A 72,089-nucleotide genomic window follows, 5' to 3' on the forward strand; every position below is an offset into this window, starting at 1 on the left:
GGTGTTTTTCTCACCAACCAAAAATGGAGATTATACTGCCAAACGGGAGCAATATAGGTAGGAGGGGTTTATGACCTATTTAATACTGGCATATATGAAGTATTTTTGCACCCAACCTAGGAATTTTAAAAAATAAGTTTCTAATGTGTATAAACTAGTTTTCTCATATTAAAATGCATTCTAAGTATATAATACACTGAGATTTTGTGCAAACTAGCCTAAGCATGTATTTTTCCAAAGTGAGTTTTAAAAAAACCCCAAAATGCTCAAAACTATTCAGTCTAGGCTTTTTTAAATAATGTATTCTCATATTTAAGCTTTGCTGCACTAGAATGCAATAGGAGCTCAATAGGAGCTAAAATATAATTGTACGTCATATAAGAATTGTTGCATTTTATTTAACGCTAAAAGTTTTCATGCCTCATATACAATAAAATATATTACAATGATCACTTTTTAATGCTTTATTCATTGATTAAAAGAATATACATTTAACATAAACCATACAACATCAGTCATCAGGTCAAACATTCAGCTGGTTTCCTTACAGTTTCTGTCAGGAGTTATTTTATCCGATCACATTTATATGATAAAATCTCACCACATCTGGCATTTACACACACTGTGCCAGTGGATTCACACTACTGATGTACATATAAAATCCGCATGGTATGTGCTCACTGGAGACAAAACAGTGCACACCTGTCAAAAGGTCATTTTAATATAAGATGGTAAAACCATTTGTAAAACATATATAAACTTTTTCCATAAATAGAATCATATCTGGACATCTGTTGCATAAATTGTGTTTCCAAAGCTTACAATAGAGCAGCCAGGTCTCAGCACTGCTGGGCACCCACGTTGGCTACTTACTTTATTATTGCAGACTGTCCTTTAACATTAAATGCACAACATTCGTACCATTTAAAACTGGGGTCAGGTGGAAGTCTCACAGAGACCACGTCTGTACCGCGGTTGCCCTGAAACAGTTAAATCGGCTTTTAAAGCCTCTCAGATATAACAAGGTTTTAAAACATACTTCATGGAATGTTCTTCATGTATCATAGCAGCTCATACCTGTGAGAGAACAAGCTTTCAGTTTTTCCTTTCTTTCCTTTACATTCACTATTCACAGTGAAACAGGTGCATGGTTTTTTTTTTCTTTTTTTTTTGTTTCGTTTTTTTTTCAGAGTTCTGAGGTTGCTGACTGAGCCACAGCACAGCTGTGTACCACAGGTCGAAAATCGACCTTAAATATTACAATCTAGCAGTATCTGGCTGGCCAGAGTGGGCCGGCCCCTGCCAGCATGTGGGCACTTCTTCATTTAAGTCTATTCTTTGGCAGCTGACACGCGCGCTGACAGAGAAAAATCCAGTGACTTGTTGCTAGGGATTTCACGACTAATGTTTGATAGCATGTGTATTTATGACTCTGTTTTGATTTTGTTTTTGGTGGTTTACCCTGGAATACAATTTCTTTCTTCCTCCACTATTTAAAATCTGGGCTAAAAAGCTAACTTGAATGTATAATGTAATTGATGAATAAAATTAAGCAGGATAGTTTTTAAAAAATCCAACAGTTTGAGTTTTCATGTTTATGTAAATGTATTTTTTTTAAGAAAGGATTAAACAATATTCTAACCTAGTACTATACAAAATTCAGAATGGTATTTGGAGATATCAACTATTATATGTGTAATGAAAGTTAAAGTCTTGGCTTTTCTGTTAAAGGTAACTCATTTGGGATCTAATTATCCTGCCTTCATCCATTTCAAATCAAAATTAATGAAGTGCTATCAGAATGCATGAATGCAATGCGCTGCATACAAACTCACCAGGCTGTGGATATATATCTGTATATGTATAAAAATAATTCGGCTCCTGAGCTCTGAACTCTGACACACAAATAGTAAAAATATCAAAAAGGCAGAGTGACTCAGTGAAAAATAAAGTTAGCCAGCAACCTCAGAAGGTTGTATATCCTTAAGGTTTGGTAACAAGTCCATTAACCGTGAAAGCCCTATACATTGTCACTTTGAACTTCTAAACCAATACCCGACTACGTTCTTTGATCAAGAAGTAGAATATACATATATAATTCTATAAAGCTAATACTGATTAAACACGGCACAAAGGGATTAATTCACACTACTGGAAAAAACATAATAGGACCCTACTTGCATATGTAACCACAGGAATTGTACATTTTTAAAAAAAGCTAAATGCCTTCGCTGAAGCTTTGCATCTCTCTGTAAAAATGACGATTTGGTTCAGTGAAGACACTGAGTGATTCGATGTCCATGACCGCGTGCCAGGGTTGACCCAGGCCCAGGGAAACTTGCTCAATAAGGTTATGCACTGGATCCACATCCTGGTCAGCCAGTTCACCTTGGTCAAAATCAATGCTTTCTTCAGTGACTTCCAGCACTTTTAGATCAGGGCCACGAAGACGAGCAATGGCAATGAGGTTGTGTGCCCACACTGTGTAACCTGAAAAATAAGACAAGCGCTGTCATCTCCATGGATTTGATTTCTATTTGACAGCTTCTTGAGAAGCTTCAGATTTGTATCTCACTTACCACTTAAATCTTTTTCCTTTAAAAACATACTGAGTTTGGAAAAGGAAATATTATTGCTTAGCTCAAGGAAAAAAAAAGCAAGAAATTTGATATTGTCTCCTAAAACACCACTGTAGGTGGTGAATTGGTAGGTGATGTAATTCTATTCTGATACCATTGAAATCAGTCAAACAGAAGACAAAGTTCAAAGTATAATTTTATATTTTGGGTAGTGATGTTATCATAGGGAAAATTTTTTGCTTTATATATATGTATCTATTAACAATATAAACTGGTATTTTCCATTTGTGAAAAAACATCTCCTATGATACTTCACAGTCCGAAGTTATGAAGTGACACTTTAAACTTGAAAGACAATTGTTAATTGTCTGTAATATAAATATGTAAAGTATAAAGCAGTCATGGGAATGAACTGTACAAATTCCAGAATAATGGTTATCTCTGGGAAGGGATGGAAGGGATAGTGGGCTTTAGCTATCTAGCATTTGATTTCTTTTAAAAGAAGAAAAAAAGCTTTTTTAAAAAGACTGGTTTGAACACCAAAGACACAACAGAAAGGGCCACATAAACCACAGACTACATCAGCCTGAGACCAGAAGAATGAGATGGTGCCCGGCTACAACTGATGACTGCCCTGACAGGGAACATGACAGAGAATTCCTGAGGGAGCAGGAGAGCAGTGGGATGTGCAGACCCCAAATTCTCATAAAAAGACCAGACTTAATGGTTTGACTGAGACTAGAATGACCCCGAAGGTCATGGTTCCCAGACCTTCTGTTAGCCCAAGACAGGAACCATTCCCAAAGGCAACTCTTCAGACAGGGATCAGACTGGACTATGGGATAGAAAATGATACTGGTGAAGAGTGAGCTCCCTGGATCAAGTAGGCACATGAGACTATGTGGGCAGCTACTGTCTGGAGAAGAGATGAGAGGGCAGAAGCCTGCCGAATGGACAGGAAAATAGAGAGTGGAGGGAAGGACTGTGCTCTCTCATTAAAGGGAGAGCAACTAGGACTTTATAGCAAGGTGTATATATGTTTTGTATGAGAGGCTTACTTGGTTTGCAAACTTTCACTTAAAGCACAATAAAAACTAAAAAAAAAAAAGACTGGTTTGAAAATAACTTTTAAATAGCCTGGTATTTCTTTATATAAAATCCCCATTTTACTTACTACTTGGAATATTGGTCTATTCTTTGTTAACTACCGCTGATGACTGGCCGAATTATAAAGCAAAACTTGGGAAACGAAGCACAATCCCACATATAAGTGCAGGCTACACAACTAATTACAAAAATAATGAAACAGAGCTAATACAGAGTTTAAGACATTCATATAGACTTTTTATTTTGTATCCTGTGACTTTCTTATAAGCACCAGAAAAGGAAGTAAAATGTTCTTCTAATTTGTCAGGATAGCAACTCTTTCTATAAATAAGAGTAGTTCACATTAACAGGAAAGGCCTCAGTAAGAAATAAGCATTGCCTACTTAAAAGAATCATCATTGAAATAAATGCCATATAAATACACTGATACCCAGAATCTAGAAGATGAGGTGGCGAATAAAAACAATACTTTTTCTTCCTTCTGTGCTGTTTTTAAGGGATCTTGTGATTAGAGGGAACATATCTATTACAGGTAGGTATGTATATATTCTTAAGACAGCTCAATTAATTTCAAATGCCATTTTGTGAAGTACCACCAATCTCATGGTGGAAGAAAAAACTAACAGAGGAGCTGCAGTGGAAGACCTGCTGTTGAAATATGGCTGTTCCATTTGTTAGTGATACATCTTACGGACTTTTTAAAAGGATAAGAACCTGCATATCAAGTTGTTATAAGATTTCTTGACACTATTAAGGTCAGTGCCATCTTTTCACTGGCATAAAATGTTTTAAATGTAAGACCAATATCAAACAATAGTGAACAAAAGTCACCTACCATGAATTGCCAGAAGAGAGAGCTTTGTGCACCTCCATGCTAATAAAACCAACGGATCTTCATTTCGGTTGTCACTAAGATCTGGAAAACCAGATGTGTCAATCACATCATTCATTAATATAAAATGACTGAGGAATTTGTCATACTGCCTGGATATAAGATCAACAATAGCCCCTGAAACACAAGTGATGTAGCTGTCAAAATGAATCCTCTCTAGTGGTATACTGGGTTTCAGAATCTTTAACATATCTTCACTCTTGATATCAAAAGCCATTATGTAGACCCGAAGGCCGGTGCTCTTTCGTGACAGGGCTTTCCAATGTTCATCATTTGGCATGTTGTCCAGAGACTTGTGCATCACAGAAACATTGTGGACCAAGAGAGACAGTCGCTGCAAAGGCACGTGGTTGCTATCGGTTAAGACTCTTGCCATCTCAGCTGTAAAGTCACAAAAATCCAGAGCAAGTGAGCACAGATTCACAAATCGCTCCAGTTCAACTGCAGTAATGAGAGTGCTGTTACCAGGAATATTGTTATCCAGTAAACTCAGGTGCTCCATGGTGTTGGCAATAGAGTTTGAGAGAGATGACAGTGATGTGGGGGTTACTATTTCCAGCATAAATCCACAGGATAGCCATCTCAGTTGCCTACTATTACTCAGTATTTCTTCAAAAAGCTGCTGAATTCTGTAAGAAAAACACATGCCACAATGACTCTATTAGCAGTTAGTTCTAATCATTTAACACCGACTTCTGAAAATAATTTTTTTCTGAAAATAGGCAATGAATGTCAGGCAATGTTGAGACCCATTTTCTCTCATTAGTTAATTTCTATTCAGCCCACAAGTAATATTATCACAATTACCATTAAAATTCACCTGAAAATGTACTGAATAAGATACGCTAAACATATGGATTTATTAAACGTATGGAAATATGTTCCTCGACCAAGGAAAGCAGTATTTTACATCAGTATAGTAGAGAAGACTGATGACATGCAATTTACGTTCCAAGAAAGGCAAGCAGACAAATAACAATTCTAAATAGCAGCAGTTAGCCAGCAAGTTCTTTGATTTGTCTTGAAGGATTATGACATAGAATGGCATATGCTGATCGCTGTATTTCATAGTTAAGACATTTTCAGGACAGATGCTCTTCTTAGAAAAAAGAAATCATTACTCTTCTGATTGTGTCTCACAATTTCTCAGAAAGGAATTCAGAAAATATGAAAATTAGTATTAGAATAGGCCCCTTTCTACCAACTATATAACTTACTGTTTAATTTTTTTGCCATCAGGGTCCACCTTGCTGAGGTATGTATTTGACAAACTTCCTTGCTGTTGTAGAACACTTATATCTCCAAAAAGACTAAACTTCTGAAGATTCCTACAAGAAAAAAATATTTAAAAAGACTTTCTAAATAGTTGAAGTATGAAAATACCTTAGCAGAAGTGTTATTTTAGGAAAGTTTCCACTTTATAACTTGTTTAAAACAAAACAACCTGTTGCTGTTGAGTCAATTTTGACTCAAATAGCGACCCTATAGCACAGACTGGAACTGCCCCATAAGGTTTCCAAGGAACGGCTGGTGGGTTTGAACTGCCAACCTTTTGGTTAACAGTCAGGCTCTGAACCACTGTGCCACCAGGGCTCCTATACCTCATTTGGTATCCAATTACGTACTTTCTGATTGCTTCATAAAAAGAAAAAAAAATTTTTTTTTTTTTTAACAATGAAAAGAAACATGGCACGGGGAAAACAGCATAAGCTTTAAAGAATGAGAGTTGGGGTATCATGATTGGATCAGGAACTCAGTATTTTAATGACCACAGAAAAGCCTCTTAATGTCCCTGAGACTCAGTTTCTTCATCTATAGTAACACCAATCTTATCGGGTTTGGGAATAAGCAAATGAGAAAATGACATATGAAACAACTGTATAAGCCCTAAGTTTTTTTAAAATACATGTTAGTTATGTAGCAATTTCTCAAACCAGTTAAGACAACTTGATAAATGCTAAATGGTAGGGAACTCCCTGCCCTGAAACTATCTTCTCAGTAAGAAATATTCTTTGACTAAAACCCGAAAAGAGCCTTTCCCAGTTTTGTAATCAAGCAACCCAAACCAAACCCACTACCGTCGAATCAATTCCGACTCATATCGACTCTATAGGACAGAGCAGAACGCCACATCTTTCTCCTGCAGAGCGGCTGGTGGATTCGAACTGCCCACCTTTGGGTTAGCAGCGGAGTGCTTTTAACTACTGAGCCAATCAAGGGAGATAAAAAACTAGGTAAAACCTTTCAGTTTTAGACAATTTTAGCTATAAAAAGCACTTTTCTAATAGAATTCTAAATAAAGTAGGAGAGAACTAAAAAAAAACAAAACTGGTTAAAGATTAAAACAGACATTAGCAATACTCCTAAATACTACTAATAACCAACTAGAGATTCTATTTCTAATACAAAAATTCCAGGATAACTTTAATAAGAAATGAATAATCCATAAGAATGACAAAAGACTATTCAAATAAATGAAAATAAAATTTCTTGATAGTATGTTACATTTTTCCAAATTAATAACCTTAATTTCACTGAAAAGCTGATGATTCTAAAATTTAGGATAAAGAAAAAAAAAAAAGGATGAAGAGTAATTATTAGTTCATTTATTCATTCAAACAGATATTCATTAAAGTTCTACTAAGTACCAAGCACTGTGGTATGCATTGCAGACACGACAGTGATCAAGTGCTGTGAAGGACAGGTACACAGTGCCACATCATATCATGGTGGTGTGTAGCTGTAAATCGGAGAAGGCTTCCCTACGTAAATGGATGAAAACAGGATCTTACAGATGAGTGGGAGTTAAGCAGAAGAAGGACAGTGGGGAGAGAGTGTTACAGTAAAAAAGAAAACCATGCGCAGAGCCCCTGAATTGAAGGGAGTAAAGTGAGCTTGAAGCACTGGAAGGAACTCAGCGTGCTTAGAGTATATAGGGAGAGGGTGAACATAAAATGAAATGAGGCTGTAGAGGTGGATAGGGTCCTATGTGAAAAAAAAATTTTGGTTTTTGCCTTGAAAGTAATGAGATGCCCCCAAAATGGTTTTATGCAGGGAATAAAATGATTAAATTCATGTCTAGAAAACATTACTGTGGCATCAGAACAGCCTGGAAGGAGGGCAGAGTCAAAGTGTGGAGACTACTCAAGGGGCTATTTTAGTAGCAGAGAGGGGACAGAACAGTAGCTTGAACCAGGTTTTTGGTGGTAGAAGCACAGACAATGGATAGGCTCAAGGCATATTTAAGAGTTAAAATGGACAAGAATGGGTGCTGGCTTAGCTGTAAGGGTGAGGAAAAGAGAGCAGGCAAGAATAACTCTTAAATTTTCTAGGTTGTGGAACTGCATAGATGGTAGAGCTTTTCTTTTGGATATGGATTACTAGATATGAATTGAAAAATTATCAGAGCCTTTTAAAAATGTTTTCAGTAGGGGGAAGGTAAGGTAGTAGAGAAGTTAGATTATGAGCTCTACTTTAGACATGTTGAGCTTGGTGCCATTAAGATGTCACCCAGGTTTGGAGATGAGCGGTTATCTGGGTGAAAACTGAAGCCATGAAGGGGGGCAATCAATGTTGCTTATGGAAAGAGTATATATAAATGAGAAGAAAAGTAGGCAGACAGTTAAGTCGTGAGGAACTCCAAAAATTAAAATAGAGAAGGGTGAAGCTGCATGGGGATTGAGAAGTCATGGCCAGGGAAGTTAGAGAAAAGCTAGGAGTATGAAAATCAAAGAAACCAAGGGACAAGTTTTTCACAAAGAATTGAGTGATCAACAGTGTCAAATACGGCTTCAAGATCTTATAAAATGGGGACAAAAATATGTCCACTGGTTTTAGCAACACCGATCAGAATGAAGTTGTTTTGTGTGGTGTGATGAGGTAAGGCTGGAGTAGAATGAGAAACAGGAAGTGAGGAATTAGAGATAGTGCACACAGACAACTCTTTTAGAAACTTTTGCTGTAAAGAGGAGAGATGAAAGGGACTTAAGAATATATAAAACCTCTAATGGAGAAGCAGAAGCTGTATATACAGGAAAGAACAGATACAGCTCCTGATAAGGAGGGCAGAGAAGGATAAAGGACTTTCCATACCAGATAGTAAAACATACCAGGCAGTCACAATGTTAAAATCAATAATGGCATTGGTGAAAAGACAGGGAGACAAATCAATAGAACAGATAGCTGGAAACAGATCCCGTTACAGAGAAGAGTTTAATAAATGATAAAGAAGGTATTACAAATCAGTAGACAAGAGGGAAGCATACTTAATGAGTGTCATTGGGACAAATAACAGTTTCAGAGATGAATCAAATTCAATCCAATTCTGACTCAATAGACCAAAATAATCTATAGAGACAAAGTAAAAATAGAAGGAAAGTGAAATGCATCTTTATCTCATTTGCGAAGGAAAAGACTTTCTAAGCTTAGAAGAATAAATTAGAAAGGGAAAGAGAATTTTTTTCTATATAACAATGAACTCAATATTCAACAACACATTTTACTAAAAAAAGCAAACCAATAAAATGAGAAAAACATGAAACAAATGCTAATTATTTTTATATATATAAAAGAAGCTCACATAAATCAAGAAGAAAAACATTAAGAGTCCAACTGGTAAATGGGAAAAGGTTATAAAAGAGCCAATGTAGAACATGTCAAGGAAAATATTAGAGGGATTACTAATGGAAATAATCTAATTTTTTCTTGACCTTTAAACAATTTTAAATTAGTCCATTAAACTTAACTTTCCATGTGACACCAGAAAAACATTTCAGAGGAAGATATTAAACTTTTAAAAGAACATTTTCTCTTTTAAAAAAAGGATATAAAATTGTTCTTCAGAGGATGGTAGCCATATCAGACTTCAAAGCGTATGCTACTATTAATATATAACTATGTTTGCTTTTAAAGTATTTCCTCTTTATCCTTTTTTTTTTAATTCTAAAGTTTCTATCATATCTGTGAATATAAAGAGGTTAAAGTCCTCATAACCTCTTCTAAAAAGCAAAAAACAAAATTTTAAAGCCATAATATTTGTTTTTGGAGACTACGAATTCTAATATAAAGTAGAAAAAAATTACATTCGAGTTCTAATAATAATACTCTCTTTTCTGAGAGTCCTGTACAAGTCATAAAAAAAAAAATATTTATACAACCTCATTATTTTTCCTTCAACCAAACTTCCATTAGTTACTACTGTATATCCATAACACTGTCAATGCCTTATTTACTTCTTCCACAAAGGATTAAAAAGCCATGAGAACTGCCCTTCCACTGTAAACAACTAGAAAACTGGATAGAACATATGAAACAACTATTTGCAAGCACTGGACAATAAGCAATGTAGGACTGTGTTCTCTAGAAGATAGGAAAAATGAGATAAGTGCTATGATTACCTCAGATTACGGCCTGGAGACTTTCCAACGCAATGCAGGGTGGAAGAACCCAAACACTGCCCAGAGTTGAGGAGACAGAGATCGGGGGGTGCCCAAAGTGGCTAGAATTTGCAGCGCAGAGTACCAGAGAAAAGGAAGCTGCACAGAGACAGCGCCACAGATTTGCAGAGGTGTCCCCCTCCAGTCTCTGGCTGCGAATGATCTGCGTATGTTTGGGGTGAAACTCTACAAGGCTGCAGAAAGTACCACCGGAAAGCCGTAGAGTACAGTGGGGAGAAAAGTTCATGTTTCCATCAGCCACAGTGGAGAGAACTCGTAATACAGGAGAATTAAGTGGCATCCTCAGAATAGCCATGTATTAGTAAAAAAACAAAACAAAACAAAACAAAAACCCGTTGCCATCAAGTCAATTTCGACTCAGAGACCCTATAGGACAGGGTAGAACTGTCCCATAAGGTTTCCAAGGAGTGGCTGGTGGGTTCGAACTGCCGACCTTTTGTTAGTAGCCAAGCTCTTAATCACTGCTCACTGTGCGTAGTGGTGATAAATTAGCCCTAGAGTAAAGGTTGCTCTGGACCTGTCTAACAAAGCTTAAAAGCATGGCTTGAAAGGATCAAACTGATTTCACATAAATTATGTCCGAGAACAAAGTCCAACACTAGAGAAAATCATGTATCTAATTAAAAAACCTGCATTCACAATACATAAAGAACTCTTACAACTTAACAGGAAAATGTATGAATGGCAAAGTGCACATGAAAATATGCTCATCACTATTCATTAGAGGGAAACCCTGGTGGTGTAGTGGTTAAGGGCTATGGCTGCTAACCAAAGGGTTGGCAGTTTGAATCCACTAGGTGCTCCTTGGAAACTCTAAGGGGCAGTTCTACTCTGTCCTACAGGGTGGCTATGAGTCAGAATTGACTCGACAGCACTGGGTTTGGTTTTTGGTTTTATTCATTAGAGAAATGCAACTTAAAACCTCAATAAGATACAACTACAACACACCAACTAGAACATCTAAAATTAAAAAGACTGCCAGGGAAAATATAGAACAGAATTTTAAATTCTCACAGACTCCAGACTTTCCGGAGCCATGGAGGCTCCTCCCCCGAAACTATTGCCCTGAGATAATCTTTAAACCTCAAACTGAATATATTCCCTGAAGCCTTCTTAAAACCAAATAATAGTTTACCTTATTAGTAAAAAATATCTGCCTTGAGCATTATGCTTTTTTAAGAACAATCTATATGGGATCAAATTGACAACAACAACTGGCAATATTTAATAGCAACCTTTAAGGAGCAGTGAGTTTATGCTGATGGTGAGGAACAACTCGGAAATGAAGGGTGAGAATGGTCAGACAACTCAAAGAATGCAATCAATGTCCCTGAATTGTACATGTAGAAACTGTTGAATTGGCGTAGGTTTTGCTGTGTATATTCTCAACAACTACAACAACAAAGACTGACAGTACCAAGTGTTGCCAAGAATATGGAGCAACTAGAACTTATATATTGTTTCTAGGAATGCAAAAATGGTACAGCCACCTTGAGAAGTTTGGGAATTTCTTAAAAATTTAAAGATATACTTATTACATGATCCAGTGATCCCAATCCTAGGTATTTACCCAAGAGAAATGAAAGCATATGTCCACACAAAGATCAGTATGCAAATGTTCACAGCAGAGAAAAACTGAAAACAATACAAGTATCCATTAGCTGGCAAACCATGGTATATACTCATACAATGGAATACTAACCAACAATAAAAAGGAATGGACTACTTATACATGCTACAGTATGGACTGATATCAAAAGCATTATGCCAATCACACATATTATTTGATTCTATTTACATGAATTTCTAGAAAAGGCAAAATCATACTGATAGGAAGCAGATCAGTGGTTCCCCAGGACCCAGGATGGGGGAGAGGACTGACAACAAAGGGGCTGTGGCAAAATGAGTTCCTTTATGTGGACTTTTGGCTTGCTTCTTTGGAAAAACGGTTTTAGAGATATTTCCCCTAAGCCCCGAGGAGTTACCTTTGCCCTAGTTTTCTATCCCAGAGGTTTTGTTACTTTTGTCCAGGCAGGGTGGCATTTCCTGGGTAAGTTGTAAGCAACCTGGCTTGATACTTTGATGTACCTTGCAGGGATTGGTCAATAAAAAAGGCAAAGCGAGTGAGTTGAAGTCTAGACACACCTACTATGCAAATGCAGAGTCTGTGGCTTACCAAGAGGGCATTGGTCAGTTCCTGGCCTTGGTGGGACAGCCATGTCTTGAAACTGACAAAAGTTTGTAGACATAAGCAGCCAACCTCATAGAGGCTTTTGCAGACAGAAAGATCCAAGAAAAGAGGCAGAAGGAAGCAAGCAGAAGGAAGAAACAGAAAGAAAGAGTAGGCAAAGAACTTCCTAAAAGATTTGTAATATTGAAGACAGGGAGGCAGAGCCAGCGATGACAGGCCCAGAAGGGGCTCAGCGGCAGAGCCAGCAGTGACAGTAGGGCTGAGAGAAGCCTGACCTCAGGCAGTTCTATTTTGTTACATTGTTACGCTGGGTCATTTTAAATTGGAATTGACTTGAGGGCACCTAATGACATCATCATCTACAAGTAATGCAATACAAAAGACCTTATGAATTAAAAAATAAAAGCTGAAAAATTATCTTTCACCATCATTGCTAATGGCCAAGACTATTAATAAAAATTGTTGATACTTGTGGCAGTTATTAGCATAATGGTGACTATACCTTCATTTTGGTTACTAATAGTTAAATTTAAAAGTAGGATTTAATAAAACATTTCCCCAATTTATTTTTCTCACAGCTGCGACTTGGATTTACTGAATCTGAAATAGAAAAGTTTTTTCTATCTCTACCTCTCCTTTTCAATTTTGACTAAAATATCCTTGCAATGTCATTTTTGTAGGTATTTAAATTTTACTGACAAGCGGCACTGAATTCCGTCTTATACCAAAGCTACTCAGCAATCTAAAATTCCTTATCATTCAGTCCTACACAGTATTATCCAAAAATGAACCTTATAATCCCTGTGCTACTAAATTGTATATAAAAGATTATGTCCATTCATTTTATTTCCCAAATCAATCTTATTTATCCCTCCCCAGTCCAACGGCACTCACTACCTAGAATTTATGCACTGAGTTACGTGTGCTGTGAAACTCAAAGTACAATAGGTTAATTTTTCTTGACACAATCAGTAATGGTGTTGAAAATGTTACATTTGCTTGCCATAAGTCATTTCCGTATTTGTATTTTCTTATTCCCATACTAACCACACTGGCCTGAATAAAGCTCTAATCTTCTCTTACTGCGACAATCAACATAAATCACATTATAAGCATCAAGAATAATATTATTCACATTTTTAAAGGATGCCCAGGGGAAGAAAGGTAGCGCAGAAAGAGGACTGAATGGGAAGGAAATCAGGCTCCTGTTACTATACGAGGTGTCCAAAATACAAATATTCTCTGTAATGCAGTTTTCTTATTTGAAAACAAAGTAATTTCTAAGTGATTTAAAAAGGAAAAAACCTACCATATTATCAGCACCATCCTATTTCTTCTTATAAACGTCACATTACTTAGCTGTATTATTTTAAATATTATTTGGAATCCTGCTCTAAATTAAGTGCTCGTTTCGCTAAACCTCCTGTCATCTTCAATGTTAAAATTCTACGATTCAATAAACCTGTGGTTGTTGAATTTTGATCCAAGAACACGGGGTGGAAGTGTTCATAGGTTAGAAATAAAAACAGAGAAAGTAATTAAAAAAGCCATGGTTTTACACTACTGAGCAGTGACCATTCTCTCCTGTAATTTAAAAAGCAAACAACTCTTGTATTTTGACTCAAATTATCATTCATCTCTTTTGAACCATTTTTGAAATTCAATAGCTACAGCACATACCTGCAGTGTTAACTCATCCAATTCATAAGACTTACTTAGCATTAGCATTATCAATGAGAATTAATTACCTAAATTAATGTTTCTTGGAACAAAGAGTATGGTTCCTCAGTCATAGGTTTTAAAAGTTTTTTCATTTATATATATTTAAACAGAATTATTTTATCTCTTGATTCTGATTTTCATTCAAGTTGGGGTTTTGATGAAAAGAGAATGAATGAAAAGTAGCATAGATTCTAGGGACGATATATCCCGATGGTGTCTATCCTCTAATAAGCATTATCTACTTACCAATTTTTAAGTTTTAGTTTGTCATTACAAAACATTATACAACAATAATATGAACTGGCAGTGAAAAAAAAATATTTAAAAGCAAAAATAATTTATGGTATTTAAAAAATGGAAACCAGTATTATATAAGTAGATAAAACATTGAAATGGTAAAAAGTAGGGATTTATGAAGCCCTGGGGGCACCCTGGTTAACAGTGTGGCTGCTAACCAAAAGACTGGCAGTTCAAATCCACCAGCCACTCCTTGGAAACCCTATGTGGCAGTTCTGCTCTGTCCTATAGGGTCGCTATGAGTCGGAACCGACTCAACGGCAACGGGTTTGGTTTCTTGAATATGGGGTCAAGAAGCCCTGGTGGCACAATGTTTGAGTACTTGGCTGCTAACTGAAAGGTCAGCAGTTTGAACCCACCCGCTGCTCCAAGGGAGGAAGATGAGGCAGTGTGCTCTGTAAAGATTACAGCCTTGGAAACCCTACGCAGCAGTTCTACTCTGTCGTACAGAGTTGCTCTGAGTTGGACTTGACTTGATGGCAACCGGTTTAGTTTGTTTTTTAATCTGGGGTCAGGAGTCCCTGGGTGGTGCAAACAGTTGAAAGCTTGACTACTAGCCAAAATGTTGGCAGTTCAAACCTACCCAGAGGCACACACCTCGGGAGACAGGCCTGATGATTTGCTTTCAAAAGGTCACAGCCTTGAAAACCCCATGCAGCAGTTCTACTCTGCACACATGGGGGTGGCCATAAACTGCAATCAATGGCAACTAACAACAATAATCTGGGGTTCGTGCTAGAAAATGCTGGCTAAACTTTGTGTTTATGTGCACTTTCTGGGAGAATGATCACTAGCTTTCATCAGCTCTTCAAGATTAACCAAAAAAGATTAAGAACCAATGACCTTAGGCCAAGAGTCCTAAAGGGATATTAAAAAACAAAACACAATAATAAAACAAAACAACTAAAAACTCTAGACCTACACACATGACCTGTCCACATTTAAAATGTAATATTTACCACATTTACCAATGTACAGCCCCCCGCCTCCATCCACAGGTTTTAACAACTGCTTCCCTCCATATGTAAGTTAAGAAGGCGTAAGCAGCTTGCAGCAAATGACAGGGATCACTATTAAAGGTTAACACAAAAGTAGGTAAAGGAAAATTAAGTACATTTATGTTAGGATCAAAACCTAGTTTCTTTTAGGCCTAGAATTCTGATTGTGTCATTTTTGCTGGCAAGCCTTCAAAATCTGAGAAACAGACTTCATCAGAAATGCCACTTTTTAGTCAATCTAAGTCATAGCTGTGAAAACCCAAACCAAACGAAAACAACAGAACTTATTAGGAGTGTCTCGGTCTCCAGTGAAAATAAAAAGGTTTTACTTAAAATTCTTAAAGAACTTTGTCACAAATATAGAGTGTAATTACTCTCAAAAAATTCTAGCCTAATTTCTTCATACACACACACACACAAGTGCCGGACTATCTACTTTCTTCTCAGCTAAACCCTCAAAGAAAATAAAGCATCTTAAATTTTGACACTTTAAGGGTTTTTTTTTTTTTTTTTGCTACCGCTTGTACCAGCTCCCAGAGTGTTTTCAATTTAGGATTTTCAACAGTTTTCTGATATATTTTTAGACTGTATTTTTCTCTAAAACCTACATAAAAAAAAAAAAAAAAAACAACACATGTTGCCACCAAGTTGATTCTGACTCACGGCAGGGGTGGGCGGGGGCACGTGCCTTCCAATTGAAATTTACTGCCTTCTATGAAGGATTTGAAGGATAGATATGAAACACTAAATGCATTGGATTTAAGATGGGGGGGTTGATTACTAATGTAAATTCTATACTTAGTTACCTTTGATGACCAGGATGTTTATAAAAGATGAGTAAATTATATACAATTTGTTTGGGTTTGTAAAACCAAACCCATTGCTGTTGAGTCGATTCCAACTGCCCTATAGAGTTTCAGAAGAGCAGCTGGTGGATTCGAACTGTCCATCTTTTGGTCAGTAGCCGAGCTCTTAACCACTGCACCACCAGGGCTCCTTTGAGTTTGTCAAGAAAAAAACAAACCCATTGCCGTCAAGTCTATTCTGACTAATAGCGACCCTTTAAGGCAGGGTATAACTGCCCCATTGGGTTTCCAAGGAGCACCTGGTGGATTTGAACTGCTGACTTTTTGGTTAACAGCCCAACGCTTAAGCACTACACCACCAAGGTTTCCCTGGGTTTGTAGTGGGCTTAATAAATGTTCAATATAACAACGTCTAAAACAAAGGTGTAAACTTTAAATTTTGTACAGCCAATGTATATTATTTTGATAGAATTTTTGATGATATAAAAAAATGCACATGATGTTAACATTAACAGGAAACCAAAAAAAAAAACCAAACCTGTTGCTGTCAAGTTGATTCCGACTCATAGCGATCCTAGAGAACAGAATAAAGCTACCCTCGTAGAGTTTCCAAGGAGTGGCTGGTGGATTTGAACTGCTGACCTTTTGGTTAGCAGCCAAGCTCTTAACCACTGCACCGCCAGGACTCCAATATTAATGGAAAGAAAGGTATAAAACCACACACAGATTCTTACTACTTTGCAAAAGGATGCATCAAATTTTAGTAGCAATCATCTCATAAGTGGTGAATTTTTTGGGTTTATCTTTGTATTAAAAAAAATTTCTATTATTACAAACACATATTACTTGAAAATGCAAGGAAAAAATTAAATTACTAGTGGTTAAGAGCTCAGCTGCTAACCAAAAGGTCAGCAGTTCAAGTCCACCAGCCACTCCTCGGTAACCCTATGGGGCAATTCTACTCTGTCCTATAGGGCTGCTATGAGTCGGAATCAACCTGATGGCTTTTACTTGTTTTTACCTTTATAAGAAATTAATTCACTTTAAAATCATTTTAAAAAAAGTAACAACCTGTATCACAGTAAAACTTAACTGAGGTTAATACAAGGAGACTCTCTGGATGATTCTAGTTTGAGTTTTGGCTATATAATATTTTAAAATGTGCGAGCAATGTTACAAACATGCCAGTCAGGGCAATTTAACAAAAATTCTATTTGCAGCAATGAAATGGTAATAATCTTGCAGCAGAACCAACAATGCACAAACTTTCCTCCCAGGTGATCATCTAATTCAATCTTCTGTCTTTACAGATAAGTAAACTGAAGAGACTGCAATGCTAGTCAGGGCAGAATCGGGCAGACAAACTTGGTTTCTGACTCCAACTTAGTTCATGCTGTTTTCTTTTAATTAAAGCGTTTTTTTTTAATACACTGGTCTTATTGAAAGTGACAGGAAACATGATGAGTGGCATATTTTAGAGCAGTATATGATGGACAAGGGTGGGAAAAAAGTTTTTAGGTATTTTTCTATTCAAAATAAATATTTATTGAGAGAGCTGAAAAACAATAATTCATTCTAAAACTTCAAAAAACAGGAAAAAAGAATTGGCAGCTCAAGGGCAGCTTTCAAATATACCATGCTGAAATTAGATTATAGACCATACGGGGAAGCCAAGGAAACTGTACACGGCTTCCCGGTGGCTCATTACTGTTTCAGATGGTTAAAAAAAAAAACCCAAACCAAGCCTGTTGCTGTTGAGTCAATTTCAACTCACTGGACCCTACAGGACAGAGTAGAACTGCCCCACAGAGTTTCCAAGGAGTGCCTGGTAGATTCGAACTGCCGACCTTTTGGTTAGCAGCCGCAGCACTTAACCACTGTGCCGCCAGGGTTTCCTCAGATGTTAAAAGAGGGACTGAAAAGTACATCTAGGCAACAGCAGTGGAGTAGAGCCTACTGAACCGAGGCAATAAACAGATGCCTTATTCTGAAGCCAGGAGACCACAGTGGTAACAAAGGATTTGTGCCAAATAATCCTTTTAATTACAGGGGCAATCTGTGATCTGATTTTTCTTATTGATTGATTGATTGACTGTCAAATCACTAAGTGAATTAAAGAAGCAAAGAGGATTCTTTCCTGTAGAATGTCCACAATATGTACTGGTTCAAAAAGGATGTAACATAAACATATTGAGAAAACATTACAGTTGGTCCGAAAGTTTGTTCTTTGATTTTAAATCTTCAAATTAATTTAGCTCGGTTCCTGTGGTAATATTAATAGGATACAACCTACTTTGCAAATCCTAAAATGTTTGTGAAATAGCATAAAATCATAAACAGTGTTAGTAGTCAACCTTTTTAAAACCTGCAAAAGGTCATATTCTTGCCGAAAGAGAATGAATTTCTTCAACGTAATTGTGTTTTTCTTTAACTCTATTTAAAAAAGTAACCGGTTCCAGACCCTAGCTAAATCAGATAAATTATGCACCTATAAGTTAGAAACTCAGCCTCTCCTAGTCTTTTCTAGTCTCTCTCCTAGTCTTTTGCTCATCCAATTATTAAACTATGTATTGTGTTCACAAAGGAGCCTGGTGGCTCAATGGTTAACTGCTCAGCTGCTAACCAAAAGGTCAGCAGTTTGAACCCACCAGCAGCTCTGTGGGAGAAAGATGTGGCAGTCTACTTCCCTGCATACACTACATGTCATAGATTGAACTGTGGTCCCCAAAAATATGTGTCAGCTTGGTTAGGCCATGATTCCCAGTATTGTGTGGTTGTCCTCCATTTTGTAAGTATAATTTTATGTTAAGGAGGATTAGGGTGGGATTGTAACACCCTTACTTACTAAGGTCACATCCCTGATTCAGCAGTAAAAAGAGTTTCCCCTGGGTGTGGCCTGCACCACCTTTTATCTTACAAGAGATAAAAGGAAAGCAAAGCAAGGGGAGAGTTGAAGACCTCATACCACCAAGAAGCACCAGGAGCAGAGAGCATCCTTTGAACCTGGGGTTCCTGTGCAGAGAAGCTCCTAGCGCAGGATAAGAAAGACCTTCCTCCAGAGCTGACAGAGAGAGCGAGCCTTCCCCTGGAGCTGACACCCTGAATTCGGACTTCTAGCCTACTAGACTGTGAAAAAATAAATTTCTCTTTGTTAAAGCCATCCACTTGTGGTATTTCTGTTACAGCAGGGCTAGATGACTGAGATACTACGTATGCCTTGTGACATTTCCAGAAGCGAATTTTGGCCTCATTCACCCATCCTCCCATGTTACAGGTAAATCACATCATTCTGTTCATTTTCTTTAATCTCCTGCTTACGTGTATAAAAATAGTCTGAAATGTTACTTTTGATAATTGTACAACGAAGGCATAAACCACCTTCAAGAAATTATGGATTGAGTTTGGTAGTTCTCTGGTAATTGGAAAATAAACAACAGAAACTGTGCATTTGTTTCTACTAACTTAAGTTGATAATTATATCACATTAGGTTAGCTCAACAGTTAAACACAAAACCCTTATCAGATTGTCTAAAGTGAAACACTGAGGTTATATTAAGTCTGCTTATTTCATAGTTTAATTATCTCTTCTTAGGGTCATGTGAAGTCAGAACACAAAAAAAAAATTGGCTTAGCACACATAAAAAAATAATGAGCAGGGGGGTGTGCAGTTGGCAAAAAAGGTATGTTGTTGTTGTTAGGTGCCGTCAAGTTGGTTCTGACCCATAGCGACCCTACGCAAAACAGAACGAAACACTGCCCGGTCCTGAGCCATCCTTACAATTGTTACTATGCTTGAGCTCATTGTTGCAGCCACTGTGTCGATCCACCTCACTGAGGGTCTTCCTCTTTTCCGCTGACCCTGTACTCTGCCAAGCATGATGTCTTTCTCCAGGGACTGATCCCTCCTGACAACATGTCCAAAGTATGTAAGACCCAGTCTCGCCATCCGTGCCTCTAGGGAGCATTCTGGCTGTACTTCTTCCAAGACAGATTAGTTCGTTCTTTTGGCAGTCCATGGTGTACTCAATATTCTTCGCCAATACCACAGTTCAAAGGCGTCAATTCTTCTTTGGTCTTCCTTATTCATTGTGCAGCTTTCACATGCATATAATGTGACTGAAAATACCATGGCTTGGATCAGGCGCACCTCAGTCTTCAGGGTGATATCTTTGCTCTTCAACACTTTGAAAAGGTCCTTTGCAGCAGATTTACCCAATGCAATGCGTCTTTTGATTTCTTGACTGCTGCTTCCATTAGTGCTGATTGTGGATCCAAGTAAAATGAAATCCTTGACAACTTCAATCTTTTCTCTATTTATCATGATGTTGCTCATTGGTCCAGTTGTAAGGATTTCTGTTTTCTTTATGTTGAGGTGCAATCTATACTGAAGGCTGTGGTCTTTGATCTTCATTAGTAAGTGTTTTAGGTCCTCTTCATTTCAGCAAGCAAAGTTGTGTCATCTGCATAACGCAGGTTGTTAATGAGTCTTCCTCCAATCCTGATGCCCTGTTCTTCATATAGCCCAGTTTCTTGGATTATTTGCTCAGCATACAGATTGAATAGGTATGGTGAAGGAATACAACCCTGACACACACCTTTCCTGACTTTAAACCAATCCATATCCCCTTGTTCCGTCCAAACAACTGGCTCTTGACCTATGGAAAGGTTTCTCATGAGCACAATTAAGTGTTCTGGAATTCCCATTCTTCGCGATGCTATCCACAGTTTGTTATGATCCACACAGTCCAATGCCTTTGTATAGTCAATAAAACACAGGTAAACATCCTTTTGGTATTCCTGCTTTCAGCCAGGATCCATCTGAAATCAGCAATGATATCCCTGGTTCCACGTCCTCTTCAGAAACCGGCCTGAATTTCTGGCAGTTCCCTGTCGATATACTGCTGCAGCCAGTTTTGAATGATCTTCAGCAAAATTTTGCTTGCGTGTGATATTAATGACATTGTTCTATAATTTCCACATTCGGTTGGACCACCTTTCTTGGGAATAGGCATAAATATGGATCTCTTCCAGTCACTTGGCCACGAAGCTGTCTTCCATATTTTTGGGCATAGACGACTGAGCACCTTCAGTGCTGCATGTGTTTGTTGAAACATCTCAATGGATATTCCATCAGTTCCTGGAGCCTTGCTTTTCGCCAATGCCTTCAGAGCAGCTTGGACTTCTTCCTTCAGTACCATCAGTTCCTGATCATATGCCACCTCTTGAAATGGTTGAACATCGACTAATTCTTTTTGGTATAATGACACTGTGTATTCCTTCCATCTTCTTTTGATGCTTCCTGCATCGTTTAATATTTTCCCCATGGAATCCTTCACTATTGCAACTTGAGGCTTGAATTTTTCCTTCAGTTCTTTCAGCATGAGAAATGCCGAGCATGTTCTTCCCTTTCGGCTTTCCATCTCTAGCTCTTTGGACATGTCATTATAATACTTTACTTTGTCTTCTCAAGGTGCCCTTTGAAATCTTCTGTTCAGTTCTTTTACTTCATCAATTCTTCCTTTTGCTTTAGCTCCTCTACATTCGAGAGCAAGTTTCAAAGTTTCCTTTGAGATCCATCTTGGTCTTTTCTTTCTTTCCTGTCTTTTCAGTGACCTCTTGCTTTCTTCATGGATGATGTCTTTGATGTCATTCCACAACTCGTCTGGTCTTGGTCACTACTGTTCAATGCATCAAATCTATTCTTCAGATGGTCTTTAAATTCAGGTGGGATACACTCAAGGTCATATTTTGGCTCTCGTGGACTTGCTCTGATTTTCTTCAGTTTCAGCTTGAACTCGCATATGAGCAATTGACGGTCTGTTCCACAGTCGTCCCCTGGCCTTGTTCTGACTGATGATATTGAGCTTTTCCATCATCTCTTTCCACAGATATAGTCAATTTGATTTCTGTGTGTCCCATTTGGTGAGGTCCATGTGTATAGTCACCGTTGATGCTGGTGAAAGAAGGTATTTGCAATGAAGAAGTCATTGTTCTTGCATAATTCTATCATTCGATCTTCAGCGTTGTTTCTGTCACCACGGCCATATTTTCCAACTACTGATCCTTCTTCTTTGTTTCCAACTTCCGCATTCCAATCGCCAGTAATTATCAATGCATCTTGATTGCATGTTCGATCAATTCCAGACTGCTGCAGCTGATAAAAATCTTCTATTTCTTCATCTTTGGCCTTAGCGGTTGGTGCATAAATTTGAATAACAGTCGTATTAACTGGTCTTCCTTGTAGGCGTATGGATATTATCCTATCACTGACAGCACTGTACTTCAGGATAGATCTTCAAATGTTCTTTTTGAAGATGAATGCAACACCATTCCTCTTCGAGTTGTTGTTCCCAGCATAGTAGACTATATGATTTTCCAATTCAAAATGGCCAATACCCATCCATTTCAGCTCACTAATGCCTAGGATATGGATGTTTATGCGGTCCATTTCAATTTTGACGATTTCCAGTTTTCCTAGATTCATACTTCGTACATTCCAGGTTCTGATTATTAATGGATGTTTGCAGCTGTTTCTTCTCATTTTGAGTCACGCCACATCAGCAAATGAAGGTCCTGAAAGCTTTACTCCATCCACGTCATTAAGGTCGACTCTACTTTGAGGAGGCAGCTCTTCCCCAGTCATCTTTTGAGTGCCTTCCAACCTGAGGGGCTCATGTTACAGCATTACATCAGACAAGGTACCACTGCTATCCATAAGTTTTCACTGGCTAATGCTTTTCAGAAGTAGACTGCCAGGTCCTTCTTCCTAGTCTGTCTTAGTCTGGAACTTCAGCTGAAACCTGTGTTCCATGGGTGACCTTCTGGTATCTGAATATTGGTGCCATAGCTTCCAGCATCACAGCACCACGCAAGCCCCCACAGTACGACAAACTGACAGACATGTATAACATGTATTATTTGTGAAAAAATACAGTATACACTAGGAATCCATCTAAAATAACATATTTGCCTAGAAAACTAAAAGTTCTTCTCCTAAAACCTGTGATTTGTACTTATCTTTTCAACCAGTTATTGAAAAACATACAACTTAAACATATACATTAAAATTCCATTGAAAAGAAGTATCTTATTCTCTTTTCAGCAAAGAATTTCCCCATGAATTAAACAGCCATCACAATTTTTTAAAGTATTTGATAAAAATCTACAAATATAAATTCAGTTGTTAGTTTGGGCAATTCTCAGAAAACAATATTAACCATCTACGAGCCCAACAAATATTCCTCAAGGTCTAACTGCAGAGGGCTGAAAACCCTTCATCTTTTTCTGGGAGTCCTATTGGACTGTTTACTACCACTGAGACCCAAAAGGCTTCTGAGACTGGGCATGATGACCTTGTTGACTCTTCCGTGGTTCAGAATTTGGGAACTTCATCTGTAAAAGTAACTTTGGTAAGTTTCTTTTCATTTCAGAGCATCCAAAATTATTTTGTTGGAATAAGTGCTATCAGTGGAAAAATGCAAAACTCGGCCAGCTTAAATCAAAGTAATATAGTTAACTCTACTTAGCTCTGGAAAGGGGAATACAAAAGAACTTTGGACTTTAAAGAAGAAGATTCCCTTTTAAGAGGGTCTCAATACTATAAAATAGCTCATAAAATACAATTTTTTTTTGTTTGTTTGTTTCTTTTTTAAATGGATAAAAGCCAAAAAATTCACATCATTGAATGAAATTCTTCCAGGTCAATTCTATTTTTCTTAGTTCATACTCAGTATCAACTGTGTTTACATCTACGTAACACCTTTCAGTAAACTTATTTCCACTTTTCACAAATGCTAAAGAACCACAGCCAAATCAAACAAACAAAAACAAATGCTTCTGAGAAATGTTGTCCAATAGAGCTTTCTTCCATGATGGCAATGTTCTATTCTGTGCTGTCCAATATGGTGGCTACTAGCTACATAAAGCACTTGAAATGTGGCTAGTGCAACTGAGTAACCGAATCTTTAATTCTATTTAATTTTAATTAAATTTTAAGGAGCTCTAGCGGCTACCACATTGGACAGGCCTGCATTACAGCCCAGAAATAAGTCATTGTTCTGGAACAGTATTCTTTACTAGCTTTATTAGTATCTGTTAACTAAAAGCTATTTCCTAGAATTTGTTTTACAAGTTCACTTACTCAATTACCATCTAAGAATTACCATTAATCCCAAATTCAGAGGTTTCATTCAAAAGTTATAACTAAGATTAACATTTAAAAAGTGCTATTTAACATGCTATTAAGAGATAATTTTAACAATAGTAAGGACAAGAAAACTGAGTGCACCTTATAGAGAAATGATGAAAAGTGTTTGATCCTTCCTTTTCTCTCACTACCCATATCCAGTCAGCAAGTCCTGTTGGCTCTACTTCTAAAATATATTCCAAACCCATTTATTTTTCATCTCCACTTCCTCCACTCTAGTCCAAGCTACCATTATTTCATGTTTAGATTACTGTAAGTTTTCCAACTTGTCTCCCTGTTCCTTTCTTGTTCCCTCTTAGAATCTATTCACCACACATAAGAGTGATTCTCTTAAAATGCAAATTAGATCACATCGCTCCCTTGCTAAAAAAATTCCCAGTGACTTTTTTTCTCAGAAAACAGTCTAAACTTCATTCTATGGTTTATAATATAAGCTCACATAATCCATTCCTTCCTCCACCTCTCAGCTCATCATGACACCACTCTTACCCTCACTTGTCGTTCTCCTGCCATACTTTCTTTCCTACTGCTCAAGCTGGCCAGATTTGTCTGGGCTAAGGCCTTGGTGAGGTGCAAGGGGCTGTGGTGGTTCAGTGGTAGAATTCTTGCCTTTCATGCAGGAGACCCAGGTTTGATTCCTAGCCAATGCGTTTCATGAGCAGCCACTACCCATCTGTCAGTAGAGGCTTGAGTGTTGCTACGATGCTGAACAATATTCAGTGGAGTTTCTAGACTGAGATGGGTAGGAAGAAAGATCTGGTAATTTACCTCTGAAAATCAGCTTATGAAAAACACAACAGCCTAGGACAGTGCAGGATTGGGCAGAGCTTCGTTTCACTCTGCATGGGGTTGCCATGAATTGGGGGCCAACCTGATGATGGCAGCTGACAACAAGGCCTTGATGATTACTGTTTCTTGTTCAGAATGCTATTCACTCAGGATCTTTAGATGATTGGCTCTTGTCGTTTATGTTGCAATTCAAATATCTTCTCAAAGAGGTTTTCCTTGACAGTTCTATCTAATGTTGCCACCTAATCACTCTTTATTACATAGTCCTCTTTTGTTGTTAGATTGTGACATATTCACAACCTGAAATAATATCTTTTTTTCATTTGTTTACTTGTTTCTTTCTGTTACCACTCTAGAATGCAGACCCTATGAGAATAGGGCACATGTCTTCACTATCTAGCACATAGTAGGCTCTCAATATTTGCAGAAAAAAAAAAGAGATTTTCTCTAACTATCATTTTAGGTCCTAGATAAATTGGACAAGCTAAGTGAACTCTCCCAAGGCTGCCTCAGAACTAAGACATTAAAATGGAAATAATTGAATCACTCGAAGGCTGCTAAACAGCTCATTTAACATAGGAAAAACCATATTTTACACTGACAACTTTTTGTTGAGTTTCTGAACATTGTAAGAATGCATCTACGGAGACAGCCCCTTACAGGATCTTCCCAGGAGGTTAGTTTCTTTGTGAGGTAGAATCTCCTCCCTTCACAATTAATGAATGACTTTGAAGCTGTCCCTATGGAACAACTTTAGTTTGTCCTTTTAAGGTAAGGAAAGAGTCTGTTGGGATTGCACAATCTCACCTTTCTTCTTGATAAGCAACTACCTTCTTGGGCAGTGCGGACCGGCTAGCTCCTCTTGCTTTTGAATTGATTCTGACTCACAGTGACCCTACTGGACAGAGTAGAAACACCCTAGGGTTTCCAAGGCCGTAACCTTTATTGAAGCAGACTGCCACATCTTTCTCCTGAAGAGTGGCTGTGGGTTCAAATTGCCAACCTTTTGGTTAGCAGCCAACAAGCCCCCTTAGACTGGTTACAGTCCCAACACATTTCAAGATATTTATTCTGTAAACGGTGTCTTTAAACAAGTAATAACAATAACAAACTAAATTCTCAAAAGTAAAATGCTGTTACATGTATTCATTACACTATGATGGGGAAAAATATTTCAAGAAAAATAAGACTAAGGGATATTTGAGATCATACCTTTAAGGCATTTCCTACTTACCATCTTAGACAGTAATCTAAAATGTCCAGCGGATTTTTATCCTATTTTAAGATGTATTTTTAAATTGCCTTATCAGTTATTGCATCTTGGTAAACCAATACTGAGAAAACTAAGGTAAGACTCTGCTTCATTGCGCATGCCCAATCACCAAGACAAATCTAAGAATTAACGGATTTCTACTATCAAGACCACCACCTGTCTGTTTGTTTGTCATACTGTGGTGGCTTGCACGTTGCTATCCAGCAGGGTCACCTAAGGTGGACAGGTTTCAGTGGAGTTTCCAGACTCAGACTAGAAAGGCCTAGAAATCAACTTCCGAAAATTAGCCAATGAAAACTCTATGGATCAGTTGCTTATTGTCCGATATTGTGCTGGGAGATGAGCCCCCTAGGTTGGAAGTCACTCAAAATACACAGTGGCCACAACAATGGACTCAAACATACCAAATAAATGCGAGGACGACACAGGACCACACAACGTTATGTTCTGTTGTACATGGTGTTACAATGAGTCTGACCTGACTTAACCACAACTAACAACAGCTACAACTATTACTGCTGCTATTACTACTACTGCTGCTGCTACTACTACTGCTACTAAAAGGGTGTCTAAGCAGAGATGGTCATGAAATGGTCAGTCTGCATACGTGTAGAGCTGTAACCCTGAATTTTAACAAGAAAATCAACATAATACGAAATATAGCCTGTTGTAATATTCTTTCTTTACAAAAAGTACTGCCCAAAAGATAGCATTTCATTCAAGAAGAGCTTATGTAAAATATGTCTATAGTCCAGAAAAGCATTAACGAGATGACGACAGTGTATCTATGGCTACCATCTGGAATAAGTATTTTTAGTCTGTTGCCTATTATCATAAATTTTATTGACCATGAACTTTCATGTTTCCTAAGAAGTCTGGAATATAGCATTTCATTAGGTAGTACTCAACGTGATAACCAGATTAAATCCGAAAAATACATTTCTACATTGGTTGTTTAGAACTTTTAAGTACAATTTCTTATAAAACAGTCGCAGAAAAAATTCAGCCTATTTAACCTATATTCCAGCTGAATAAGTACCTACTGTACTTCTATTCTTATTATTCATCAAGAAGAAAAATATTCTAGCCCCCTGTACAGAAGGGAGCTCTGAAACCTGGAGGACTATGTTTTATGCTCTAAGAGGCACTTCGGTATCTCCTTAATTCTCATCAGTTGTTCCTAACACCTAGGATATGTGTAAGGCAGCGAACATCAATGCCAGTAAATGTGCATCTGAAACCCAGAATTAAGCCGAACAAAAAGCCAATTATCCTTTTAGAAGAACAGTACACTTGAAAAGTTCCCACAATTTAAGGTTATAGTTCTAGTTCTTTTCCTGTAGGACATGAAAATAAATGGTGCACAATGAAACAACAGTCTGAATTTTATAAAGAAATTCAGCACAAAGCCTGGAAGCAGAAAGTTTGTGATCTGGTACCTTTCATACCCCACTTTTCTATTTATGGAGCCCTGGTGGTGCAGTGGTGAAGAGCTACAGCTACTAATCAAAAGGTTGGCAGTTCAAATCCACTGGCTGCTCTCTGGAAACTCAATGGGGCAGCTCTACCCTGTCCTATAGGGTCACTATGAGTTGGAATCAACTCCATGGCGACGGGTTTGATTTTTTTTGCTGCTGTTGTTTTTTCTATTTACAGAATGGCAGAAATCATAAAGCAAAACCAATGTAAATTTAATTTAGAAATGTAAAGAACAATGTAAAAAGTTCATTCTCCACATTAAAAAAACAATGAAAACACTGAATGATATTGTACACTGTTTTGGGTCTTCGCCGAACCTGAAATTTGTAGTTTTAGCAATTATGTAAGAAAATAAGGATAAGGCTTTACCAGAGTTACTAAATAAGCAACTTGGTTTAAATCATTTTCAAATTCGTTAAAACTTAAAGGAAACTAGACCCATTTATGTTTTTAATGTATATATTAATACTTCCAATATTACCAGAAGATATTTTCAAAACTAAACATGAGATTAATTTATTTCTATACATATAAAGCAAAAAGTCCTTTGAAATATCATTAGTACAAATGATACATGCAATTATACTACACTTGTCATTTCAGATATATACCATGAATATGCTACCAGAGCTGCACAACACATAGCACCATCCCTACAGTAAAAAAAAATAAAACCAAACCCGTTGCCCTCCAGTTGATTCTGACTCACAGAGAGCCTATAGTAGATGACAAGAAAACCTTAAAATCAAGGATGACACTCTGCTGTATTTGTATAGAGATCATAGCTAACCCAGAAGGGCAGGCATACGGTGGCCTTTTAAGGTAGGTAAACCAAACCAAAACCTGTTGCCATCACAGAACTGCCCTGTAGTTTCCAAAGAGTGCCTGGTGGATTCAAACCGCCGACCTCTTTTTGTTTAGCAGCCGTAGCTCTTAACCACTAAGCCAAGATAGACTACGATGTTAATAAGAGTGGTAGAGATGAGGAAAGGAGGAAGAGGAGAATTAAACAAACAAAAAAGGTTTCATGTGTTATACCACTATGTGTCTATAAAACATTATCCATCCATATACCCAGTTATTAAAACACAGAAAAGACAGTAGGCGCTACACAAAGCTTCTTATTTGGAACTATAGGCATGTATTTTTTGGATAGCTACACAGAGGTGCTATCTGATGTTGAAACAGAAAAATCCAATCCACACTGAATGAATTAACCCCAATTTTTGTTTCATTAGTAGTAAGTGCTCACTGATGCTGATTCTTTATAGTGTGTGGGTCAGCTGGCCCTCAAGCTACACATTCAAGTCTGAGAAAGAGTCTCCAACCTGATACAGACCAATTTACAGCTTTGACAGCCTCTTTTGCCAGATAAAATCAAAGCAAGGAAATGGAATGGCTTGCTAAGTGAAAAGTTGGGGAAATATATAGGTCACTGGAGTGATGGAGCCATGCTCCAGATACAACTTGGAGCTATATTCTTATCTCTTGACCTTTTGATTCAGACACAGAATTACAGGTGTATAATATACGGCCTAGCATTAAATCAGGGCCTCCTCTCAACTTCTTTCAACAAAATGCTGGCGGGTATATTTACTACAAAAGGAAGAACACTGCTCCTGGGGAAAAATGATGTTGTATGTATAAAAACCAAAAAAACCCAAACCCAACGCTGTTCAGTCGATTCCGACTCATAGGGACCCTATAGGACAGAGCAGAGCTACCCCATAGGATTTCCAAGGAGAACCTGGTGGATGTGAACTGCCGACCTTTTTGGTTGGCAGCTGTAGCTCTGAACCACTGCGCCACCAGGGTTTCCACTGTATGTATAACAATGTGAATATCACTTGACCCTGTTAAGTTTCAGTTTCCTGTCTATAAAACAGGAATAATCACTGCCTTGCCTTAGTCACAGGGCCATTGGGAGGATCAAATGAGATAGTGAATGTGAAAGAATTATAAACTGCTAAGCAATTATTACTATATATGTCGTTCCTGTGGTTTACCCTCACACTCCATATTTGAAGTCATAGTTTAATTGTAAGGTAGGAATATCCAGATACAGAAAAATCTAAATTAATAGGATTTTGTCAAGGTGGAAGGAGAAATAAAAGAAAATGCTGATTGGGATACTGGATCAAAACAGGGAACTAGTCCCAGAATTACAGTAAAATTCTGATGCAAAACCAGGACAGTTCACTTGCTTACCCTCTGCAGACTGCCAGTTCCCCCACCCTCCCAAGCTGCAGTGTTGTTCTTTCAGGTGAATCGCTGGGGGCAAGATGAGTCCAGAGGTGTATCACAAGCAGCTTTCAGGCCTTATGATCACCCTTTTCCCTAATCTCTTTAACTAACACTCCTACTCATTGGGCCTGGCCCAGTTATCTAAACTATTCTCGCAAGAAATGGCTGTCAAAGGTTTCTTTTAGGGACGGTCTCGCTACTTTAAGGCACAAGTAGCATAACCTATTCCCCTTCTCCACTGCGATGTATCTATTTCTAGTGGACAGGCCCAGAGTCAGAAAACCCGGGTGATGTTTTGTTTCTCCCAAGACTCACTCGCAGGCCTCACCCTTCAAGCCTCAGTAATTCCATCTGTAAAATGAAGAAAGACGCTGCCTGTTAGTTCCATCCAGAGTCACTGGAGAGGATGAATGAGACAGTGCCTGGGGGCGTCTGGGGTGGTGTCTGATAAACACCGAGTCCTTCACTATTTATAAAGTATTATGATGGTCCGGCTATGCCGTCCCGCCTCAAGGAAATCTCCTAGTTTGAAGTGACATCCGCAGTCACTGAAGAAGGCGACTCTGAAGCGGGCCAGTCGCGTCTGCAGTGAACCTATTCTGGGTAAGGAAAGAATGCCACCCCGAGTTCCGAGAAAGGGGAAGAGGAGGATGGAGGAAGAGCCTACCTGTTGTTCCGGATGCTGACCAGCACGCAGAGCACTAGCTCCAAGTAGGTGTGCAGCACTTCCAGCCAACGGGTTGAGAGCTGCAAGGCCTCGACTTCTTCCCCGCCACCCCCGGTGTCCGCGCCGTCGCCGGGGCCACCGCCGCCGCTCAGGTAATTCTCAGCGGCGAACTCCACCCGCAGCTCCCGCACGAACCAGCCGCACTTGCGCATGAGGAATTCGAGCCGAGGCTGCTCGGCGGGAGAGACGCGGAGGCTGATGCGCAGTTGGGGCCAGAGCGCCGGGTAGAAGAGACACTCGCGCCAGTGTGAGCAGGAGGCCGAGGCCCGTAGCCGATCGGGCGCGGACAGGAAGGAGAAGATGTGCACGATCAGCTCGCTGGGCAGCGACGCGGCGCCTGCCGCTTGCCCGCACAGAGCCATTCGGCTTCGCCGTCGGCTGCCGGTCCCCGGTCGCCCCCGCAGCCCCCGGAGCAGCCCCCGCAGCCGGTGCAGCCGCTGCCGCCGCCACCGCGCCACCCGGGAGGCCCTGGCTCGGGTTCGAGCTCCCGGCGGTCGGGGCTGCGGTACTGACAAGAACAACAACATCAATGACAAGGAAGAAGGGGGCGGAACCGTCGTGGGTCTCGACGGAACCAAGTGGAACACCAGGAGGAGAGAGGGGGAAAGATTTCTACGGGGCAGCCTCCAGATAGCTTGCCTCTGGCCTCTCAAATTCTACTCACGTGCGTCCGAGACGCTTGCACATTCAGTATCTTCAAAACCCTCGCCTCTGCTGTTTATGGGCCCAAAGCAGCAGGGTTTATCTTAAGGAACGGCAGCCCTCCCCGCGCCTGGAGGCGGAGGCAGCGCAGTGGTAGGAGCTGAATTTGACGTCACCGGCGGTGGGAGGAGCCCGGCGTTGATGGGCGAGACTTCCGGAAAAGAGCCGCGGCTGGTTGCCAGTAGGGAAGGAAGACGCAGCACGTGACCCTTGACGCACGCAGGCTGGCGCGGTTCCCGCTCTGGGCGCTCCCTCCCGCCCTTCAGCCTCCGCTGCGCGGGCTCCTGTCTCCGAGTGGGTTAACTCGGGTCCTCAGGCAATGGAAGTGGTGAAACTCGGACGCAGTGCGGGGAGTCGCGACGCGTCTCTTTAAACGTTTCTCCGTCGCCAAGCTGAGGGATCTCAGCCGAAGTGCCAGCGTGCAGGATCTTTCTCAGCCGTCCGACCGCCTGAATATTAAGAATTTCGGAAAGTGCGCGGCGAAGGAGGGGGAGTGGGCGGACTTGGGGACTAACCGGGACAAGAAGTGTTGGGAGAGAAGCCCAAGGCGGGGAGGCGAGGAGGCCGGTCAGAGGCAGAAAGTGGACCTTCCCTTTGGTCAGACTTTGCAAATGGACTTCCGCGTACACCTGGCGTGTTGGGGACGGAGTGAGGACACCGCCAGTCTTTGGATTTAGAGCAAAAAAAAAAAAAAAATGGCAAACGAACTTAGCTCTGCTGGTTATTACCCTCTTCACCAGGCTTGCGGGAGGGTCTTAGTTCCCGGGACAGAGATTTGAAGGCCATTGTTGAAAAGAAGCCGGTGGTGATGGTAAAGGTTTTCTTTAACATGGTACCTCTAACTTGAGGTAATCTTTTTTGTGTGTGTGTGTTTTAAGTGAAAGTTTACAATTCAAGTACCTTGCCATGCAACCCTAGCTGCTCTCCCACTAGTATGACAGCACACTCCTCTCCACCCTGTAGCATTCCCCGTGTCCGTTCAACCAGCTCCTGTCCCCTTCTGCCTTCTCATTTCGCCTCCCGGCAGGAGCTGCCTACAGAGTCTCCTGTGTCAACTTGTTGAGATTTTTGAAACAGCGTCCCTTAAATCTATGATAGATAACCTGCAAAGTAGTTAACTCTGGTCGTAAGGGTCGATGAAGTCAGAAAGGATTAAGTGATTTATGTAATAATTGAGGATTGCTTTAATGAGGCTGCTCCTTCAAAGCCTTAACTATGATCTTGGAACAGCCCTGTTCTCTTGTAAACATCAAGAAGCTGCTCTGCTAGATATTTTCATCTCTTTGAGGGCAAAACTCCCTTCATGCTCCTTGGATACGTTTTGGTGCCTAGCAAGTATGAGGTTGGCTAACAAAATTGAGTTGTTACCTTTGTGTTCTCTTCGGCGCAGTACCTGTAAAACCTTTCATACTAATGGAAGGGGACTTCTCTGAACCTCTGTCTGCAAGAATTTTTTGTAACCATTATAGCATATTAATATTTAATGAATATTTAGTGGAAATAGTGAATTAGGAAGTTGAGATCTGGATTTTAATTTTTTATTTCCTAAATTCATTGAAATATCTTGAAGTGAACCATAGACATCAAGTTCTTCCCACTTCTAAATACCTCACTGTACACCTCTGTAAATGCCTATACCCACATGAGGAAAATAACATACCCAGTAAAATAAATAATACTTTAAAAATTCTATCTGCTGTTCCAATTCAGATGTATCCAGTTATCTTCAAAATGTCCTGTAGAACTGCTTTGTGCAAACCAGGATCCAATTAAGGACCACGCTTGTATTTTGTTATGTATCTGAAATCTTTTTAATCTAGGTTAGTACCCCCCCACACCCTGCTTTTTTTTTTTTTTAATTTTGATTTGCCAGACACCAGGCTAATTGTCCTATGGAATAGCTCATCTTCTGTATTTGTTTGCTTCTACTTGGTGTTTAGCTTGTTAGTCCCTGTATTTCTTATACACCTGGATGTTAGTTTAAAGGATTGATTAGGTTAAAGATCTTTAGCAAGATGTTATAGGTGATTCTTCGCCGACACTGTAATTCAAATGCATCAGTTCTTCTGCCTTCCTTATTTGTTGTCCAGCTTTTGCATGCACCACTGGTCTGTCAGTTCGTCGTACCGTGCTGGCTTTTGTGTTGCTGTGGTGCTGTAAGCTATGCCACTGGTATTTAAAATACCAGCAGGGGCACGCATGGCGGACAGGTTTCAGTGGAGCTTTCAGAGTGAGACAGTCATCTACTTAAAAAAAAAAAAATTGGCCGGTGAAAACCTTATGAATAATTTTACTAGGTGTGGCAAACTGATAATTTCCTAAATCTTTCATTCAATCTACATCAATTGGAATTCTTTTGTACGGTAGAAGTTTTTTTTCATAAACTGAGGGCGTTTAACCCATTGCCGTCAAGTCAGTTCCATCTCATAGTGACCCCATAGGGCAGAGTAGAACTGCCCAATAGAGTTTCCAAGGAGCACCTGGTGGATTCAAACTGCGGACCTTTTGGTTAGCAGTCATAGCACTAAACCACAACGCCGCCAGGGTTTCCTGAGGGTATTTAGTTAGCTTGAAATACGATTCCTACTGAAAAGGCAGAAGGAAAAAAAAAAAAGGGTAGTTCTTTTTCTTTCTTTACCAACTTTAAAAGTGATTTATATGCCTCAGAGGTGACAAATTTGTTTTTCTAGCTTTTACTTTTTTTGAATATCAGTAGGTACTCAGATTTTTTTGTATGTTTCAGTCTTTTTTTTTTTTTTTGATACCCAAAGCTTAATGCTCTGGAACAGCTCTCAAAAAACCCTTTCTATGTAATAATTATTATAATTTGTTAAAATTTCTTGAGCATTTTTAGTAGAAGTAACACTGGCTTGGGTGCGGAAGTGAGGCTGGATTTTGATCTTTTTTGTTAATGCCATGACCTAGCTGGATGAATGACTGTCATGGATTGATTTGTGTCCTCCCAAAATATCTGTTAACTTGTCTAGGTCATGATTCCCAGTATTGTGTGATTGATTGTCTACCATTTTGTCATCTGATGTGATGTCGCTTATTTGTTGTAAATCCTATTACTATGATGTAATGAGATGGATTAGTAGCAGTTATGTAGATGAGATCTGTAAGATTAGATAGTGTCTTAAGCCAATCTCTTTTGAGATACAGAAGAGATATAGAAGCAGAGAGACTTGGGGACCTCATACCACCAAGAAAGAAGCGCCGGGAGTAGAGTGCATCCTTTGAACCCGGGGTTCCTCTGCAGAGAAGCTCCTAATACTGGGGAAGATGGATGAGAAGGACCTTCCTCCAGAGCCGACAGAAAGCCTTCCGCTGGAGCTGATGCCCTGAATTTGGACTTCTAGCCTACTAGACTGTGAGAGATTAAAGTTCTCTTTGTTAAAGCCATACACTTGTGGCATTTCTGTTATAGCAGTACTAGATGATCAAGACAGTGAGTTTTATATAAGTTGTTTAACCTCTTTGGGTCTCATTTTCTTCACCTATGCAAGTAGAGAGTTTTGGCAAGGATTCCTGTAGTTCTGATGTTCTCTGACTTAAAATTTTTTTTTTATTGAGATATATTTTATATGTCATAAAATTTACCCATTTCAGGCACAATTCAGTGATTTTTAGTAACTTTACTAAGTGGGGTAATCATCACCATAAATCAGTTTTATAATACTTTTGTCCCTTTAATAAGACTCTTCATGTCACTTTACAACTAATCTCCATTCTCACCCCCATGCAGCTACTGATGTACTTTATATAAACTTGCCTTTTCTGGACATTTCCTATAAATTGAATTACACAATATATGACCTTTTATGTATGGTCTGTCTTAGTTCCTTAGTGCTGCTTTGACAGATATACCACAAGTGGGTGGCTTTAACGAACAAATTTATTTTCTTACAGTTTAGGAGGCTAGAAGTCAATTCAGGGCACAGGCTAGGGGAAGGCTTTCTGTCTCTGTTGACTTTGGGAGGAAGGTCCTGGTCTCTTTCCAGCTTCTGATCCTGGATTCTTTGGTGATCTTCATGTGGCGTGGAATCTGTCTTCCCCCATCTGTGCTTCCATGCTTCTGTATCTTATCTGCTTTTTTGTATCTGAAAAGTGATTGGTTTAAAACACACCCTACACTAATTTGGCATCATTAACATAACAAAGAAAACTCTTCCTAAGTGGGATTATATCCATAGGTGGTGATGTTGTTAGCTTGCTTCCAGCCTACTCACAGTGACCACATGTGACTCAGTAGAGCTGCCCCATAGGGTAAGAATCCTTACTAGGCTGTAGTCCTTACTGAAGGAGCGCTGGTGGTGTAGTGGTTAAACACTTGGCTGCTAACCAAAGGGTTGGTGGTTCGAACCCACCAGTTGTTCCCTGAGAGAAAGATGTGTCGGACTTACAGGTCTACTCTATCCTATAGGGTTGCTGTAAGTCGGAATCCACTTGACGGCAATGTGGGTAATCTTTACTGGGACAGAGATCTTCAGGCCTTTTCTCCCAAGAAGTATCTGGGTAAGTTCAAGCTGCTGACCTTTTGGTTAACAGCTGAGCGCTTAACCATTTTGCCACCTGGGCGCCTGTCTACAGGTATCAAAACCAAAAAACCAAACCCAGTGCCGTCGAGTCGATTCCAACTTAGGACAGAGTAGAACTGCCCCTGTAAAGTTTCCAAGGAGCGCCTGGCGGACTTGAACTGTCAACCTTTTGGTTAGCAGCTGTAGCACTTAACCACTACACCACCAGGATTAGTATTCCAACACATATTTTGGGGAGGAGACAATTCAATACACAGCAGCTTTGTTTACTTAACATGTTTTCAAGGTTCAGCCGTGTAGCATGTAACAGTACTTCATTTTTTTAAAATGGTTGAATAGTATTCCATTGTATGGATACATCACGTTTTGTTTATTCATTCACCAGTAGATGGACATTTAGGTTGTTTTTGGTTTTGGGCGATTATGAATAATACTGCACCGAACATTTGTTTGCAAGTCTTTGTGTGGACATACATTTTTGTTTCTCTTCGGTAGATACTTAGGAGTAGAATTGATAGGTTGTATGGTAGTTCTTTGTCTAACTTTTTGAGAAACTGCCAAACTTTTCCAAAGTAGCAGCACCATTTTTCATTCCCATCAACACTGTCTGAAGGTTCCCAGTTTGACTTTCTAATGATACGGAAATACTCTCAGACTGATATGAGTTTGATATATTTCCTTATTCTTAGCGTTTACCTGGCAACAAGTTGCCTTCTCCATGGACACCATTAGTAATTAGTCTTTAATTATTAGGAACAGTTTCTGAAGAAAGTAAAAAATACCAATCTGCCGTAAAATTATACTTCTTAGTGTTATTTTTGAATTTATTACTTTCTTGATAAAAGAAGAGTGGTAGGAATACTGTTATTAATGACCGTGAGCTAAGAAATGAATGAATAAAATAAGGTCTTGCCCAGTTATAATAATAAAACATAGTAAATTACAATGATGACACAAAATTTCTTATTAAGCCAACATCTTAAACAGATAATAATTAAATATTTATTGAGCATATATATGCTTGGCATGTTAGGTGAGTTAGAGTATTTCTTTCAACATTTATTTATGCTATACTGACTGCTAAAGTAACAAAATTAACTTCTGAAGGACAGAGTGAAATCACATATTGTGAAGTTACAAAGTCGGAGCTATGATTCAGAGTGTAGGAGGAAGTACTGACATTATGATGCTCTTAAGTACCCTGTAGTACTAAACCCCAGATTCCAAAAGTGGCATATTGTCACTATAGCAACCACCCATGCTTATTTGGATTTGAAAGCCCAAGCAGTGAACGGTGGATAGAACTATAACATCGAGGTGGATATGTGCTCTGGTGAGTTGATACGCTTGCCTGTTGGTAGCCAAGGATTTGTTCTGCTTTTCTTGTTATATTTATTATGATTGATTCTCTTATAGAGCTATCTTAATACTTATTATGTATTTTCTTCTGGGAGAGAAGTTTAAACATTGAGTTTTCTTATATTTTTCATTTTTTTGACATGCTAAGCTTAGTGTTTTTTCCATTTAGGTAATTGGAATATTAACTATATGTTTACTACGGCTTTCTCTCCATTATTGCTTAATTTTTGGCAACTTGCTTTGAGTTAAATGTAACTTTTATTAAGCTGAATCACTTTTGTAATTTTATTATAGAAAAAAATAAAACAGATTTTATTTTAGCTGCATAAAGAAAAGATGCTCAGGGCTACAAATAAACATGAAAATTACCTAAGTTCAAACATTTTTTGAAGTGTCATTTTTTCTGACCAAGATCTGGGTTTCAGACATTGTTGGCAGTTAGAGATGACGTAACTCCCTTCCAATTATCTACTCGCGTGCCTCCATAAATTTACTTAGAGGCACAGGAGCCTCTTAGGAGAATAGAAGTGGAAACCTGATTCCCCTTTCCTCATTCTTGTCTAATGGATTGGAGTGGTTCCTAGTGAGGTCAGTTTATAGAAAAAAGAAAATGAGGGCTTGAAGAGAACTTGTCCTTAGGGAAGGGCAAGTCTGCACTGGTGAGCTTGGTGCAGGAAGAAGGACCAGGTCATTCATTAAAGCCTGGTTCTAAGTGCAGCATGTTGCCCGTATCAGAACTGATCTTAACCAGGCTACTTCACAAATTGTACAAGTTTGTGAGTTGTAAAAGCTGTACCAATAGAGAAGGAGGCCTGGTGGTGCAATGGTTAAGCACCGGGCTGCTAACTGATAGGTCAGCGCTTCGAACCTAACAGCTGCTCCACTTTCCTGGAGAAAAGACCTGGGATCTGCTCCTGTAAAGACATGAGCTTAGGAAACCCTATGGGGCAGTTCGACTGTGCCCTGTAGGGTTCTGTGAGTCAGAATCTACTTGAAGGGACCTAATAACAACAAACATACCAGTAAAGCACAGGGGTTGATAGCTCATGTCTCAACAGGAGTCAGACAGGAGCAATGAGAGGAGAATTGGATCCTGTCTAATTTTTTTAATAGGATAGGGATGAGGAGGTCTGCGGCTTTCCAGAGGATGCTTCTCCCAAGCAGGAAAGTGGGCTTCACCTTTCCAGATGCCCTAGTTTTTCAAGAGGAAACTAAAAATCCTGATTTGTTTAAAGATGAAATCGCCTGATTGCCAACTCATCCACAGTAAAAAAAAAAAAAGTGTGCTAAACAAAATCACAGTTAGTCTGTAGGCTACCAGGTTGCAACTTTTTTTTTTTTTAACCAAAGAGCTGTTTTAACCTGTGGCCCCAGGATACTTTGTGTTTCCACAGCTAGTTCTACTAGCTAATCCCTGTGTTTTAAGTTCAGTTCTAAAGCTATTGCTTTCCTCTACCCCTTTCATACTTTAAAAAAGAAAAAAAAGGTTTAACTTGAATGCCTGTTTTATTTTACTGATTTCTTGCCTTTTTTTTTTTTTTATTCAGAGGATGGGTGTTTTTAAAAGTATCTTTTGTTAAAAATATTTAAAAACTGAGTATTGTTGTCTTTAGTACAGTTGATTCAGCCAATAGGACACCTTGACTTCTAGTTACAATTAGGAATTGACTGCTTTTAATTATTTTGGTTGGATTTATACAGCTCACATTATAGGCAGTATTCCACAGTGGGGCTCACAGAGGACTGTTACTCAAGGGGCACAGTCTCCAGGTGATTGTTTTAATTGGGTTCCTTTGGTTGCTTAACTGGCTTAAGTAAGGGGATTTCTTTATTTAGTTTTTACAAGTACTATAGGAACCCTGGTGGTGTGGTGGTTAAATGCTACAGCTGCTAACCAAGAGGTCGGCAGTTCAAATCCGCCAGGGGCTCCTTGGAAACTCGTGTGGGGCAGTTCTACTCTGTCCTGTAGGGTGGCTATGCGTCAGAATTGACTGGGTGGCAGTAGATTTGGTTTTGGGTTTTGGTATAGGGTGTTTTGAAAACATCTGAACACATGCATCAAAGCATACTTGGGCCTCACGGGGTCTAGAGTGGGAAACTAAAAACAAGAACTAAGGTTACTGTCTTTATCTCTGAAGAGTGCTATAGTCTGTCTTTCCTCCTTCTCAACAGGCTTATTAATTTTGAATATAACCCCAAACTGCTGGTCCTAACTCACAGTCTATATAAATGTAGCTTCAGTATCCATTTTCAGTTGCATATTTGTTCTCTTCCTCCAATTCAAATTCTTGAGAGAATCTGACTTGGTTAGCTTTAGAAGGAAAGCCACAAGTCAGAAATTGATAACATTCGTACTGATTGACTGCTTTGAGACAAGTGTTCCTATCCTAGTCTGTTCAGCAAAATTTAGGGAGGGTAGGGTAATGTGCTCAGTGCTTAGGACAGATGGATGTGGGAGAGGAAGGAGCATGCTCCAGGACAAAGTGTGGGCCAGTAACCACTCTGAAATCTATCTCATATAGTAAATTCCATGGTTCAATGACTTTTTATCCAGGGATATCTAGAAATACATATTGCACAAGATTGGCCTAAGCTAACAACTGATCTTTCTAAACATCTGTTGAACGGTCTTTAGATAGTCTCTTTGGTTTGCCTTGTTTCTGCCATATTCATCAAACTTTTCCAGGTTATACTACTTGAATAATAAGATTTTGTCATGAAGAAATATATTCTTCATAGTCAATTACTGCAATAGTGTCATTGCAAAGTTTAATATTTAATCCCTGTTTAGTTCATTAACTGCTGAAAAGGAGAAATGAATATTTCAAATTAGGAGTTTTCATAATGATATTGAAACAGGCTGCTTAGCCATATCTTGAACTGTACCTGAGCCACTTTTTCTCTTCTTTCTTCTTTCTCTTCTTTCCCTCCCCCAGCCCATCCTTGCCTCCGAGTAAGATCCTGATGTTAGCTCCCCAAATGGTTAAGTGTTAACCAGTGTTTCCTCTAAGACTGTGGAAAACAAGTGATACTGATCTAAGCCTGTCAAATAAGATGAAGGATGGCGCCAGCTGCCCTCTGAGCTGATGGGATAATGGCAGGGAAAGATCAACATGTTTGAGATAGGACCACCAAAACCAAACAGAAGAAAGAGAACGCACATTGCACAAGTCCCTAAAACTTATGGCCCCTTTTCCCTTAAAAACCGGAACCTGTCAGTAGTCTGGTGAGACAGAAGACTTTAGGAGGAGATCATTCCCCTCTGTCTCCATATACCGGTATATCTAATAAAGCTCTTGCTACGGACCTCACCCCTGTCTCAAGAATTGGCTATTTGCGGCAGGCGGCTCTAACCCCCGAAATTGTGGTAACAATTTGGCGGCCCAAAAGGGAATTCCAGCCCTTTGAGACTCGGTGGCCCCGCGGCGGGCCGGGCCTGATTGACAGTTCTCCTACCAAGCGGCTTGTGGGGACTCTGTTTGTCCCCGGAGGCTGTCCCCGGACCCGGGCTTCCCTGCAGCGTCAGCGGTCCCCAACCGTGCCAAAGAGGTGGGTGAAGGCAAGACCTAAACAGGACCCTGAGGTGAGTCCGCGACCCTCTCCCTGTTGCGCTCAGGTCCGGGGCGGATAGGGCGGGCCAGCGTGGCTTCCGGAACCGGACCCGGGCCCTTGGTTTCCAAGGCCAGTGGCGCCTTTGATGACCGTCCCGCGAGTAGGATCGCAAGGAGGGAGTCTTGGTGACTCTAGAGCTGGGCCGGCGTATGAGTATGTGTCGGCTGTGGGTTTTTGTGTTTGGATTGTTGTCTGTCTCTGGTTGGTGCACCCTGGTTTTGGGGAGTGGGTATAGACATCTCTGTCGGTTTATATTGGGAGATTGAAGCCCCTCCATCTGGCGTTAGGGATAGGAGGTATCTGGAGGATTGAAGCGGAGATTGAGACGTTCCTAGTAATGTGTCAGACCTCACTAAGATTATCGTCGTTCCGCCTTTCCTTTCTGGCGTTTGTGGTCTGAGTGTTTTTCTCTGTCAGGTTTGTCTTATGTACAACCCGTCTTGCTGCCTGGGAGGCTGAGACTGCAAGGTTATCTCTGTTACTTTTGTCGGTCTGTCTGTTTGTCTTATGTACCATTACTTGTCCTCATGAGGTTTTCTTTTTTTTCTCCGTGTCGTCATCTCGTAAATCCCTATTCATACAAAACCCCTCAACAGGTTCAAGAACAGTTTTAACCTAAATTCTTGAGATTGACAATTAGTTTCATCGGTCTGTGTACAGACTATTTTAGAAGACTGTCCCCAAAGAAGTTAGGGTCCTAGCATAAGAACGCAAGAAATCCTGAGAGAATTAAACCTAATTATGAGTCGGAATCGACTCAACGGCACTGGGGTTTTTTTTTTTTTTTTTTTTTTTGGTAGAGAAGAGATAGATTAAGCATTGTGTTCGAGAGGCTCAAACTCTCCCCTTTGTCAAGCGAAGTTGATCCTGCCTGAGGCAGGAAAAGGAGAGTTTAAACAAAAGAGATATTAGCATGGGCGGCCCATCTATTCCAGCTGAATCCCCGCTGGGCTGCGTTTTGACCAATTGGAAAAGGTATAGTTATGAGCCCAGGACGGAAAAGCAGATGATTCGCCTGTGTAACAGAATATGGCCCCAATACCAGTTGGGGGACCAAGAACAGTGGCCCCCAGAGGGGTCTTTACATTATAATACAATACATCGATTGGATTTGTTCTGCAGAAGAGCTAAAAAAGTGGGACGAAGTCCCTTATGTACAAGCCTTCATGTCTCCCTACCGGACCTTGCACCTCCCCCAATCAGGTTTTCTTCCAGGGAAAATCCAAGGCCAAAGTACTCCCCGAATCCTCATCAGAGGACCGCCTCCTAGAGGGATGGTCTATGGCCACCCTTTCGGCTCCCCCTCCCCTGGGTACGGGAGGTGCAGTAGAAGCCGAGGGGTCGGACCGTGCAACGACAAGGTCTCCAAACAGAATGGTCGAGCCCGATTCTAGCTTGGCCAGCGCACCAAAGGCGGATGGAGGAGGAGGATCAGACATTGAAGGTCCGGCCACTTCAGGTATGGTCCCCCCTTCTCGTACCCTTCGAGGTACCGTTTTCGGTGAGGGTGCCTCAGGAGTCCAGGCAGGGCAATACCCACTGACAGAAGTTCCTGCGGAGTGGATGATAAAGGGCGGCCACGGGGGACAATGCTGGTATGTACTCCATTTTCCACCTCTGATCTATATAACTGGAAGAGCCATAACCCCCCCTACCGGAGTGACCCAAACAGAATGGCTGAACTGTTTCTTTCTATTTTCTCTACTCACCACCCTACCTGGACAGATATGCAGGCGCTCCTCACCACTCTATTAACTTCAGAAGAACGCATGGTGTTAGAGCATGCTCGGAAAGAAGCCGATAGGCTCCGTAACTTAGATCTTAGTAACGGAGCCCGACGACAGAAGCCATTCCTACTAGAGATCCGGGTTGGAATCACAATCGTGAAGAAAGGGCGAGTAGACTTCAGTTCTATCGAAATTGCCTAATCGTTGGGTTGGGAAAGGGGGCCCTCAAACCCAAGAGCTTACAAAAGGTTAGAGAAATTATCCAGGGAGAAAAGGAAGACCCATCCACTTTCTTAGAAAGAGTGACAGACACGTTCCGTCAGTACACTGATATCAACCCCGAAGATCCCAACAACGCCCGGCTGATAAACATGACTTTTATTTCGCAGAGTGCCCCTGATATTCGAAAAAATTTACAAAAATTAGAAAGGGGACTCGGGATGCCAATAGGGCAGCTGCTTGAAGTAGCTTTTAAGGTGTTCAATAACCGGGACCAGGTAGCAGAGTAAAAACAGAAGATGAAACAAAACGCAGCCTTACTAGCAGCACCCTTAGCCCCCGCAATGAAGAAGGGCGAAGGGAGATAAGAACCTTAAGAAGGACCACCCCGGGGCGAGGAGGGAGACCTTTAGAACCTGACCAGTGCACCTTCTGTAAACGACGGGGCCACTGGAAGCGGGAGTGCCCAGAAAAAACGGAAAAGCGAGACAGACCAAAACCAGCCACTCTCCAGGCTTATCAGGAAGGGCCGGCACGGTTAGATGATTCTGAATGACGGGGCCCAGGGGCTCAAACCTCGTTGGCTATCTCCCACCGCGAGCCCCGGGGAACTCTAAAGGTGGGGGGACGCCCTATTGACTTTATTCTGGACACGGGTGCCACCTTTTCGGTTTCGAACACCGTGGAATCTCCACTCAGTCCACGTACTGCCCCAGTGGTAGGGGTTTCAGGGAAACTTTCAACTCGGCCTTTCCTCCAACCGGTGAATTGTAAAATTGGAAAAGACTTATTATACCCCGAGTTCCTTTATATGCCGGAATGCCCCCCCCCCTCCTTGGGAGGGATATATTGTCAAAACTTGGGACACAAGTCACCTTTGGACCCTCTCAAATTTTGGTGCAAATTCTGCCGAACAGGCATGCGCTTTCCAAGCAGCCTTGTTGCTAGAGGAACCAGCGGCCCCTAGCGACATCCCTGTCCACATACAACAAGAAGTGAACCCGGAAGTCTGGAAATCGCTGGGAAGGGCCAGGTTCGCTGAGCCAGTCAAAATTGCCCTAAAGCCTGGAGCGCCTGTTGTAAATCAGAAACAATACCCTCTCTGTAGAGAAGCTCTGGAAGGGATTGCTCCACTGGTCCAAAGATATATAGAAATTGGACTTTTAAAACCATGCCTGTCACCATATAACAGCCCCATTCTGCCAGTGTTAAAGCCCGGGACAGGAGAATATCGGTTTGTGCAAGACTTAAGAAAGATTAATCAAATAGTAGAAGTTATTCACCCAGTTGTGCCCAACCTATATACTCTCCTAGTAACTTAGTAACCATACGCAACATATATGCTTGGTTTTCAGTATTAGATCTGAAAGATGCTTTCTTTTGCATTCCCTTGCATCCTGAGTCTCAACTTTTGTTTACATTTGAACGGACTGATTTAGAAACAGGGACAAAAAGGCACCTCACATGGCAGGTGCTGGTCCAAGGGTTCAAGAACTCCCCCACAATTTTCGGAGAGACATTGACTAAAGACATGAGGGCCTTGCAACTAGAAAAGGGGAGAGTCTTACAGTAGGTGGACGATATTTTAGTGGCAAGTCAAAGTCAAGAAGACTCAGATCGAAATGCCACCCTGGTCTTAAACCATCTAGCTAGGTGTGGGTACCGAGTTTCCAAAACGAAGGCCCAAATATCACAACAACAAGTAAGATATCTGGGGTTCCAGATATCACAGGGACAGCGGAGCCTTCTCCGGGACCTGCGAGAAGCTATTATGCGGGTAGCGCCCCCTACCTTTAAGCAACAACTTAGAGGTTTTCTTGGGAAGGCAGGTGTTTGTCGAATCTGGATACCAGGGTTTGGACTCATGGCAAAACCCTTGTATGAAGCCCTGAAGGGAGAGGATAAAGAACCCCTGTTTTGGACTGCTGAATGTCAACAAGCCTTTGAAAAAATTAAATTAATGACGGCCCCAGCATTAGGGTTACCGGATCTCCAGAAACCATTTGAACTGTTTGTACATGAGAGACAGGGAATTGCTCTGGGAGTGTTGACCCAGACTTTGGGGCCAGCCAAGAGGCCAGTAGCCTATTTTTCAAAACAGCTAGACAACGTGGCTCGAGGATGGCCCCCTTTCCTCTGGCCTGTGGCTGCAACATGTGACTTATTGCAAGAAGCTGAAAAATTTACCCTAGGACAAAAAGTGATGGTTCACACTGTCCTTCCCCTCTTAGAACAAAAGGAGGGGTTTTGGCTTACAGTAGGACGCATGGGGAAATATTAAGCAATCCTATTAGACAACCCAAATGTAATCTTAAATGCTGTCTCTGCTCTCAACCCAGCCACCCTACTACCCATGTCGGTAGAAGGGCCAATACATGACTGTTTAGAGATTATAGAAGAGGTTTATTCCAGCAGGCCTGATCTGTCAGACACCCCTTTAACTGACTCAGAGCTAGAAATGTACACCGATGGTAGCAGCTTCGTGTATAAAGGACATCGAAGGGTGGGCTATGTGGTAGTGACTCGGGCTGAAATTTTAGAGGCTTCACCGCTTCCTGCTGGCACCTCGGCACAAAAAGCTGTGTTAATAGCCCTTGGATGGGCCCTACGGCTGGGAGCAGGAAGGCGTATAACAGTGTACACTGACAGCAGATATGCCCATCTTGTGCTTCACTCTCACGGGGCATTGTGGAAGGAGAGGGGCCTCCTTACGTCTGCTAGCAAAGAGATAAAACATGTACCAGAGATTCTCGAACTCCTAGAAGCAGTCAATGATCCTCTCCAGGTGGCAGTGGTGTATTGCCCCAGGCACCAGAAGGGAAAATCCTCTGAAGCTGTAGGGAACCGGAAAGCAGACGCAGAGGCCAAAAGGGCTGCAATGCAAGGAGATGAGATAGAGAAAGAAATGGCCATGATCCCTCACCTGGACCCTGCTGACCTTCCTGCACCTACCTACACCACTCAAGACTTAAAAAGGGCTGAAGAATGGGGTTTTCACCTGGTTCCCCATTCCAGCTGGTTAGTGAGCTCCGAAGGAAAAGTACTGTTACCAGAAGCCCAAGTATATAGTGTAGTATCGTCTTTACATAAAGGAACTCATTGTGGGAGAGATGCCAGTCTTGAGTGGATCCAACAGGTGGTCGCAGGACCAAGTCTCCTCAAGGCCATTCAAGAAGACACAAGAAGATGCGACCTTTGTGCAAAGAACAACCCAAAGACTGTGCCCTATCCAACAGAGCCAGGAGTCCAACATCGAGGAACTAACATGGGAGAAGATTGGCAAATAGATTTTACAGCGATGCCCCGGGTACCTAGAAACTTCAGGTATCTGTTGGTCTTTGTGGATACCTACTCAGGGTGGGTAGAGGCTTTCCCTTGTCAAACCGAACAAGCTTGAGAGGTAACTAAGGTACTACTCAAAGAGATTATCCCTCAGTTTGGATTGCCAATTTCAATTGAAAGTGACAATGGAAGAGGTTTCGTGGCACAACTAACCCAAGAAATCAGCAAAGCCCTGGATGTAAATTGGAAGCTACATTCTGCCTGGAGGCCACAGTTGACAGGAAAGACTAAGAAGATGAATCACACCCTAAAAAAGGCTCTGGCAAAAATATGTCAGGAGACTAACTTCATATGGTTACAAGTCCTGCCTATTGCACTGCTTAGAATCCGAGTGGCCTCTTGAATTAGTATATGGCAGACCATTCCTGAGAAAGTCCTTCTCCACCTCGGTAATGACAGGGGTGGAAAAGAGAGACTGGATCCCGTTCTCTGGGAGCTGTTGTAAACATTATTAACCAATATGCCTCTCTCCATCTGTCTTTTCCCTCTGATACCCCTCTTCATAGATTCCGGCCAGGAGATCGGGTATTACTAAAGACTTGGAGACAGCAGCACCCTGAAGACCAGCTGACTCCCAAATGGGAGGGGCCTTTTAAAGTTCCTCCTGACTACTCACTCATCTTTAAAGTTGGCGGGAGTGACTGCATGGGTGCATCATTCCAGAGTAAAAACAGCTCCGCTTAAAAAAAAAAAAACAAAACTGAAGAGTCACCTTATTCCTGCACACCAGTTCCAAATTTAAAGTACAGGTTTTAAAAAATTACAAAATAATAGTTTTAACCTTCGTTTTCCTTTTCTTCCAAGGTGCACACTACACTGTGGCAACAAATCGGGTCCCTTTGATTCTGCAAACCAGAGGGACTCTGACCTTACAAGTACGAGATACCCTGACTCTTCCGTGTGTCATATCATCTCTGACTCCAGTTGGCCCCATCAAATGGATATTGGTAACCCAGGAGAAAGAACAGATGGTTGTCTGGGACTTCAAAAGTGCTGGCTCCTCCCGAGCGACCCCCATAGCTGACACCACTCAGTCATACAATCGAGACTTTTCAATCGTTTTAGATATAACCTTGTCTGATGCAGGTTTTTTTTTTACTGTGTGAAGTTTAAAAAAGGGTCGCCAAAAGATATTGAAAGCAGTAGGGGGGAAGGAATCCAGGTAGTTGTTGTAGGATGTCAAGAGCCTACCCACCTCCCAGATGGGTAGGACTGGTCATCCAATGGCCTAGTCACCATGTCCCAAGCAGTGGCCGGGGTGGGGGGGGGAATCTCAGCAATTGCTGGATATGCCATCATCTTCCTTGGTCAGGAGCACCTTTAAGCCCCATGACAGCCCCAATTTTTGACAATCACAAAGATGTCCCTAACTGTACCTTAACTTACCATGCCCCTAAGGCCCCAATCTGAGCTCGGCTCGAACAGTACCCATTTTCCATGCCTTGTTTTCTCCTCGCTAATCTTTATAATCATACCTCAGGAACCAGATAGGAAACAAAATCACAACGTCCCCGTCCCTAGGCCATCACCTTACACCTGGGCCATTCAATGCTTAACAGGAGTTCACTTTGTGGGACATTGTACTCTGGGGTTCCTGACTTTCCCAACACAGCTTCATCTACCGTCTGCCCAACACACCATGAACATCCCCAGAAAGAAAAGAAATGTGCTTTCAGTAGATCCTACATCCCTAAAAATGACAGGGATGGAAAGTAACCCTGTTCTAGAGGGAAATGGGGTTGGGTGGTGGTTCTTGAGAACAATTATTCCAGGCTTAGGAATGTACCACATGGAAGTGGCCATTAGAAACTTGTCAGATACTATCCATCTGCTACCCCTAGGAACTAAAAAGGCACTTAGAGCACAACAAACCTCTTTAAACTCCTTAGTAGAGGTGGTCCTAAATAATAGAATAGTCTTAGGCTTCTTATTAGCTAAATCGGGAGGAGTGTATGCTGTAATTAACAAAACCTGTTATGCCTAAATAAACACCACCGGAAAAGTAAAAGTAAGGCTAGATGCTATCCACAAGGTAACCAAATGGACTGCCCCAACACCTGGGCAAGAGAGCATGTGGGATTAGTTCACTAAACTTTTCCCCACCTTGGGGTCCTGGGTGACCCCTTTAATAACTTTGGGAGTAACAGTTGCCTTGGTCTGCATTTGCGCCCCCAGTCTAATAAAATTGGTTACCAGGGGCGCCACCAACACCCTCAAGGCTGGAGAGGTCTTTGCCCTGGTAGACCAAACTACTTCTTTCCCAGACTCCAGGGATGTGCGTCACTTAATCCAACGAGACGTTGCCGAATTTCATCTTTCCAGACCACAACCTGTATATGACCCCTAGTACATGTCGGGTTTCTCTCCCCATCCGGTGTCCCCATCCAGCAGGAAGTAGCTAGAGAAAGACATGGTGCCATTTCCCAAGATTGAGAAACCTACAACAAAAAGGGGGGATTGAAATAGGCTGCTCAGCCGTATCTTGAACCATACCTGAGCCATTTTTTTCTTCTTTCCCTCCCCCACCCCATCCTTGCCTCCAAGTAAGATCCTGATGTTATCTCCCCAGATGGTTAAGTGTTAACCAGTGTTTCCTCTAAGACTGTGGAAAACAAATGATATTGATCTAAGCCTGTCAAATAAGACGAAGGATGGTGCCAGCTACCCCCTGAGCTGATGGGATAATGGCAGGGAAAGATCAACATATTTGAGATCGGACCACCAAAACCAAACAGAAGAAAGAGAGCGCACATTCCACAAGTCCCTAAAACTTATGGCCCCTTTTCCCTTAAAAACCGGAACCTGTCAGTAGTCTGGTGAGACAGAAGACTTTAGGAGGAGATCATTCCCCTCTGTCTCCATATACCGGTATATCTAATAAAGCTCTTGCTACGGACCTCACCCCTGTCTCAAGAATTGGCTATTTGCGGCAGACGGCTCTAACCTGCGAAATTGCGGTAACAATATTAGGTAAATTTAAAAGTTTATCACCTATTAACTGTATTCTCTGGAAATGTGAACCGCTTCTTCATTTATATTGAATATTAATGGGGGAGGACTCACACTTTCACACCACAAGGAAAATAAAACAAGTTTTCCACTGAGTTGAAGGTTATGACAGTTTCCTGTAAATAAATAGTGGTAAAGAATTCCAGCAAAATGCACATTTTATATACAGGAAAAGAAGCCAATGAAAACCCTTTGGGTCACAAAAGAATATTGTTTGATATAGTGCTGGAAGTTGAGCCTCGTAGTTTGGAAGACACTACACAATGGCCACAACAATTGAGCACAAATACTCCAATGATCATGAAGATGGCACAGGACTGGGCAACATTCTGTTATACATAAGGCTGCCATGACTCAGGTGACTTGATGGCAACTAACAGCAAGAATAAGAACTTGTCATTGAAGTCATGCCTATTTTTTATTTCTCAGAAATTTGTTGAAATCTCTTGATGACTGATGATCAACCCTTTCCTAGCTGAGTTTTCTTCACTGTTATACAGGCCTAAGTGTCTTGACATTTTTTTTTAAGGTTCAGGAATCAGGCAAAATAAATATAGATTATATTCAACTAACCAGTAGTGAGGAGGGAAAGCTTTGGTCTAAAGTGATCCTAACAAAGGAAAATAGAGAACAAGAAGAATATGTTTTTTTATTTAAAATATATATATATTTTTTATCAATTATTCTTCCTTTTTTGTTGTGTGCCATGGAAGAGGCTAAGCAGTTTGCCATGATATTAGGTGGTTACCCTGGGTGACAGCCTTGTTACATCATATTCTTTATCTTACATCCAACTTCCAATCCATTAAATGTGAAAAAGTACACAAGCTGTATTTTAATTTAGGGGTTACCAGGAACATACCTAATTACACCAAACTCTGACAATTGTAAGTGAAGATTGAACTGATACTTCATCTGAGATTTTGAGTACCTAAATGAACATATTTACAAAATTATTACATGACCCAAGCCATGATATTGTCAATCACCTCATATGCATGCAAAAGATGGACAATGAATAAGGAAGACTGAAGAAGAATTGACGCCTTTGAATTATGGTGCTGGAGAAGAATACTGAATATACCATGGACTGCCAGAAGAATTAATAAATCTGTCTTGGAAGAAGTACAGCCAGCATGCTCCTTAGAAGCAAGGAGGTGAGACTTCGTCTCACATACTTGGGACATGTTATCAGAAGGGACCAGTTCCTGGAGAAGGGCATCATGCTTGGTAGAGTAAGAGGTCAACAAAAGAGAGGAAGGCCCTTAATGAGATAGACTTACACAGTATCTGCAACAGTGTGCTCAAACATAGCACAACTGTGTGGATGGCACAGGACCGGGCAGTGTTGCGTTCTGTTGTACATGGGGTTGCTGTGAGTTGGAACTTACTTGACAGCACTGAACGAAAACAACAGCACCTCTAACAGAATTTTTAATGCTTTTTAAGATAAATTTTTAAATATTTGCTGCTGGAATAAGGTCCATTTACTATCCACCGTGGACCTAGCAGTTTCCTAGGTTCTGGAGGATATGTAGAAAAATACATAATCCCTGCAACTGAAGCATTCCTATCTTATCCATCTTTGATACCACTACTGGCCTGCCTTTCTAAAACATGGACTGTATCATAGTACTTCTTTAGAAATCTTTGATGATTTTTCCTTGTTCATCTTTTTCTTTGTAAATTCTGCCTATCAATATTTCACATATACTTGCCCTGCCAGGGAGAACTACTCAGTTCATTGTGTCACCAAGTCATGTTCATTCTCAACTCTGTGCCTTTTTTACATGTAGTCTCTACCTTCCAGAGTTACCATCCCTATCATATCTGAGTCTTACTTTAAAACTTAAGGTTGAATTTAAATTCTACTTTTTTTTTCTCCAAGTGGCTTATCCTGACTACTCCAAACATCAGTGATCTTTTTCCTCTGATCAGCAACAGACCATATTTATCCACATTGTTTGTTGTTGTTTCACATGTTAGTGTTCTTTCCCACAAAATATAGACCCTTTAAAGAAAAAGCCCATGTTATACACCTCTTTGATTACCCTACAGTGTCTAGCATGGTGAAGAGTTCATGTTAAGTACATAATAAGTGTTTGTTGCCTGAAGCCCTAAGTTGTTTATACCTGTGCTACTCAAAGTGTGGTCTGCAAACTGATGCGAGTCCATGAACTGTTTGTTACCAGTCTGCTAGCTGATAAGCACAGAAATTGAGGATAAGATTTAGAGTCTTTTATAGCAATTTGAGTAATTGTATGTCTGCCAAAATTTATAATAAATTTGGGCTTCTATTTTGCATGTTTAAAAAAATTGATAATTCTAATTTGTAAAAGTACCATTCTTCTAGCGGTTAGAATTAAAAAAAAAAAAAAAAAGCGTTCCACAGCAGATAGTTTAGGAAGCACTAGTTTAAACTACAAAGGATGTGAGAAGTTAGGAATGAAGATACCAGTTTATTTTGGACTAGAAGATGATTTCATGAAGGAGATGAGAATAGGGTTTGTGTGGTTGTAAAGCACTGGGTGATTCTCGGCAGGGACAACCAGGTGTTGGACTACAAATGAAGGAGAGGTGTGCTAATATGTTCTATGGTGACCAAAGAGAAAAGGGTCCTGGGCAGAGGTCAAAATCAAGTCCATCATGAGCTGACCAGATATCAGATAATACAATTTTCTATTTACTCGGTTACCGTTTGAGCTGTGGTATGATGAAGACCTTTAATTCCCCATACGTATGTTGCTGATTTCCCACAGGATTATTAGAGCATAAGTGCATTTTAAATTTTGCTTGTTTGAAACATTTCTTTTTAATTTAGCCTTTAAAAATTTGGGCGGTTGACTTATTTGTTGTTTCTAAATTTATTGTACCTTTAGTGTGAAGTAAAATGTAAATAGCTAAGGAGCTCTGGCTGTGCAATGGTTAAGCACTTGGCTGCTAACCCAAAGATCCACGATTTGAACCCACCAGCCGCTCAGTGGGAGAAAAGACCTGGTGATCTGCTCCCATAAAGAGTACAGCCTAGGAAACCCTCTGGAGCAGTTCTACTCTGTCAGATAGGGTTGCTATGAGTTGGAATTGACTTGATGACACACAACAATAACAAGGAAGAATAATTGATAAAAATTATTTTAAATGAACAGGTTGCTCTTTTTGTTCTTTATTTTCCTTTGTTAGGTTCATTTGTATCAAAGCTTTCCCTCCTCATTACTGAATTATAGTAATATGAATCAGAGAGAGACCTGGGGTTAAAAAGACTGTTGATATAACCATTGCTCCTAGAGAATTAATGCTTAGCTGATAGCAGAAAATGTGAGCTGAACTACTTACTTTAAATTTACCTGTTTCTGTATTTTCTCACTTGTCCCATTTGCTACCATTGTAATTGAATATATATCAAGTACTCCTTATATATGTGAAACTGGGCCAGATGCTGAGCAAGGCTGAATTCCATTTATAAAGCAGGCTGAAGAATCTGCAGTGACATTAGGTGGCTTCCCTGGGTGACAGCCTTGTCGCATCATATTCTTTATCTTACATTCAACCTCCAATCTATTAAACGTGAAAAAGTACACAAGCTGTATTTTTGTTCCAGAGGTTGCCAGGAATGTACCTGATTACACCAAAGTCTGACAATTCTAAATGAAGATTGAACTGATATATTGCTTCGATTTCATCTGAGATTTTGCGTACCTAACTGAACATATTTGCAAAATTATTAAATATGAAAGTGGAGGACAGCTTGGATGAATTTTTTTTATAGCTGTATGTTGACGTATCCTGGTTTCATTCCTTCCTGTCTAATTTTTTTGACTCTGTCATGTTCACTTGCCCTCCCCAAGCTCTGTAAGTATTCCTGTTTCCCATGCTTTCTCCTTTGCAGTCTTTTGCTCAGAAATGTCACCTTCTATTTCGGTTTGAATTATATCTGTGTAGGAAAATAACTCCTAAGTCTATATTTCTTACCTGAAGTCGTAGTTCTGAATCTAGAATTGCTTTCTTTAAATTTTCTCTTATAAAGACTGCTGTTACCTTAAGTAAAACATGCCTAATTCTGGGTGCATCATCTTTCTATCCACTTTGATCCCCTCCCCCCTTTTTAGAAGGTACCAACATTTATGCCATTACCTGTGCTTGACACCTTGTGCTATTTCTAGCCATTCAAATAGTCACCATGTCCTACCAACAATTTCTATTATTATGATCATCACACCTTCCCTTTCTTCACATTTTCACTTTAGTTTCTCCAATATAGGACCTTAGCATCTGATGCCTAGGCTACTGCCGTACCTGTAGAATTTTCTCTTGAGTCCTTATAGCACTTTGTATCTCTCACATAAAAATTGTGAACTTTTATTTTAGATTTTAGTTAATTGTGTCTTTCTCACCATATTTTTTTCATCTTTGTATCCCCCAGAAACATTGCCTCATACTTGGCATTAAATAAATACTTTTGAGAATGTGGTAGTCTTAACTATAGTCTCTTCCCTTTCTAATGAATTTTGTATAGCATTGCCAGGTTCTTTCATTCATTTAACAAGTATTTTTTGAGTGCTTATGTGCTGAGGTCTCTTTAGATAATAAGGATATTTTAATCAATAAAACAAACAAAAACTTAGGACCCCTTGGGGCTTACATTCTAGGAGCTGGGTAGAGGGATGATAAACAAGATAAATTAACAAAGTACATAGCTTGTTGTTGATATTGTTAGGTGCCTTCGAGTCAGTTCCCATTCATAGCCACCCTGTGTACAATAGAACGAATCTCTGCCCGGTCCTGTGCCATCCTCACAATCGTTGTTACGTTTGAGCCCATTGTTGTAGCTACTGTGTCAGTCCATCTTGTTGAGGGTCTTCCTCTTTTTTGCTTACCCTCTACTTTACCAAGCATGATGTCCTTCTCCAGCACTGGTCATCTCGATAAGGTCCAAAGAAAGTGAGGTGAAGTCTCGACATTCTTGCTTCTAAGGAGCACTCTGGCTGTATTTCTTCCAAGACAGACTTGTTCATTCTTCTGGCAGTCCATGGTATATTCAGTATTCTTTGCCAAGATGGTAATTCAAAGGCATCAATTCTTTGGTCTTCCTAATTCATTGTCCAGGTTTTGCATACATATGAGGTGATTGAAAATATAACGACTCGGGTCAGGAGTACCTTAGTCCTCAAGGTAACGTCTTTGCTTTTTCACACTTTAAAGAGGTCTTTTGCAGCAGATTTACCCAAATGCAATATGTCGTTTGATTTCCTGACTGCTACCCCCATGGGCGTTGATTACGGACCCAAGTAAAATGAAATTCTTGGCAACTTCAATCTTTTTCCCATTTATCATGATGTTGCTTATTGGTCCGGTAGTGAGGATTTTTGTTTTCTTTATGTTCAGTATAATCCATCCTGAAGCCTGTAGTCTTTGACCTTCATCATTAAGTGCTTCAAGTCCTCTTGGCTTTCAGCAAGCAAGTTTGTGTCATCTGCATATCGAAGGTTATTAATTAGTTTTCCTCCAATCCTGATGCCATGTTCCTCTTCATATAGTCCAGCTTCTTGGATTATTTGCTCAGCATACAGATTGAATAAGTACGGTGAAAGGATATAACTCTGACACACACTTTTCTTGATTTTAAACCACACAATATCCCCTTGTTCTGTTCCAGTGACTGCCTCTTGGTCTATGTACAGGTTCTGCATGAGCACAATTAAGTGTTCTGGAATTCCCATTATTCTCAATGCTATCCATAATTTGTTGTGATCCACACAGTTCATTGCCTTTGCATAGTCAATAAAATACAGGTAAAGATCTTTCTGGTGTTCTCTGCTTTCAGCCAAGATCCATCTGGCATCAGCAATGATATCCCTCATTCCATGTCCTCTTCTGAATCCAGCTTGAATTTCTGGCATTTCCCTGTCGATGTACTGCTGCAACTGCTTTTGAATGATCTTCAGCAAAATTTTACTTGTGTGTGGTATTAATGATATTGTTTGATAATTTCCATACTTTGTTGGATCACCTTTCTTTAGAATGGGGACAAATATAGATCCTTCCAGTCAGTTGGCCAAGTAGCTTTCTTCCAAATTTTTTGGCATAGACAAGTGAGCAACTCCAGCACTGCATCCCTTTGTTGAAACATCTTAGTTGGTATTCCATCAATTCCTGGATCCTTGTTTTTTGCCAGTGTCTCCAGTGCATCTTGGACTTCTTCCTCTAACACCATCATTTCTTGATCATATGGTACCTCCTGAAATGGCTGAACGTTGACCAATTCTTTTTGGTGCAGTGACCCTGTATTCCTTCCAGTTGCTTTTGATGCTTCCTCCGTCATTCAAAATTTCAAAGGTTAGAATCCTTCAAAATTGCAACTTAAAGCTTGAAATTTTTCTTCAGTTCTTTCAGCTTGAGAAATACCTAGAGTGTTCTTCCCTGCTGGTTTTCTACCTCCATCTCTTTGTACATTTCATTATAATATTTTACTTTGTCTTCTTGAGCTGCCCTTTGAAATCTTCTGTTTAGTTTTTACTTCATCATTTCTTCCATTTGCTTTAGCTACTCTATATTCAAGAGCAAGCTTCAGAGTCTCTTCAGACAATTCTTTTGGTCTTTTCTCCTTTTCTATCTTTTAATGACCTTTTACTTTCTTCATGTATGATGTCCTAGATGTCATTCCACAACTCACCTGGTCTTATGTCATTAGTGTTCAACGCATCAAATCTATTCTTGAGATGGTCTCCAAATTCAGGTGGAACATACTCAAGGTTGTATTTTGGCTCTCATGTACTTGTTTTAATTTTCTTCAGTTTCAGCTTGAACTTGCATATGAGCAATTGGTGGTCTGTTCTGCAGTCAGCCCCGGCCTTATTCTGACAGATGATAATTTTCCATCGGCTCTTTCCACAGTTGTAGTCGATTTGATTCCTGTGTTTTCCATCCAGAGAGGTCCACGTGTATAATCGCCACTTATGTTGTTGAAAAAAGGTATTCATAATGACTAAGTCATTGGTCTTGCAAAATTCTATCATGTGATCTCCAGCATTGTTTCTATCACTAAGGTCATATTTTCCAACTGTGGATCCTTCTTTTTTGTTTCTAACTTTCACATTCCAATCACCAGTAGTTACCAATGTGTCTTGATTGTATGTTTGATCAATTTCAGACTGGAGAAGTTGATAAAAATCTTCAATTATCTCATCCTTTTCCATTAGTGGTTGGTGTGTAAATTTGAATAATAGTCATATTAACTTCTCTTCCTTGTAGGCATATGGATATTATGCTATCACTGACAGCATTGTACTTCAGAATAGATCTTGAAATGTTCTTTTTGATGATGAATGGGATACCATTCCTCTTCAATTTATCATTCCCAGCATAGTAGACCATACGATTGTCTGATTCAGTATGGCCAATACCAGTCCATTTCAGCTCACTAATGCCTAGGATATCAATGTTTATGCATTCCATTTCACTTTTGGTAACTTCCAACTTTCCTAGATTCATAGTATGTGCATCCCACATTCCTATTAGTAATGGATGTTTGCAGCTGTTTCTTCTCATTTTGCATCATGCCACATCAGCAAATGAAGGTCCCGAAAGCTTGGCTCCATCCACATCATTAAGATTGACTCTACTTTGAGAAGGCAGCTATTCCCCATTCATAATTTGACTGCCTTCCAACCTGAGGGGCTCATCTTCCAGCACTATATCAGATAGTGTTCCACTGCTATTCATAAGGTTTTCACTGGCCAGTGTTTTCAGAAGTAGACCACCAGGTCCTTCTTCCTTGTCTGTCTTAGTCTGGAAGCTCTGCTGAAACCTGTCCACCGAGGGTGACCCTGCTGGTATTTGAAATACAGGCATGGCAAGGCTTCCAGTATCACAGCAACGTGCAAGCTACCACAGTATGACAAACTGACAGATGAGTATTGGACATAGTGTGTTATAGGGTGATAACTGCAAAGGAAAAACTAATGGAGGTGGGAATAGGGTGTGTTAGTGTCAAGGGTGAGAGGCTGGCATTTTGGAGAGGGTGACCGGGGAAGACTTTTTTGTAAAGGTAGGAGTTGAATAAAGACTTGAAGGAAGTGAAAGAGCAACCAGAGTATATCTGGAAGAGGAGGGTTCCAGGAAGAGGGAACAGCAGCTGCAAAGAAGCTCAGATGCAAGACTGCCTGGCATATTTGAATATGATGAAGGAGCAGAGTGAGCTGAGGGATAAGTAGTAGCAGGCAAGGGTGTGTATTACAGGGAGAGGTGTGGAGTAGGAAGCACAGAATGTGTAGGACCTTGTAGGTCAAAATTAGGAGTGTGTGTGTTTGTTTGTTTACTCTGAATGAAATGGCTGGCCTTTGTAGGATTTTCAATGTACAGGTGACATGTGATCTGATTCTGAACGTACAAATGACATGCAAAGTTAATTCTGTAATTTTACATATTAACAGAATTACTCTGTCAGCTCTATTGAGAAAATACTGAAGAAGGTCAAGAGAGGAAGCAAGGAGATCAATTAGGAGCTTTGACGTAAATCCAGTGGATTTGTGGCTGCCCAAACCATGATGGTGGCTCAGACATCAGTGACAGCAGTGGAAGTAATGAGTTTGGCTTGGGATATATCTGAAGTAGGGCCAACAGAATTTTCTGATGGGTTGAATGTGAGGTGTGAGTGTAAAATAGTCAAGGATGGAGGTCTTGGCTTGAGCATCTGGAAGGATAGAGGGTGGCTTTGAGAGGAGCAGGTTTCTGCTACACCTTAGCTGAGCAACATTGGACAAGGAGGTGAAAAGTATTCTGCCCATAGATGAGCAAACAACAAAGAATGCACAGCCTGCCTGCTCAGACATAACCAAATAAAAGAAAAAAGTGGACAAAACAAACAAATCTATAATCAATAAACAAAGAAAATAACTAACAAATGTTTCAAAGACAGCAGACAATATCAAACAAATATTAAAAAACAGGACAGGATCATTCCAGTAGGCGTCCAAAATAAAACAGTAGATGACTTTCCAGTAGAAAAAAAGGCACTAGAACGACCTGATAGGAAATTCAAATCTGTATACTATTCAAAGCTATCCAAGAGTTGAAACAAAAAGCAGACAAAAATGAGGAAAAAACAGACACATTCATGGAAAAGGCAGAGAAATTCATGGAAAATAGACCAAAAAAAAAAAAAAGGAGGAATTCAGGAAAATAATACAGGAACAAAATGCCACAATAAATTCACAACTAGAAATTATACAAAAACAACAAGTAGAAATCCAAAATCCAAAAGATAAACAAGATTTCAGAAAGGGACAGTGTCATAGGAGGGCTGAGGAGCAGGTTTGAAACAATGGAAGACAGGTTCAGCAAAATTGAAGACAAACACTTGGATACAATTTTGTTTGAGGAAATGTCAGAAAAAAGAACAAAGAAAAATGAAGAAACCCTGAAAATTATGTGGGATACAACCAAAAGCAAAAATTGCAAGTTCCAGAACAGGGGGAGAAAATGGAAAACACAGAAAGGACCATTGAAGAATCGCTGACAGAAAACTTCACTAATATCATGAAAGATGAAAAGCCAACCACCCAAGAAGCTCAAAGAACCCCATATAAGATAGACTCCAAAAGAAAATCACCAAAACATATCATAATCACACTCTCTAAAACCAAAGAGAAAGAAAGAATCCTGAAAGCACTTCAGGAAAAACAAAAAGTAACATACAAAGGGGAAACAATAAGACTAAGCTCTGATTTTTTGGCAGAAACCATGGAGGCAAGAAGATAATGGGATGCCATACATAAAACCTTGAAAGAAAAAATCGCCACCCTGCAAAACTCTCATTCAAATATGATGGTGAAATTAGGACATTTCCATATTAAACAGAAATTAAGGGAATATGTGAAAACCAAACCAAACTTACAAGAATTATTAAAGGGAGTCCTTTGGTCTGAGAATAAAAAACATCAGACCACGGCCTGAATCTAGGACACAGGATCATACCAGCCAGATGTCAACCTAGGAAATGAACTCTCAAGGACTATTCAAAACCAAAACAATTACAACAGGAAACCAGAGAGGTTAATCTGTAAATGACAACAATATCAGAACAATAGAAGAGGGAATAAATGTTGTAGGTATAGAACTTTCTAATGGAGAGGAAGGAAAGGCAATACCAAGTAACTGGTTTAAACCTAGGAAGATAAGGGTAAATTTTAAGGTCACCACAAAGAAAGTTAACAAACCTACTCAACAAAATAAAGAAGAAAAACATAAAGCCTCAGTAAAAACAAAATATACAAAAACAACAGAAATGAAGAAAAATTTCCACATACAAAAGGAATTCAGCACAGAAGAGTAAGAGGAACAAAGAAAATGTCAGCACCACAAAAAAAAAGGACTACAAAATGAACAGCAAAAAACTCACACCTATCAATAATTACACTGAATGTAAATGGCCTAAATGCACCCATAAAGAGACAGAGAGTGACAAAGTGGATAAAGAAACAGGATCCATCAATATGCTGTTTACATGAGACACACCTTAGAAACAAAGACATAAATTTATTAGAAATTAAAGGATGGAAAAAAATATATCAAGCAAATAGGTACCATAAAAGAGTGGGAGTAGCAATACTAATCTCAGATAAAATGGACTTTAAAACAAAATCTACCATAAAAGACAAAGAAGGGCACTATATAATGATTAAAGGGACGATTCATCGTGAAGACATAACCATAATAAACATCTGCACACACAATGACAGGGCTCCAAAATACATAAAACAAACTCTAACAGCACTGAAAAGAGAAATTGACAGTTCCACAATGAAAGTAGACTTCAACACACCACTCTTGGTAAGGGACAGAACATCTAGAAGGAAACTCAGCAAAAGTACAGAAGAGCTAAAGGGCACAATCAGCCAGCTTGACCTCATAGACATATATAGAACACTACACCCAACAGCTGCAAAGTACACATTCTTTTCCAATGCACATGAAACATTCTCCAGAATAGACCACATCTTAGGCCACAGAACAACCCTTAACAAAATCAAAAACTTTGAGATAATACAAAGTATCTTCTCTGACCATAACACCATCAAGGTAGAAATTAACAACAGGAAGAGCAAAGAAAAAAAATCGATTCCATGGAAACTGAATAACACCCTACTTAAAAACCACAGGGTAATAGAAGAAATCAGAGATGGAATAAAGAAATTTCCTAGAATCAAATGAGAAGGAAAACACATCATACCAAAACCTTTGGGACATAGCAAAGGCAGTTCTTGGGGTCAATTTATAGCAATATATGCACACATCAAAAAAAGAAGAAAGGGGCAAAATCAAAGCATTAGCTACACAACTAGCAAATAGAACAGCAAAAAGCCCACAGTCACCAGAAGAAAGGAAATCATAAAGATCAGAGCAGAAATAAATGAAATAGGGAATAGAAAAACAATAGAAAGAATCAATAAAACCAAAACTTGGGTTTTTGAAAGGATCAACAAAATCAACAAATCACTGGTGAAATTGACAAAAGAAAAATAGGAGAGGACACAGATAACCCAAATAAGAGAAGAAATGGGGAACATTACAGCAGACCCAACTGAAATAAAAAGAATCATAACAGAGTATTATGAAAAACCATACTCCAACAAATTTGAAAACCTAGAGGAAGTGGACAAATTCCTAGAAACACACTATCTACCCAAACTAATACAAAATGATGTTGAAAACATGAACAGACCCATAACGAGAGGAGAGATTGAAAAGTAATAAAAAGACTCCCAACAGAAAAAAGCCCTGGCCCAGGTGGCTTCACTGGAGAATTCTATCAAACATTCAGAGAAGAGCTTACACCAGCACTACTCAAACTATTTCAGAACATAGAAAAAGAAGCGATACTTTCAAATTCATTCTATGAAGCCAACATAACCCTGATACCAAAACCAGGCAAAGACACCACAAAAAAAGAAAATTATAGACCAATATCTCTTATGAATATGGATGCAAAAATTCTTAACAAAATTCTAGCCAATGGAATTCAGCATATCAAAAAAATAATACACCACAACCGAGTAGGAGTCATACCACGTATGCAAGGATGATTCAACTTTGGAAAATCAATCAGTGTAATCCACCACATAAATAAAAGAGAATAATCACATGATTATCTCAATTGGTGCAGAAAAAGCATAAGACAAAGTCCAACACCCATTCCTGACAAAAATTCTCAATAAAATAGGTATAGAAGGGAAATTTCTCAACATAATAAAGGGCATGCATGCAAAATCAACAGCCAATGTCATTCTTAATGGAGTGAGGCTGAAAACATTCCCCTTGAGAACAGGAACAAGACAGGGATGCCTTCAATCGCCACTCTATTTAACATTGGGCTGAAAATCCTATCTAGAGCAATAAGGCAAGAAAAAGAGATAAAGGGCATCCAAATTGGTAATGAAGAAGTTAAACTGTCCCTATTTGTGGATAATATGATACTATACATAGAAAACCCAAAAGACTGTGTGAGAAAACTACTGGAACTAATAGAAAGATGCAGCAGTGTAGCAGGTCAGAACCTACTATACAGCTACAGTCGTCAAAACAGCCTGGTACTGGTGCAATGGCAGACACATTGACCAATGGAACAGATTGAGAACCTAGATGTAAATCCATCCACCTATGGTCACCTGATCTTCAACAAGGGCTCAAAGTCCTTCAAATGGGGAAAAGACAGTCTTTTAAACAAATGATGCTGGCAAAACTGGATGTCCATCTGCAAAAAAATGAAGCATGACCCATACCTCATACCATACACAAAAGCTAATTCCAAATGTGTCAAAGACCTAAATATAAAGTCAAAAACTATAAAGTTCATAGAGGAAAAAATAGAATCAACTCTAGAGGCCATGATAGACTGCATTAATAGGATATAAACCATGACCAACAATACACAAACTTCAGAAGATAAGCTAGATAATTGGGATCTTCTAAAAATTAAACACATATGTTCATCAAAAGACTTCACCAAAAGAGTAAAAAGAAAACCTACAGACTGGGAAAAAATATTTGGCTATTACAAATCAGAAACGGTCTAACTCTAAAATCTACAGGAAAATCCAACACCTCTACAACAAAAAGACAATCCAATTAAAAAATGGGTGTCTTAGTTATCTAGTGCTGCCATAACAGAAATACCACAAGTGGATCACTTTAACAAAAAGAAATTAATTTTCTCACAGTCTAGTATGTTACAAGTTCAAATTCAGGGCATCTGCTCCATGGGAAGGCTTTCTCTCTCTGTTGGCTCTGGAGGAAAGTCCTTGTCCTCAATCTTCCCTTGGTCGAGGAGCTTCTCAGGCACAGGGACCACGTATCTGAAGGACACGCTCTGCTCCTGGTGCTGCTTTCTTGGTGGTGTGAAGTCCCCAACTCTCTGCTTGCTTCCCTTTCCTTTTATCTCTTGAGAGAGAAAAGGTGGCGCAGGCCACACCTCAGGGAAACTCCCTTTACCTTGGATCAGGGAGGTGACCTGAGTGAGGGTGGTGTTATAATCCCACCCTAATCCTCTCAACATAAAATTACAATCACAAAATGGAGGACAACCATACAATACTGGGAATCATGGCCTAACCAATTTGACACACACTTTTTGGGGGGGACTTAATTGAATCCGTGACATTGGGCAAAGGAAATGAACAGACACTTCACTAAAGAAGACATTAAAGTGGCCGACAGACACATGAGGAAATGCTCATGATCACTAGGCATTAGAGAAATACGAATCAAAACCACGATCAGATACCTTCTCACCCTGGCAATGCTGGCATGAATTATAAAAACAGGAAATAACAAATGTTGGAGAGGCTTCGGGGAGATTGGAACTCTTATGCACTGCTGGGAATGTAAAATGATACAACCATTTTGGAAAATGATAAGGCACTTCCTTAGAAAGCTAGAAATAGAATACCATATGATTCAGCAGTCCCACTTCTTGGACTATACCCTGGAGAAATAAGAGCCATCACACTAATAGACATATGCACACCCGTGTTCATTGCAGCGTTGTTCACAATAGCAAAAAGATGGAAACAACCTCGATGCCCATCAACAGATGAATGCATAAACAAACTATGGTACATACAGACAATGTAGTATTACACAACAGTAAAGAACCAGGACGAATCTGTGAAGCGTCTCATAACATGGATGAATCAGGAGGGCATTATGCTGAGTGAAATAAGTCAATCACAAAATGGCAAATACAGTATGAGACCACAACTGTAAAAACTCATGAAAAGGTTTACACACAAAAAGAAACAATCTTTGGTAGTTATGAGGCAGGGGAGGTGTGGGGCTAGAAAAACACTAAATAGACAATAGGTGGTAACTTTGGTGAAAGGTAAGACAGTACACAATACTGAGAAGCCAGCACAACCTGTACAAGGCAAGGCCATGGTAGCTCCATGTTGTTGTTAGGTGCCTTCAAGTCAGTTCTGACTCATATCGACCCTGGGCACAACAGAACGAAACACTGCCCAGTCCTGCGCCATCCTTACAATCGTTATGCTTGAGCTCATTGTTGCAGCCACTGTGTCAATCCACCTCATTGAGACTCTTCCTCTTTTCCACTGACCCTGTACTCTGCCAAGCATGATGTCTTTCTCCAGGGACTGATCCCTTCTGACATGTCCAAAGTATGTAAGATGCAGTCTCACCATCCTTGCCTCTAAGGAGCATTCTGGCCACACATCTTCCAAGACAGATTTATTCATTCTTTTGCCAGTCCATGGTATATTCAATATTCTTTGCCAACGCCACAATTCAAAGGCGTCAACTCTTCTTTGGCCTTCCTTATTCATTGTCCAGCTTTCACATGCATATGATGTGATTGAAAATACCATGGCTTGGGTCAGGCGCACCTTAGTCTTCAGGGTGACATCTTTGCTCTTGAACACTTTGAAAAGGTCCTTTGCAGCAGATTTACCCAATGCAATGCGTCTTTTGATTTCTTGACTGCTGCTTCCATGACTGTTGATTGTGGATCCAAGTAAAATGAAATTCCTGACAACTTCAATCTTTTCTCCATTTATCATGATGTTGCTCATTGGTCCAGTTGTGAGGATTTTTGTTTTCTTTATGTTGAGGTGTAATCCATACTGAAGGCTGTGGCGTTTGATCTTCATTAGTAAGTGCTTCAAGTCCTCTTCATTTCAGCAAGCAAGGTTGTGTCATCTGCATAACGCAGGTTGTTAATGAGTCTTCCTCCAATCCTGATGTCCCGTTCTTCTTCATACAGCCGAGCTTCTCGTATTATTTGTTCAGCATACAGATTAAATAGGTGTGGTGAAGGAATACAACCCTGACGCACACCTTTCCTGACTTTAAACCAATCAGTATCCCCTTGTTCTGTCTGAACAACTGCCTCTTGATCTATGTAAAGGTTCCTCATGAGCACAATTAAGTGTTCTGGAATTCCCATTCTTCTCAATGTTATCCATAATTTGTTTTGATCCACACAGTTGAATGCCTTTGCATAGTCAATAAAACACAGGTAAACATCCTTCTGCTATTCCCTGCTTTCAGCCAGGATCCATCTGATATCCGCAATGATACCCCTGGTTCCATGTCCCCTTCTGAAACTGACCTGAATTTCTGGCAGTTCCCTGTCGATATACTGCTGCAGCTGTTTTTGAATGATCTTCAGCAAAATTTTGGTAGCTCCATAGACACATCCAAACTCCCTGAGGGACTGAATTTCTGGGCTGAGGACTGTGGAGACCATGGTCTCACGGAACATCTAGCTTAATTGGCATAACATAGTTTATAAAAAAAAGTTGTATATTCTACTTTGGTGAAGAGTGTCGGGGGTCTTACAAGCCTGCAGGTGGCCATCTAAGATACTCTACTGGTCTCACCCTTTCGGGAGCAAGGGAGAATGAAGAAAGCTAAAGATATGAGGGAAATATTCATTCAAAGGACTAATGGACTACATCTACCACCAGACTGAGTCCAGTACAACTAGATGGTGCCTGGCTACCACCACTGACTGCTCTGACAGGGATTACAATAGAGGGTCCTGGACAGAGCTGGAGAAAAATGTAGAACAAAATTCTAGCTCACAAAAAAGACCAGACCTACTGGCCTGACATAGACTGGCGAAACCCTGAGTGTATGGCCCCCAGACACCCTTTTAGCTCAGTAATGAAGTCACTCCTGAGGTTCACCCTTCAGCCAAAGATAAGACAGGCCCATAAAACAAAAAGAAACTAAAGGGGCACAATTGCCCAGGGGCAAGGAGGAGACAGGAAGGCTGGTGATAGGGAACCTAGAGTCGAGAAAGGAGAGTGTTGACATGTTATGGGGTTGTTAATCAGTGTCATAAAACAATATGTGTACTAAGTGTTCAATGAGGAACTAATTTGTTCTGTAAACCATCATCTAAAGTGCAATTAAAAAAAGAGAGAGCAGCAGGCTTCGCGGGGGGTTTTCATGAGTTCAGCTTATACTTAATAAGTTTGTGATGCCTGCTTCACATCCAAATGGCGCCCGACTGCATCAGTTCACATGGGTGTACTAGACTGAAGTTTAGGAAGGTGTCCTGGGAGTTATCAGCATACAGATACTATTTAAAGCTATAAGACCAATTAAGACACCTGGAGAATAAGTGTAAATAGAAAAGAAGTTAAACTTTTTAAAACACTCCATCATATCCCTGCTTAGAACATACCCCAAAGTCTCAAGATTCTCCATGGCCTTTCATAATGTGGTTTCCTATAAGCCTTAAGATGTACTTAAATTGCCTAAGCTCTTCTGTTTTTACTCATCCCATTCCTTTTACTTAGAATGCCTTCTCACTTGCTCTCTATTCAACCTAAATTCAGTTGTCACCAAACAACTTTATCTTACTAGCAGAGAGATCTCTTTTTCTTTGAAACACCAATTGTTCTATTTTATTTCACAAAATTCTGTATCTTTATTTTACCCACAGTTTGTCCTAATTAGCTAATGAGATCATAAGAGACCATGATTTTTTTTTTTTAAGTTTTTATTGTGCTTTAAGTGAAAGTTTACAAATCAAGTCAGTCTCCTATACGAAACCTTACATACACCTTGCTATATGCTCCTAGTTGCTCACCCCACAATGAGACAGCACACTCCCTCTTTCCACTCTCTATTTTTGTGACCATTCGGCCAGCCTCTAACCCCCTCCGCCCTCTCATCTCCCATCCAGACAGGAGCTGCCCACATAGTCTCGTGTGTCTACCTGATCCAAGAAGCTCACTCCTCACCAGCATCATCTTCTATCCCATAGTCCAGTCCAGTCCCTGTCTGAAGAGTTGGCTTGGGCATTGGTTCCTGTCTTGGGCTAACAGAAGGTCTGGTGACCATGACCTCTGGGGTCCTTCTAGTCTTAATCAGACCATTAAGTCTGGTCTTTTTATGAGAATTTGAGGTCTGCATCCCACTGCTCTCCTGCTCCTTCAGGGGTTCTCTGTTGTGTTCCCTGTCAGGGCAGTCATGGGTTGTAGCCAGGCACCACCGAGTTCTTCTGGTCTCAGGCTGATGTAGTCTTTGATTTACGTGGCCCTTTCTGAGACCATGATTTTTAATACTTTTTCTTTCACAGTGATTAGAAGCCCAGTTCCACTACTCAGAGACAATCTGTGGGGAAATAGTTTTTCTAAATACTAAAAGGCTTGAGGTAAAGAGAGGCTATTCAGGAACATCTGGGCATTGACTCTGCTCTCTTCTTAGACCAAGTTGTGGTCTTATTGGCACTAGGTTTGGCTTAAGAACCAGGAGGAACAAGATGTTTGTAATTTCTTCTTATTAAAAGGCATAGCTTCTTAGTGTTTATTCTTTCCAAAATGGTGATGTAGGCCCTGAGCATAAAAAAGAAGTGACACCGTAGTAATTGAGCTTGTCAAATACGGCAAGACCCTACCATATCCCGTCACTGGCAGTGCATTATTCTAGAGGTCTGTGGAAGCTGTGCTGAGATATGTTGCATGTGCTCCTGCTCTGTGTGGCAACACTGCTGATAAGGTTTGGATCCTTGGATAAGTAAGTCAGGAGCTAAATGTAAACGTGTGTGTGTGTTTTCTTCCCCCTCAACACACATGGGGTTGCCATGAGTCAATATCAGCTTGATGGTCAACCATTTTTCTTTTTTAATTTATACCTGGTAGCTAACATTGACTTACAGCTTCTTACTATGTGCCTGTCACAATTCTAATGCTCTACATCTATTAACTCTTTTTATCCTCACGCTATCCGTATGAATTAGGCATTATTATTATACCTGTTTTCAGATAAGGAAATTGAGGCAAAGAATTTGAGCAACTTTAGAGATTAGTCCCTTATCAAATATGCCCTTGCCAAAGATTTTTTCCCAGTCTGTAGATTCTCTTTTTACTTTCTTGGTAAAGTCTTTTTTTTTTTTTTTTTAAGTAAAATGAAAGAGATTTATTGAAGGTAATAGAATTCACAAATTGGAAGAACACAGGGCAGAGAGGAATCTATCAAGTTGTCCTTTAGTAAAGTCTTTTGATGAATGTAAGAACTTAATTTTTAAGAGGTCCCAGTTATCTAATTAATCTTCTGCTGTTCGTACATTTTTGGTTTTGTTTGATAGGCTACTTATGCCAAAAATTAGGTCCCCTAGTTTTTTTTTTTTTTAGTTTAGACCCTATGCTATCTTCTGGGAACTTTACAGTTTTAGATTTAACATTTAGATCTTTGATCCATTTTGAGTGAGTTTTTGTGCATGGTGTGAGGTATGAATCCTGATTCATTTTTTCTGCATATGAATATCCAGTTTTGCCAGCCTCATTTGTTAAAGAGACAGTTTCTTCTCCATTGAATGGACTTTGACCCTTTGTTGAAGACCAGCTGCCTGTAGATGAATGCATTTACTTCTGGGTTCTCAGTTCTATGTTTTAGTTTTTATCGCCATGGCCTGTATAGTAAGTTTTGAGATGGGTAAGTGTGAGGCCTCCTACTTTGTTCTTCAATATTGCTTTAGCTATTCCGGGCCTCCTTCCTTTCCATATGAAGTTGGAGATTAGTTTTGGTTGGAGATTGCATTATATCGATAGATTGCTTTTGGTAGTATTGACTTTTTCACAATGTTAAGTCTGTGAGCATGGAATGTTTTTCCATTTATGTAGATCTTTTTTAGTTTCTTCCAGTAGTGTTTTATAGTTTTCCTCGTATAAGTTCTTTATGTCCCTGTTGTTGTTAGGTGCTATCAACTTGGTTTCAACTCATAGTGACCTTTGTACAACAGAACAAAACACTGCCTGGTCCTGAGCCATCCTCACAATCATTGTTATGTTTGAGCTCATTGTTGCAGCCACTGTGTCAATCCATCTCGTTGAAGGTCTTCCTTTTTTTCACTGACCCTCTACTTTACTAAGCATGTCGTCCCTCTCCAGGGACTGGTCCCTCCTGATAGTATGTCCAGAGTACATGAGATGAAGTCTCACCATCCTTGCATTCTGATTATACTTTTTCCAAGAAAGATTTGTTCATTCTTTTGACAGTCCATGGTATATTCAGTATTCTTCACTAACACTACAATTTAAAGACATCAATTCTTCTTAGGCCTTCCTTATTTTTTGTCCACCGTTTGCATGCATATGAGGTGACCAAAAACACCATGATTTGAGTCAGGCACACCTTATGTCCTTGGTTAGTTTTAGTCCTAGATATTTTATTATTTTGGGGGCTATTGTTAATGGTACCGTTTTCTCAATTTCCTTTTCAGAGTTACTGCTTGTTAGTGTAGAGGGACCCAACAAATTTTTCTGTGTCGATCTCGTAACCTGCCACTTTGCTGAATCCTTCTGTTAGTTTCAGTAACTTTCTGGTGAAGTCTCTGGGATTTTCTATGTATAGGATCATGTCATCTGCGAATAAATATAGTTTTACTTCTTCCTTTCCAATTTGGTTATGCTTTATTTCTCTTTCCCTTGTTATTGCTTTAACTAGGGCTTCCAGTAAAATATTGAATAAGAGTGGTGATAAACGGCATCTTGTCTCGTTCCCGTTCTCAAGGGGAATGCTCTCAGTTTTTCTTTGTTAAGAATAATGTTGGTTGTTGGTTTTGCATATATACTCTTAAGTACGTTGAGGAATTTCCCTTGCATTCCTATTTTGCTGAGAGTTTTTATCAGGAAAGCGTGTTGGGTTTTATCAAATGCTTTTTTTCTGCATCAACTGAGATGATCATGTGATTCTTTTCCTTTTTTTAATTTATGTGGTGAATTACATTGATTGATTTTCTAATGTTGAACCATCCTTGCATCCTTGGTATGAATCCCACTTGATCATGACGTATTATTTTTTTGATGTGCTGTTGAATTTTATTGAGGATTTTTGCATCTATATTCATGAGGAATATTGGTCTGTAATTTCTTTTTTAGTGATGTCTTTGCCTGGCTTTGGTATCAGGGTTATGCTGGCTTCATAGGATGAAGGGAGTATGTCTTCCTTTTCTATGTCCTGGAATAGTTTGAGTAGAACTGGCATCAACTCTTCTCTGAATGTTTGGTAGAATTCTCTAGTGAAGCAGTGTGAGCTGGGGCTTTTTTGTTGTTGTTGTTGTTGGAGTTCTTTTTGTGACCTGTTCAGTTTCTTCTCTTTTAATGGGTCTGTTCAAATTTCCTACCTCTATTAAAAAAAAAAAAAATTTTTTTTTATTTGTGTTAGTTTAGATAGGTAGTGTGTTTCTAGAAATTTGTCCATTTCTTTTATGTTTTCAAATTTGTTGGAGTACAGTTTTTCATAGTCAATTTGGCCAGTGGTTTGTCAGTTTTATTGATCCTTCAGAGAACCAACTTCTAGTCTTGTTGATTCTTTCTATTGTTTTTCTGTTTTCTACTTCATTTATTTCTACTCTGATCTTTATTATTTCCTTTCTTCTGGTGACTATGGACTTCTTTTGCTGCTCCTTTTCTTTTTGTTTGAGTTGTAGGGGTCAGCTATTGATTTTAGCCCTTTCTTCTTTTTTGATTAAATTTTTTTTTTATCTTTTTTGATGTGTGCATTTGTTGCTATAAGTTCTCCTCTTAGCACTGCTTTTGCTGTGTCCCAAAGGTTTTAGTATGTTGTGTTTGATTTTGATTTGAGCAGCTTTAATAGAGCTATTAATATTAAGTGGAAGGATGGGGTTTGATACCAGGAAGTTTTGATATAGATCTTATTTTTTTAATTGCGGTACTATACTAGTTCATCTGAAATGCTGCAAGCCAATTTTAACTATTTCTTTTTGTCTCTGGTGAGCACTTCTATTATTTTAAATAATATGCTTATACCACTATTTCTTGATTTGTCAGCTTAGGCAGCGGCTATTGATACCATTAAAGAAGAGGATTTAGTTCATTTACACTGTTCTTCTGTTCCTCTACCCTCCTTCTTCAAATTTTGTATAAAAAAAACAAACCAAACCCAGTGCCATTGACTCAATGCCGACTCACATTGACCTTTAGGATGCAGTAGAACTTCCCCATAGGGTTTCCAAAGAGTGGCTGGTGAAGTCAAACGGCCAACCCTTTGCTTAGGGGCCAAGTTCTTAACTACTGCTCCACCAGAGCTTCAAATTTTGTATAGTCATATATTATTATTTTTATTTCTTCTATTGATTGTAGCTCTATGTCTTGTTCCACTAACTTTCAGCAGTATCTCTTATTCTCCTTTCTCTAAAGTGAGGATATTACCATTCACTCATATCCTTCAGTTTAACTCATACCCCCATCGGACTTTTAATATTTGTCTAAAATCCCTTTACTTTAAAATTGTGAAGCTGATACTATTTATATTCTGTTGAAGGAAGGAAGTATATAACACTGTGGATAAGAATGCAGACTTTGAAGTCAGACTGCCTTGGTTCAAATCAAAGCTCTACCACATCCAAGCTGTGTGATTAGTTTTTTAATCTTTCTGTGCCTCACTTTCCTCACCTGTAAAATGGGGATAATAATGGTACTTACTTCACAGGGTATTAGGCAATAAGTAACTTGAGAAAATGCAGCCTATCTGTATATTAAGTATCTCATATCTTTTATTCTCCCATATTTTCTCTCTCTCTTTTTAAATCTCTGTTCTAAGAAATATCCCTGTTTTCATTTTTCAATCCTTCCATTGAAAAAATTTTTGGTAGTCATATTTACTTTCAAGGAACTCTCTTATTTTTCTCTAAGTATTCTTCATTCTCATGGCATCCTGTTCTTGTTTATGTATACTAATTAGAAATTGTTTTAAAAAGTTGTCCTCTTTTCCCCAAATAACTTTATTTTTCTGAGATTAGTTCTGTTTATTTTTCTTGTTTGCTTTTTTCCTTACCTGCTCCCTATTTTCCTCATATGTCTGGAAATTCTTCAAAACCATTTTTACTTAAGAATAAAGGATACATTGATCATTATAGGGAGCTGACATGAGTTTCCTCTGCTATCGAATAAATAGGTGTACTTCTGATAGACATCTTTTTTGAGAGGGAGTCTGACTGAGAGCCCTGTCTGTGTGGGTGGGTTATATCAACTGGTAAGCTTTATTTTAAGATGTGTCGGCAGAAGCCTAATGAGCCCTGGTGCCTCAGTGGTTGTGCACTTGGCTGCTAACAGAAAGGTGGGTGGTTCGAACCTACCAGCTTCTCCATGGGGAAAAACACCTCGAGATCTCCTGTAAGGATTACAGCCTAGGAAATTGTGGGTCAACAATTTAGGCTAGGATCAGCTGGTAGTTCTTATGGTCTGAACTGGGCTGCAGGAAATAGTTTTGTTTCTGCATTGTGGTCAGCTGCACGTTGATTAGATGGCTATGTTTCTGAGGGTGATCAGT

At 39.8% G+C, this 72,089-nt stretch overlaps 1 protein-coding gene across 2 annotated transcripts; it reads right to left on the reverse strand.

Annotated features, from left to right (window-relative positions):
• Window positions 1-449: 449 nt before the first annotated feature.
• FBXO33 (F-box protein 33) lies at window positions 450-31,537 on the reverse strand. 2 transcript variants are annotated; one of them, XM_003408468.4, is made up of 4 exons: window positions 30,707-31,532; window positions 5,796-5,906; window positions 4,522-5,207; window positions 450-2,490 (listed from the first exon to the last, which is right to left on the reverse strand). In XM_003408468.4, the coding sequence occupies exons 1-4, from the start codon at window positions 31,291-31,293 to the stop codon at window positions 2,219-2,221; spliced, it is 1,656 nt and encodes a 551-aa protein (XP_003408516.1). In that variant the 5' UTR covers window positions 31,294-31,532; the 3' UTR covers window positions 450-2,218. The 2 variants fall into 2 exon arrangements, with proteins under 2 accessions (XP_003408516.1, XP_064148481.1); XM_064292411.1 differs by lacking the exon at window positions 5,796-5,906 and having other exon boundaries at window positions 30,707-31,537.
• Window positions 31,538-72,089: the final 40,552 nt, after the last annotated feature.

Source organism: Loxodonta africana, chromosome 10 (assembly GCF_030014295.1).
Source record: "Loxodonta africana isolate mLoxAfr1 chromosome 10, mLoxAfr1.hap2, whole genome shotgun sequence".
In the NCBI taxonomy this organism is placed as follows: Eukaryota; Metazoa; Chordata; class Mammalia; order Proboscidea; family Elephantidae; genus Loxodonta; species Loxodonta africana.

Coding starts and splice junctions, on each gene's coding strand:
- FBXO33 (XM_003408468.4), bottom strand. CDS start 31,293: ATGTTGTTGTTCTTGTCAGTACCGCAGCCCCGACCGCCGGGAGCTCGA. Junction 5,907..30,706: donor GTCAGCATCCGGAACAACAG/GTAGGCTCTTCC, acceptor TTTTTCTTGTAG/GAATCTTCAGAAGTTTAGTC. Junction 5,208..5,795: donor GATGGCAAAAAAATTAAACA/GTAAGTTATATA, acceptor TTTTTCTTACAG/AATTCAGCAGCTTTTTGAAG.